The sequence below is a fragment of the Lithobates pipiens genome, unplaced genomic scaffold (assembly GCF_037356315.1).
Source record: "Lithobates pipiens isolate NorthernLeopardFrog02 unplaced genomic scaffold, aLitPip1_a1.2 Scaffold_8, whole genome shotgun sequence".
NCBI classification, from domain to species: Eukaryota; Metazoa; Chordata; class Amphibia; order Anura; family Ranidae; genus Lithobates; species Lithobates pipiens.
Genome location: NW_027507903.1, coordinates 521,700,843 through 521,772,931, shown reverse-complemented (window position 1 = coordinate 521,772,931; position 72,089 = coordinate 521,700,843). Strand labels below are relative to the sequence as shown.

The window sequence follows — 72,089 nt, the reverse complement described above, 5'->3', positions numbered from 1 at the left end:
AGCGGGGGCATGTCAGGACAATCTGATCATTGGAGGAGAGCCGGCTGAGTTCCCAGAATAGTAAGAGAACAGAACATTGTGTGCTCTCATGCCTAGTGTGGTCCGTTTTTAAATAGGATAGCCAAGGGAAGGAACACCAGACATTTCACATAAAGCAATACAAAGAGAATAGGATACTTCCTCATACAAGTACATGGTACAGCAGGCACATATCAGGAATATGAAGTGTTGGGGTAACTAACGCTTTCATTTTTTACAGTATTTTGGTGCCCAGGCTTTGAGTTATTGGACAGATGCTCTGCCCTTAATTTTTCCAGTCCATGTTCCTCTTAATTCTTGACTGGGATGGAAGGTGAGAAGAATTACCCTAACTGTGAAATAGACAAGAATAATAACTTGACACAAGCGCTATCTATTTCCAATGGTATGAAAGCTAAAATAAAGTATTTGCTCCAGTTAGGCTTTAAAGCCCAACGCCAGGCAAAAATGTAAAAAATGTAAATAGACTCCGATTACACACTTGACCACCGCCGCAGATGTAGTGCAGCAAGGTGGCTCGGCTGTGTAAATTGCCATACCGGTATGGCGATTTGTGCACTAGCTTTCGCGGGCGCATGGGCACAATTGGCCAGCAGGGGAACCAATCAGCGGGTTCGGTGGACTTGATGTCCGCTTGCCACCCGTGATTTTTCCCTGCAGAGGCAGAACAAAGGATCTGCCAAAGTAAACAAGGCAGATCTCCGTTCTGTCACGGGATGACACTGAGATCTGTCTTCCTTCTAAGCAGGAAAATGGATCTGTGTGTTTTCCCAGTCACACAGTCCCCCACACAGTTAGAAAACACAAACAGGGAACATATTTAACCCCTTGATCTCCCCTGATGTTAACCTCTTCCCTGCCAGTGTCGTTAGTACAATATCAGTACATATTTTTAGCGCTGATCACTGTAATAATGTCCCTTTGTCAGTTAAGTGTCGGATCTGTTAGATTGCTGCCATTACTAGTAAAAAATAAATTAATTACAGTGGTGTGAAAAAGTGTTTGCCCCCTTCCTCATTTCCTGTTCCTTTGCATGTTTGTCACACTTAAGTGTTTCGGAACATCAAACCAATTTAAACAATAGTCAAGGACAACACAAGTAAACACAAAATGCAATTTGTAAATGAAGGTGTTTATTATTAAAGGTGAAAAAAAATCCAAACCATCATGGCCCTGTGTGAAAAAGTGATTGCCCCCCTTGTTAAAACATACTATAACTGTGGTTGTCCACACCTGAGTTCAATTTCTCTAGCCACACCCAGGCCTGATTATTGCCACACCTGTTCACAATCAAGGCATCACTTAAATAGGAGCTGCTTGACACAGTAAGGTCCACCAGAAGATCCTTAAAAGCTACACATCATGCCGAGACCCAAAGAAATTCAGGAACAATTGAGAAAGAAAGTAATTGAGATCTATCAGTCTGGAAAGGGTTATAAAGCCATTTCCAAAGCTTTGGGAATCCAGCGAACCACAGTGAGAGCCATTATCCACAAATGGCGAAGACATGGAACAGTGGTGAACCTTCCCAGGAGTGGCCGGCCGCCCAAAATTACCCCAAGAGTGCAGGGACGACTCATCCAAGAGGTCACAAAAGACCCCACAACAACGTCCAAGGAACTGCAGGCCTCACTTGCCTCAGTTAAGGTCAGCGTTCATGCCTCCACCATCAGGAAAAGACTGGGCAAAAATGGCCTGCATGGCAGAGTTCCAAGGAGAAAACCACTGCTGAGCAAAAAGAACATCAAAGCTCGTCTCAATTTCTCCACAACACATCTTGATGATCCCCAAGACTTTTGGGACAACATTCTGTGGACCGATGAGACAAAAGTGGAACTCTTTGGAAGGTGTGTGTCCAAGTATATCTGGCGTAGAAGGAACACTGCATTTCATAAAAAGAACATTATACCAACAGTAAAATATGGTGGTGGTAGTGTGATGGTCTGGGGCTGTTTTGCTGCTTCAGGACCTGGAAGACTTGCCGTGATAAAAGGAACTATGAATTCTGCTGTCTACCAAGAGATCCTGAAGGAGAATGTCCGACCATCTGTTCGTGTACTCAAGCTGAAACGAACTTGGGTTCTGCAGCAGGACAATGATCCTAAACACACCAGCAAGTCCACCACCGAATGGCTGAAGAAAAACAAAATGAAGACTTTGGAGTGGCCTAGCCAAAGTCCTGACCTGAATCCTATTGAGATGTTGTGGTATGACCTTAAAAAGGCCGTTCATGCTCGAAAATGTAACTGAATTAGGACAATTCTGCAAAGATGAGTGGGTCAAAATTCCTCCAGGACGCTGTAAAAGCCTCATTGCACGTTATCGCAAACGCTTGGTTGCAGTTGTTGCTGCTAAGGGTGGCCCAACCAGTTATTAGGTTTAGGGGGCAATCACTTTTTCACACAGGGCCATGATGGTTTGGAATTTTTTTCACCTTTAATAATAAACACCTTCATTTACAAATTGCATTTTGTGTTTACTTGTATTGTCCTTGACTATTGTTTAAATTGGTTTGATGTTCCGAAACACTTAAGTGTGACAAACATGCAAAGGAACAGGAAATGAACACTTTTTCACACCACTGTAATTATAATGCCATAAATCTATCCCCTATTTTGTAAACGCTATACCTTTTGCATAAACCAATTAATATACAATTATTGGGATTTTTTTCACCAAAAATATGTAGAGGAATACAAATTGTCCTAAACTGATAAATAAATTTGTTTTTTTAGATTTTTTTGGGGATATGTATTATAGCAGAAAGTAAAAAATATTGTTTTGTTTTTTTCAAAATTGGTGGTCTTTATTTGTTTATAACGCAAAAAATAAAGACCACAGAGTTGATCAAATTCCACCAAAATAAAGCTCTATTTGTGGGGGGTAAAAAAAGGACAATTTTGTTTGGGTATAGTGTCGCACGACCGCTCAATTGTCAGTTAAAATAGCGCAGTGCTGTATCGCAAAAAAATGGCCTGGTCATTAAGGGGGTAAATCCTTCCAAGGCTGAAGTGGTTAAAAATAAAGCATTAAGAATGAAAAGAAAAGACTAGCTTAGACTTAGGTACTGTACTCAACAATACAGATCTAGCCCTCTGCAGTACTTCTTTTTGGACACAAGATGTCATCTGTCTACTGAGGTGAATGACACCCTGATTCATTCAACCTAAAAAAGACTGAGGAGATGTAGGGCATCATAGGCACCCTTCATTCACATTAGGATAAAGACAGTGTCTTTGCAACATCGAGAAACTGTCCACTACTGAGAGGAAATTAAAAGAAGACCTGCCTATCACATGACTAGTGTGCAGACTTCAGAAAGAGATAACGTCATGTCTGAAGTTGAGCTTTAAAGCGGGGTTCCACCCTAAAGTGGAACTTTCACTCATCGGAAACCCTCCCCCCCTCCGGTGTCACAGTTGACACCTTTCAGGGGGGAGGGGGGTGCAGATACCTGTCTGAGATAGGTATTTGCACCCACTTCCCGGCATAGACTTCCATGGGAGTCTATGCCTCTTCCTGTCCCGGCGTGCTGTCTGCTGGGACACACATGGGTCCAAGAGACAGCGTGGACCATTCCCATTGCGCTGTGCGACTCGCGCATGCGCAGTAGGGAACCGGGAATTGAAGCCGCAACGCTTCACTTCCTGATTCCCTCACCCAGAATGGTGGCGGCAGCAGCCGAGAGGCTGAGAGGCGAGTGATCGATCAGCCTCGGCTGCCGACGTCGCTGGATCCTGGGACAGGTGAGTGTCCATTTATTAAAAGTCAGCAGCTGCAGTTTTTGTAGCTGCTGGCTTTTAAAAAAAAAATTAAAGCGGGATTCCGCTGCCGTTTTTTTTTTTTTACCTGTGTCACTGGTGGGCGATTCCTACGGTGTCTTTGCAGTCACTATCGGCATCTTTTAAACCCCGTGACGATTTATTGCTAAGGAAAACTTTTAAAAAAGCAGTCCGGCAGTTTCCATTTTCACTGTGGGCGTTTGAAGCCCACAGGCATTTACTTCCTGGATGCGATGACGCTGAACTCCCAGCATCCACCGCTCCATCTCGCACATGCTCATTGTGTTTCCTCTTTGTTTTCCTTCCTCTTGCCTCCTGTGCTATAGTGGTAATGGCAGATAGAGCTGCCTGCCCACTTTCAAAATGGCAATTTCGGACATACCCTCGTCACGTGACCGGCGTCCTCCTTCCGAATTCTCACGAGATTTCGGCATGACTGTGTCCCCCACGGATTCCTGGGAAATAGCTAAAACAGTTCCCAGGGACCATTGCGAAGCCGATAAACACGCCTTCTCCCACGGGAGGAGAGCCCGGAAGTCGGCATAAACATTAAAAATAAAAGGTAAATACTGCATATTATTTTATTTCAATGGTCATAACTGCATCTATGTTCCAAAGCCATTTGAATAAGGTGAACTTGCAATTTTCTGTACAAAACCTCTTTAACCGTGAAATCCCTCTTTAAGTTACTGGTTAGTTAAATTGATGATTTAAAGTGTTGCTAAACCCAGGACCCTGCATTCACTATATCTGGTCTCCCACAGTACATAGGACATGGAAATGCAATTATTTTAGTAAATATAAACTGCTAAATACCTTTTCTCATCAGCAGTATACAACAACCTTGTGACTTCTGTCAGTGTCTGGCCGAGCACTGGTTAAAGCTTGTAGCAGGTGTTTTCATTCTACAGTGATGGTCCTAAGAGGCTGCATGACATCTGACTTTCTGCCTGGACAGTGCTGATTGGCCCTGTGCTGATCATATGCACCCTCCAAAAAAAATAAACTCTCTAGCAATGCACACCACACTGAGCATGTGCAGTGTTCCTCCTAGGGCTCTGTTCTATCCACAGATGGATTGGGGACTGTGGAAAAAGGGGAGGATCAGAGAAGACAGGATCAAACAGCCTTTTTATACAATGTACAGGATTAACTCCTTAAATTCCACAGTGAGTATAACAAGCATGCTTTACTGCATATACAGACTGATTTTACTGTTGTGGGTTTAGTAACACTTTAAGTAGTAAGAGAAATCAGTTCATATAAGTATATGAGCCTTTAATTGGTTTATTAACTTAATTTACATTCTTTTGGGTCTCATTATTATTTATTATTCTCTTTTGGGAAAGCGTTTCTTGGTTGCTTCCGCGTTTTGTAAGTCATTTCTGGTTTGCGGTTTCTGCCAACCACATGTCAGTTTTAGAAACAGACATGAGTGCCTGCAAATGATTCTGCCTTGCATCCAGCTCACTGTTGTGGCCTGTTGTGGGATAATCCATTTCTGATGGTGATGACAGATGGCTATAATCCATGGGATTAAGAAATAAAATGATGGTGACATGCTTACCAATTATGTTTAATAGGCTATCCCACCATCTACAGCAATGAAAGAGTGGAGTGGTTGGTTGTTTTAGTCCTGATTAAAATGGGTTGCCTTGCCCTTTTCACTTTGTAACCCCCTCTGGACCCTCACATTGGAGTGTGTGCAAGAAACTGTCTTCTGCATTAATGACGATAGATGGATTTCCTATGTAAACAAAGACATTTTAACGTTGTATTGTGATCTGGCCTTTTCTTTCTTCACTTGGCTCAGCTTGATCCTAAAAAGAAAAACACAGCCTTTCTCTCCCTTCTTTCCATAGCAGTGTTAAGACCCCCTCAAAATATGGTTTAACCATTTATACCGAGATTTCCCCATCATAATTCAGAGGATCCATCAACATAAAACAAGTCACATTTGTTCCTATTCCAGCTGCTTTCTGTTTACATTCATTGTACATGTTAACATGTTAACTGTGTATTTTACTGGACTATCGTGTTACTGGTCAAAATCTAGAGCAAGTATTTATACTCTGAAACATCTGCTATCAGATTAGGGCCCCATACACACAGATTTCAAAAAAATAATAGTCATTCGGTGTTCTTAACTTGTTCCCAGTATTTTTTTTATGCCTGCTAAAGAATGAATGCCATTTTCTGCCAGACAAGGTAATGATGGAACTGATTTGGGGAGTTTTCCACATACATGCCTCCCAACTCACTGACACAACCCTGCCAGGCTAAAAAGAAAAATAAGCAAAGACCCATTGGTTAAAATGTTAGATCACCTTTTCAGAAAAAAATTTAATAGGGGAACTAATACTGTACACCCCCAGCCTTGGTCCCCACTTTACTTACTTCCAGGGATGCTGAGATCTCAGTGGGCATGCAGCTGGTCCAGCAGTAAGGGCATTTGAAATCCCTGCTCTTCTCCCTCTTCTGATTGCAGCGACTGAAAAGATTCACTGGGCAGGCACTGACCAATTAGAATCGCTCTGGCCAGTCTCAGAAGTGTTGCAGAGAGAAGAGTGAGAACTTCAAATCACCAGACCACTGGACCGGCTGACTGGGCACTGACAGCTCGGCATCCCCAAACTTAAGTACAGAAGAGGAGGTTTCTCAGATAGCAAGCAATTGTGCTGCAATTTGAAAATGACTTGCTAAACGATTGCTAGACTTGCCAGGCTTCACAAGTTTGTTGCCCAATTACAGCAAGTCCGCATTGCATGACTCCAGATCAACTTTCTTTGCAAACATTCTGCAAGTCTGCTTCAAGTTCTGCTTCAGTTATGTTGTGCAATAGTCATCCCACCACAAGGGGGAATTGAGTGAATTTTCATGCTGTAGACTTGCAGAGCTCTTGCTGTAGACTCATCACTGCAACTTTGCTTTTGCTAGAGACTTGCGGCTCACCAAATCCATATCAAGAGTACCAATTGCAATGTTACTTAAAATGTTCATCTTTTGAAAGTTTAAATTTGAACTCTAGGCAAACAATTAAATGCATAGTTGAACACATATTGAATATGTTTATAGTTTTACCTTTCAAAACTCTTGTAATTTTGTCCCATCGTTCTTGTTATACGCAAGCCTCTTCTGGTTATTAGAGTCTCCCTGCTCATGCTCACTGGACAAGGTGATGATGCTTATTTCGCCTTGGTTCACATTGATGTGATGCAGGAAATGCAGTGAATCCTGTGCGTTTGCAAAAGAAGCTTGCAAAACGCAGTGAACAAACATGCAAGGCAATTCAGGTGCTGCAAAAAAAAAGGATCCTGTACCACTTTGGTGCGGAAGTGATGTGATTTGAGCCATACAAAATGAATCACACAGACATCGCATGTAATTTGCACAGGAATGCGGTGCAATCACATGCAGTGTCCCGCACCATCCAATAAGGAGGATGAAGTTAGAGAGATGACACAAAAAAGTTGATCAATGAAGAGGATGGTTAGGAACTATCAGTATAGACGGTGTGCATGGAAATTGAGTAATAATCACAGGATTGTCTGTAGAAAATTACAAAATAAATCATTAAAAATATATGTATTTGGACTAGATATTTAGCTGATTGGTTGGAGTTTCACTGTAATTCTAATCCCTACTTATGAAATGTTTTGAGAGACTCCACTAAATTTTATAAAGATATTGTATGAGCAAAACCAATGACAAAATATATAACAACAGAAAACAAATTATTATTATTATTTTTTTCTTGTCAACGTATTATTCTCTAAACTTAAGGTGATTGTAGCCATAAAGTGTAACTAAACGCAAAACTTTTTTTTGATAGAGCGGAGAGCATCTATTGGTTTTTATTGCTGTCTGTGCCCCCATTAGGGAGATTCATCATCTATTTGTACTGTTTACCGTTATCAAAAGTGAAAGAAAAAGAAAATATTTTGGATTGACACCAGAACACTAATAGAGGGGAAATCTTCCAAAGGCGGCACTAGTTCTGGTGACACACCGGGATTTCCTCACTTTGGAGAGATTTCCTCTCACTCCCTGTTTTGGAATGAGACAGAAAATGAAAAGAAATCTCCCCTATGGGAAAAAAACCATATAGGGTTAGAAACCTCCCTTACTCTACCCATTATGAAAAAAAAAAGTTTTGTCTTTAGTTAAACTTTAATAGTGCATTTACAACATCATAATTGAGTACTGTTCATGATATTTATTCATTCACACTAACACATTTCACAAAGATTAAGTGCTGGTGCAAATAAGGATTACTTTTTAGAACAGCTAACCAAAAAACAAGAATCTTATTATTGTACCCTCACTCTTGAATAGGCCAAATCTCTTTGCTGCCAAGACATTGATGTTCTGAGGAAGCGATCAGATGTGAAATGCGTTGACCTCTTGGAACATATAGCAAATACATATTATTTTGTTTTATTATATGGCGAATGTCATCCAATGAGAGCACATGTTCATGATTTTATGAATGTTTTTAAATACTTTTGTCTGTAATAAATATTGTTTTTTTTATACAACAAAAGGTATAATAATACATAATAAGGTCCTTGTTTTTTGGTAATGATTGTAAATAGATGGGGTACTTCTTTCTTAGCCCAATTTCTTCTATTACAATACTCAACTGTGTTAATCCCCAAGCTGAATTCTTCATTCATTGCTGCTATGCTTTGCCATTTGTTGCACAATATGATACATATGTAAAGAAATGAGCAGACAGACACCATTGAGGGTTTGTTAAAAAAATATATGGTGGCTAGAAGACAGTCATACTTTAATACTGTATTTACAATCAATTATAAATTCATACATTACAAAGTCAGTTGATGCTATGAAAACACGTGACAAATTACGTTGTGGTGGAGGGTATAACTAAAGCACATACATATTCAAAACAGAACTTTTAATAGAAAATGAGAAAATAATCAAACCTAGCTCTACTAATTCATGTATCACAGCCCAAATGACTAACCCTTATCATTTTTACACATATATTTCTGGCTTTTTATTAATTCCACGGCTTAATTAGTTAAAGCTGTTCATTTTAATGAGTCATTCATTTTTCTGAAAGTGGTTCTGATTTAAAAATATCATTAGATCAGCCCAACCTTTTTTCCATTTTAGATAAAACAATGCCCTGCTATGTGCATCACCTAAATAGATGGACAAAAAAAGTATGCACATTTCTACTTGGTTTAGAGGCAGTTGTTTGTGAGTTAGATGAATATTCTTCCTATGAGTTCTGTGGGAAATAGAAGCATGAAGGCCCTTTTCCTAAAAGATTTGGTAATTTCAGCAAATATAGTTTAAGCAAATAAAATGCTCATTGGCAACACAGTAGAAGGATCAGCATTGCATGGTACTAGAAAACCACAATGAAGAATTATCTATTAGCAGAGACAAATTCTTTGTGTTGTTTCTAATAACCAATCAGGATCAAGCTGTCATTTATTACAGTACAGGCTAGAATTACAGTCAAAATTGGTTGCTATAGGTAAATAGACACTATGGGTGTGATTAACTAAAACTGGAGCATGCAGAATCTGGTACAGCTGTTCATGGTAGACAATCAGCTTCTAATGCTGGCCATACACTGTTCGAATTTGGAAAGAATTTTCTTTCAAAAATTGTATCTAAGAATATTCAAACTAATTTTTCACCATTAGCGGGCTTGCAGCAACAGCCGATTTTCGTGTGAAAATCAAATTTGAGGAATAGGACACGTAATTTTTTTGAAAAACTAACGATTTTCTAATCAATGATGGGAGAATCGTGCGAGAAATGTAATTAAAAAAAAAATACTGCACATGTGCAAGAAAAGAAAATTTACAGAGAGAAAAAAAGATTCCTGGCCACGAAAATTATTTTCTGTAGCAACATGAGGTCCAATTGAAGGCTTGGTTGACCGAATTTTGAAAATCAATGGTGGCATCATCGGATCACAAAAAAAAAAAAAAACTTTCTGGTTTTGAAAAGAAAATTTGTTCAAAATTGGACCATGTATGGCCTGCATAACTTCAGCTTGTTCAAGTAAGCTTTGATTAAAAAAAAAAAAATGGAAGCTGATTGGTTACTATGTAAAACTGCACCAGATTTTGCACTCACCAGTTTTCGTAAACCAACCCCTATTATTCATGGTCAGGAATGTATGAAATGTGGCTCATAGCAACTCATCATATACTCTTTCTTATTTTTTTGAGCAAAATTACTTATTTGTGTGCTGTACAGTATATATAGCCGCTATAATAAACCTCACTTTTCACATGTACAATGGCAAATAGAAAGCTGAGTAAAAGTATAATGTCATTGTCTCTGTCAGGCTGCTGGTGAAGGCTGGGAAGGATAAGAGCGAGCAGTGGGAGAAGGGAGGGGACATACAGTAGGTCATTATGTAAGGCCTGAAAGGACATTGATAAGGGATGGAATGCAACTACAAAATCTGGAGCTACAGGAAATGGTGTCAGGACAGCTTTTCCATCCAGAGTGACAGAGCATATTTTGTATCACAGTACCAGGCTTCTTGGGTAACAAAATCAAAGTAATGGAAAAGTCAATTCTATAAGGCCACCCCACTTCTCACTGAAGAACAAATGAGCAACACACTGTTTAAACATAGGGCATCAATACAGTATACCGATATAGTGGACAATCTTGCCATATTATTTCCTCACAGGTCTTTTTTCACCCCCATTTATTTAAATATATATGCTCACAATTCAAAACACAAGCATTCCTGTGGACATTGGGGGGGGGGGGGGGGGGGGCTACATAAGCAGATTCAGGGGTACCTGTACATTAAGCATTTCTTATCAGTTTTCGCACTCTGCCTTTTAAACTCAAGATAGACAAAAAAGGTAGAAGAAAAAAGATACAGAAAATAATTTGGTATAAGAACTGTCACGTAAAAGATCAGTAACCAAGGAGTTTGATGCAAACCTTCCACAATTTGATAAACTTTATGCATTGAAGCACTAACTGTTTCTTCTAAAGCAAGTGTGCCAACATACTACTTCACATTTTCCAGTATTCTCCCTGTGAACATGTGCAGTAGATTAGACCCTAAGATCAGTCAAACAATCATTAAACCTTTCTGCCAGTGAGTCTTTGAGTACAGCTGATCCAGCTGTTACAATGTCATCCTTTCTGTTGGACTTAAATCCAATTTTGATGCAATTTGAATGTGTTGCAAAAAGTGGCAACTTTTCATTGACCACATGAGAATGGATAGTCATGTTCTATAAAGCCTTTTCATGCACATGAACTTTAATGGCATCCCAGTCTGAGTCCGTAGGGTTCACCATTGAGTTGGCCCACACGTTGCAGCTATAAAAGCTTCAACTCTTCTGGGAAGGCTGTCCACAAGTTTTAGAAGTGTGTCTATGGGAATATTTGACCATTCTTCTAAAAGTGCACTGATGTTGAATGAGAAGACCTGGCTCGCAATCTCCGCTCTAATTCATACCAAAGGTGCTCTATCGGGTTCAGGTCAGGACTCTGTTCAAGCCAGTCAAGTTCCATCACTTGAACTTGCTCATCCATGTCTTTATGGACCTTGCTTTGTGCACTGGTGTGCAGTCATGTTAAAAACAGGAAAAGGCCATCCCCAAACTGCTCCCACAAAGTTGGGAGCATGGAATTGTCCAAAATGTATTGGTATGCTGACGCCTTAAGAGTTCCCTTCACTGGAACTAAGGGGCCAAGCCCAACCCCTGTAAAACAACCCCACACCATAATACCCCCTCCAACAAATGATTTGGACCAGTGCACAAAGCCAACTCAATATTGAACCCTACAGGCTAAGACTGCAAGGCTATTAAAGTTCATGTGCGTGTAAAGACAGGCCTCCCAATACTTTTGACAATATAGTGTATGTCTGACAAATATTTAGAAACATTGTAACATTAAAAGTCTTCATATTTTGCACTAGAAGAAATAAGGGACCATTGGCAATTATCTGCCCTGGGACTTTGATTTAATGTGCACTTTACTGCAATGCATATTAAACACATTTGCATATTTCCATCCTTTTCACTTTGAATAGCGCCCAATGCAATATTTGCCCTCACCTCCTGTTCCTGTGACAACTCAAACATTTTGGGTTTCCCATCACTTTCTTTAATGAAGACAATGGTTACACTGTCCAAAACTAAAAAAAGTTTGACTTTATATAAAATTTCTTGGAAATGGGGACAGGTTTAACATGTATTTCTCTGCTCTATGTATTTACATCAGCTTAGAGACGCCTTTATCCCTTCTATATCATGCAATGTGTAGAGGAGAGCTTTGCAAACAGCAAGTCATATGGTAAACTTTACAGTTGAGCTGCAAAGGCTGGTTGGATTTGGATTTACAAGTGTGCTGATACCTATTAACGTATCAGTCAGTCCTTCTCAATGGCAGGTCTGTTATCTCCTATGGGACAGATAACGTGGCCTTAAAAGTGTAAAAAGGGAGCAGGATGATCTGCAAGCGTTCTGGCTGGGGAGGAGGCAGCAACGTCAGTCACACTCTCCCAAGAATCTGACAAATTTGCAGCTCAGTATAAATAACGTGAGCTGGGTGTGTGTTACTTTGCCCTGACACCTTGTTATCGAGAGGGTTATTGCTGGAGAGTGGCGGAAACATGGCAAACAATTTGGAGCTAAAAAACTGAATGCTGATATCCTCCTGGGGCTTGAGAATGAGGAAAGAGAAAGAATTATTGTGAAATTTGTTTAGAAAATAATCATATTTTTTCAGCTAGATTATGGCACATTTGGAGAAAAACTAGAACAAATATTACTTTACAGAAAAGTTCCCAAGAGTTCTACACTTAATCTGATTGCATAGTCACGATGCCAGAACAACTAGAACCTACAATGCAGTGCCTGACTTCAAACATACACAACATGCTTCACATATCATAAAACACGTCCACTTGTATATCATCTGTTTGTACAATACCGCCTCCTATCACTACATCAAGCTGCTCCAAGTTTTCAGGTCAGCGGCGAGAAGGTACATTAACCACAAAAGCAAAATACATTTAATGTAAAGTTCAAACCTCCCTCCCACAACCCCGATTATAGGGGCAGAAACCAGAGAGCAAAAGCACATGGGAAGGGGCCGGTGTTTTATCCAGAGCCCTATATTAATTGGTTACAGATTGTCATCATCTGTCTGCAGGAAAAGCAATGTGTTTTGCCTCATCGACTTCCCTCATGAAGTCCTTAACTATTTCGCTTACAATGCAGTGATCCTTAGCAGAATGCAATAGTAATAATAGGGCAGAGTCACTAAAATTTACTAAAATTGGAAAATGAGAAATAAATGTTCTTAAACATTCTAGGATTGATAGTTATTTAAAATGTTAAGCCCCAGATTGGTACCCTGCTCTGGCTAATGTCAGGTATAATATTTCAGCTTTAGTTGACCAGTGGCAATCCCAAGACAATATAAACTACTGTATAGTGAAAACAGATGAAAGTTCACTGAAAAAAAATCTTATAATGAATATGTGTTTTCTGCTGTTCTTCAATCTGTTATGGGTCTAGATCATTGTGAATCGTCAAGTTTAATTTAGTTTAGAAATTGGCTGTTATAAACTAGATACATATATAGCCAGGACCAGATTTACGAACTGAGCCTATAGGCAGCAGGGACCTCTTCTCTCTGCTAAGTTATTGACCTCAATTTGTAACCAATCACTATAAAAATGACTAATACATTTATATGTACATTTTTCACTTAGCTAGGTAAGGGTCAGTGTAGAAAAACATATTCTGTCTTAAAAAATAAAAAAACTGATACAAATCCATCCTACAATAAAGCTTTTATTAGTAACTTAGTGTTTTAAACATATGTACTTATAAGGCTTAATGTACACGGGATGTTTTTACAACCTTTCCTGATCGATTAACTTGGTAGATGATAACCCACGTTTAAAAAGTTAGTCTTGCCACGTTTACATGCAGTGTTTAGCGGCGTTTTGCCGCATTTGCGTTTAGAAGTGTTTGAAAAAAAATTATTTCTTTTTTTCAAAATAGCCAAAAATGAAAAACGCCTGTAAACGAAATGCAGCTAAATATTAGTTACCCCATTTAGCCGCATTTGGCGTCTGAAACGTCAGGAAACTTTAACGTCTGAACTCATTTTTTGCCTTCAAAGAAAAGTCTATAAACGCAACTGTCTAAAAACGACATTAAACAAACCTGTGTACATGTACACATAAGATAACATTGGATGAGTTCAGGGGCAATTAAAAAAAACATCCAGCTGCCTCTGAATGTCCGTTAACCAGCAGCAGTGTACATGAGGCCTTACTTAGAGCAGTATAATAACTATGTACTAAGTTTAGTTACCCATAGTACCCCATCTGATTTCAAAATTGTAGTCTTTTGGCAATTGGTTGCCAGGGGTTATCATAGTTTAAACATAGTAGCGGCTATTTGTGCTGTCATATTAAATAAGCCAAAGAATTTGCCCAAATAATGGTGAAAAATATACCTAATAGCTCAGGTGATAAAAGATTGCATATCTAAATATTGGCTATATAAACTCTATGGCTGACATTAACATGCTACTCTGCAGCTTATATTTTCTTTAAGTTGTTCTGCATAGTCCCATTTGACTGTGAATGCCCTTGTACTGCCTGAAAGGTAAGCCTGGCCATATAAATGGGATCAGGGTGTCCATATTCAAATGATCAGACATTTGAAGATTTGTCCTATACCAGCAAGGTGTGCTAATACTCAGTACAATGCTCCTAATGTAGACTTATACAGGGTTACCGCTAATTCGTCATCAGGTAACATGGGGAACTTTGCAGCTCAAGTGTAAGCATCTTACCAGATTTCCATGTTTAAATGTCACAGTCATTTGCATCTGACACACAGTATGATGGCTACTTAGTTGATCTAAAATCACTGCAATCCTTTTTTGGAAAGCAAGGCTGAGGACTGTGTCAATTGGCTGAAAAGTTGCAGCCAATTGAATTGCTATTTTATAGATATGTATGCTTTTTTACTTAGATCATGAGCTGTTTATTCTAGGGAGAATTTTGAAATGGCTACAAACTCATAATGCCACGTACATACGACTGAACTTTCCGGCAGACTAGGTCCGACGATCTTCCCGACTGACTTTTTGCGGAGTTCTGACGGATTTTCCGAATGAACGGACTTGGCCACACATGAGCAGACTAAGTCCCTTCGAAAGTCCGTTCGTTTTGAACGTGATGACATAAACGGGACTAAACAAGGAAGTTCACTAGCCATTAGCCAAGAGCTTCCCTTGCGTCGTATTTGGTCCGTCGGGTCAACACAACGGTTTTCCTGATTTTAGTCCGTCGGAATTGAGTCCGTTGGGATAGATTTCAAACATGTTCTATTTCTAGGTCCGTCGGATTTATTTTTTGAAAAACGATCGGACTAGCCCACACACAATCGGAGTGTCCGATGGACTAATTCCTTCTAACCTAGTCTGCTGGAAAGTCAGGTCGTGTGTACGCGGCATAACAGTTTGTAGTGGTGTAGCTGTGTAGAGGTGCAGTGTAGCCCCTTTGCCAGCTACAAAAGCAAATCTGTGGTCAGCTACAAAAAAGAAAGAGATTTGTAGCTGTTACAAATCTTGAATGCATGATATTTCTCTAAGACCATGACAAGTTTATTATACTAGGTCATGGCATACCCATCCTATTCCTTCAGAGCTGTGTGCATGTGTGTGGGAGTGATGTCAGCATGGCTCAGCCAGTCAGGTAGCCAGAGTACGCACACCCAGAAGGAAGACCGGGTGAAGATGGAAACCCTTTCAGCGATGACCATGTACCACTGGAGGGCTTTGTTCTAAGGTAAGTATTTTTATAATGTGCTAGTATGCAATGCATATTAGCACATTATGCCTTTAACTTACAGGGTTTTATTTTTATTTTTTAAACAATGCAATTCAAGTTTTCTACCATTTTAAAGTACTTCTTTCCTGACAGAAAATAATTTTGTTGACCTTGCTTTAAAATATGCTAGTTACCTGGTGGACCTACTGGATTCAATACCTTCTGTTTCACTGACTTGCAACAACAATGCATATTAGGAAAGTTAGAAGTGCTTACGTGCATACTTAATCCAGGCTAGTCACTCAAGATATTGAAGCAAGAGGGTCAGCAGGACAGCTGGCAACCAGTGTTAGCAGAAAGTGAAGTCAGCAACACCATTCTCCTTTCAGTGCTATCCACAGGTCTGTAAACCCAGATCCTTGTTCATGTGATCTCTACTGAACTCTAATCCCTTACATTACTAGAGTGCACATAACTTTGTACCTAGGCTTTCAGATATGTGGCCAGCACTGAAGGGAGCCTTGTACAAAATTTTCTGCAGGAAACATAAGTATTTTATGTCCTCTAATATTTTCTATGTATCCATCCCAGCAAGACTGTTGGCATAGCTTTATGTTACATCGGAGTATAGGTCCACTATTCCTGCTATTTAAAATGGGAAATCAGTTGGAAACACTTGATTAGTTGATTATTGAGGTTTGAGGTGAAGCTCTGCTGACTTCCATCATCCAGTCATGTGCAAGCAAAAATGTTTTTTCCTTGCATGTGACTGGGTATTGTTTGCAAAGTGAAATTCAATTGCATTCATTAAGCTCTGGAGCAAGTTCCCTTGAAAAGTACAACTTTCCTTGCAATGTGAATAGTCTTTAGTAAATCAATCCCTGGTTTTTGTGTCTGAAGATCCTCTATTTATGAAGACAGCATAAGATGTAGTGTCCATTGACTTTCTGATATTTGGAAGAATCTGGCAGTGTAACAAATACCAGCATAGGCTTAAAATGTAATTCTGAGAATTTTTTTTTTTGTAGTGAAAATGCGTCAAAGGTCCAACCAAAATCTAGGCCCTGAGAGAATGATCTTTGCCACATCCTGTAATACTGCCATTTTCCAGTTTATAAGTATCATTGTAATTTACTGTACAAAAGTGTACAATTAAACCTATTTCACTTCACTCTTGGTACAATATTGAAGACAGCTGGAACGGCAAATTACATCCAGTTACTTCATATTCCCTATCTTGTTTTTCGATATTTTCTGTCTCACTGAACCTGTATAACAGTCCAAGTCTTTTAACTTCTCACTACAAATCATTTCTTTTTCTTTTGACAGAATTGCTTTTTGAATAGCATAAAGGGAAAACATTTTTAAAGTTTTTTTTTTTTTTATTCCACCCCAAAGAATCCAGCTGAAGTGCTGACTCTTTGATGATAACCATATTTTGGTTGAATGCAGAAAAGGTTAATGAACGGCTGATCCCTCCTCAACTCTCCCCACCAACAGTTTGCTCAGTTGCAAAGCTCTGAGAATTGTGTGCTGATCAGTGTGACGGCATCTGGGTCTCATTAAGCATTGCAGTATAAATGTAATTACCCCACTGGCACACACAGCCCACGTGTGCTGTGTCTTCGCTGTAGAGCATAATCTAGGGGGAAAGAGTTGCAAAATAACAACATGTCACATCCTCTAAACAAGTTATAGGAAACCCTGTCCTTGCTGGAAATATTTACTGTTAAAGGGCTGTCAAAGGACATAGCAGTACTTAAACCTATTTTGTTGTAGAATAATCAACGATTTAAGGTTTATATGCTTCCTGTTGGCTTTCGCCCATAGAAATGATTATAGTGATACAGTTGCCATAGATGACTAATTTTAAGAAATTTAGGAACAGAGTTTGATGAGTGGGTTAAGTTGTGATCATACATCAACAGAATCAATTTCTGTAAATATAAGACTCCAAGGTTAAAGAGCCTAAGAGCTCATGTACACAGTCATTTGTGTTTTAACTGATTCGCTTCCACATATAAGGCAATGGAAATGCAAAAGCAACTTGAAGCAACTCAGAAGCAGCTCAAAACAACTCCTTGAGCGAGGGGAAGGCATTCTAAAGTAACGTAAAGTAACGTAAGTAAAGTAAAGTCCCTAAAACATACTGCATTTGTCTCACTTCTGCAATTGATACCCATATAAAAACATCCTTATATGCTTGATAAACAAACAACTAAACTTTTGTGCATAGTGTATAAAAAGAATATAGGGTATATTAGGTCTTCCTCCTGGCAATGTACGGTACTTGTACTTCGGTGTTCACTAAATTTGCAAGTCTAAGTTGCCATAGTCATTTTTGAGTCTCAAAGTAATCTAGTGAATACACCAAGTATAGCCAGAGGTATTAGCTAAGTGATAATGAACAGATTAACCTGTCATTAGCCACATCCTTAAGGCTAGCTGGTCTTTTTATTGCAAATGAGAATACAAAGAGGGTCCCTGCATTCAAAAAACAAAAAAACTCCAGTAATCTATGGCAACCTTAAAGTTGCCTTTATCATCTTATGAAAGTGCCACAAAGGCACAAAGAGAACTGTAGTTCCACAGCTGCATTAATCATCAATGGAAAGTGACAAGGTGCCACCATTGTCCCACGGTCTTCATTGTCTGCAATATGTAGACCACATGACCCCAATTTGAAAGTTTTGTGTAGGGTGTGTTTATGGATTTTCTGTAAAATCAGATCTGAAGACTAATGGAACAGGTGGGGGAAGGGGGGGGGGGAATCTACACATGTACTTGCCACCTTGCTCCAAGTTCAGTTTTGTCTACAGTTGAGTTGCAGATTTTATGTGACTGATTTGCATTTCAGTGTTATCTCATATGCTTGCACGGCACAATTTTTTGGACATCACATACAATTCCTAGTAAGGTGTAGCAGAAAAGTCAATGTGGCCACAGGAAAAAATTGCTTTTTGTAGGACTTACTGTATAGTAACCTACCTCTGCACCTCAATTATCAAGTGAACAGGGCACTTCCTGCTGCTTTCTGATCTATTTAGAACTGAAACATATGCAGAGCCTGTAAATTGTAAGTGATGAACAGACTGGCAGTGGAAAGCATTACGGTTCAAACTGTGATTTGGGTCCAGCCTGCCCAAAATCCTTGGCAAGGGTATTATTAGAGAACTACTTAAGGGTGACTGAACGAAAATGTCAAAATGATTCTTATCCTACAAAGTATATGCGCATGACCACTTTTACTTGAAGAAGAGAAGTCGTCAGTAAATGCACTAACTGATCGTTGATTTTTTACTATCGTGAATGTTATGCTGAAGTTCAGGAACGTATAAATAATAAACCACAGTAGCCAAATCTAGCTTTATAGTAGGTTCTTGTAATTCTCTGCACAGCATAGCTCAGACTGGATAAAGACAGGAGAACAGAGTAAGCAGAGAAATGCTCATTTTTTCATGGGAAGTGTGAATTATACAAATGGCTGGCATGAAGTTTAGTAGAGTAGTATACCTGTGCATTATATCCAGCCACGATGAAAACATTGAAGAGGGTAGGCAATGCATTATAGGATGTAGAGGCTACGCTAAAAAAAAGTGCAATATAACTCTACAGGGCAATGCACACCTAATTATAACCAATACGAAGTACAGTCACGGTGGGTCACAGATATACATTCCATTAGGAGAATGGACTTCAAGTTAATGCCTTTAGCATTTGCCAGCAAGTTGCTTTTCCTTTTCGATGGTTTAATTTGCATATTTACTCCACACTTCTTTATACTTAGTATTAAGTGAGGATTAAATTGAAGAAAACATGTTTACAACACTGTGTCAAAACAGATATCCTCTATTCAGAATAAAAAACTCAAAGTTGTATCAACTTATGAACATCATTCAATCATAAAATATGAGCCACACTATGACAACCACACTCTTTTAATTAGGCAACCTGTGCTGAGCTTCATTATTGGTGAATATGTTTCTGGAGAAGATATCGTTCCTGAATGTTTGCTGTTCACAATACAGTTAAGTAGTGATTACACATGTTCAAAGAGCCACAAGTTAGAAACTATTGAATTAGACTTAAATTTAAAAAGAACTCTTTAATCTGTATTGAAGAATATTACACCATCTACAGTTGCACTGTGCATTATATTTTACAGTATATTACAATGATTTTGCCCTTTGTAGCCAGTAAAAAGAGCTATGAGTACAAATATGAATTGTGCCCCAACTCTTGGTGATAGACTGCTCTGTGCTTCTTCTGAAATGCTTGGAAGTATGAAGGAAGTCTTGTTATCACTTGCTATGTGGCTCATTGCCTCTTTGGCAATAGAATTACAGTTAAACCCCTTTAGAGATGAAGCGACCATTGGTGATAAATTTACAAGGACATGACTACCATGCAGTGCAATGCAAAGGGACACTAGCCAGCTCATGGTGAACAGTTTATTCAGTACTATGTCTCTTTGCTTTGCATTCCATGATAGGCATGTCATAAAACATATATTATCTGTACACACAGTCTTAAATAAACTCTTTAAATAAGGAAATACAAAATTTACAAATTTACAAGACACCAGCTCCACATAAAAGTCTACTATCTACACCCACATTCTGACACAACCATACCCTCATATTTGAACTTGTAAGTGACTACTCCTGCATCAAGATACAGTATGGATATGGGATCCAGTTTTGTTGCTACACAACAAGCTTTGGATGCTTTCTGAGAGTTCTTCATGTGGATCAAAGTTTGCACAATTGCATGTTTTGTAGGTGTGACATTTTCTGTTAAGGGGTATGAGCATACCCCCTTGCATTCATAGGCTTCATATCCTGCTGGGGCAATGATCCAGGAGTCCCATCCAATTTCCTTAAAGTCAATGTAGAGTGAGGTCTTCCTGCAGGTATTACCTTTTGCATTTCTTCGAATGCGGGAACTGGCATCATAAATAATGTTAGACCTCATCTGTAACAAGGACTCCTCACTAGGCATGTTACCGATACCACCAAATTCTCCATTTCCTTGGTCTAAATCTTGCTCATGGTTGATCATGTCATTCAGTTCCTCTTTTTCTTCCTTCTTTTCACTACTCTGATCATCGGAAAAAACCACAAGCAATGGCTCATGCTTACTTTCTGGCTTCACATCAATGTCCAGTTTTCCTTCCCCAGCATCTTCTAGGTCAATGTCTGGATTTTGTAAGTGTACTTCCAGCATTCGAGTTGTAAATTCTGACCTGCTCCAATGTCGGACGACCTCAGTAATATCAAACATCTCCCATCCACTGCTTGCCTTGTAAACCAGTCTAGAGGCCAGTTCCACAGCATTTCTTGTGCCATCTTCACCCCCACGTATCTCATAAATAGTTACTTTTGTGCCCACTCCATCATATGGAACCCTGTCTCTTGGGACCAGTATGTAAAGTTTAAGCTCAGTCATTACTATTGCTTCATGGTGAGGGATAGATACGTTGAAAAGTAAAGGGTATTTTTTCACTTTTGGGACATCACTGTATGGCATAGACAGATCTAATAAAGAAACAAAACACATTAGAATGAAGAAATATAGAAAAAAAAGTCAGTATTCTAAGTTCAGCATTTAATAATGTTATACCTGGTCAGTAATAACTTTTATTGTTGCTCTGTTGTTTAGTTCAGAGTTCAATGAGCCCTAATAAATAAGGTATGCAAATGCTTCAAATTTTTTATCTAGAAATTTCTGAAACCAGTCACTTGAGGCAGAACCAGGTCATCCACAAGGTAACCTAGGCAAAAGCTTAGGGCCCAATGGATGCCGCAAGAGCCCACCTACAGTTGTGCATGTCACTTCACAAGGAAGGATTCATTTCTAGGCAGTTGGTGTCTGATGGAGTAGGCCGCGGTGTACAGACAATGCAAATGGGGAGCTTTTCTGTGCCTATTATATTCCTTATCAATGTACCGTATATACTCGAGTATAAGCCGAGATTTTCAGCCTCTTTTTTGAGGCTGAAAGTGCCCCCTCGGCTTATACTCGAGTCACCCCTGTCTGACTGCTCGATCAGCGTATCGAGCAGACAGACGGCGGACATTAAAATTCAAAAGCCGCGCCTCCTTCTCCGCCTCCGCCTGTGATAGGCGGAACACTGAATTTCCCAGCAGTCAGTGTTCCGCCTATCACGGACATCCGTTCATTCTCATACTACGGACGAGTATGAGAGGATGTCCGTGATAGGCGGAACACAGGCTGCTGGGAAATTGAGTGTTCCGCCTATCACAGGCGGAGGCAGAGGCGCGGCTTTTGAATTGTAGAATGGCCGCCGAGAAGAGCGGCGATCCTGGAGCGGCGATCCATCGGCACGACACGGGACGGAGGAGGCACGGGACGGAGGAGGCTCGGGACGACGGCGGCTCGGGACGGAGGCTTGGGACACAGGTAGGCTGGACACACACACAAGGCTGCACGGACACACACACACACACACACACACACACACACACACACACACACACACACACACACACACACACAGGGATGGATGGATGGATGGATGGATACACACACACACACACACACACACACACAGGGATGGATGGATGGATGGATGGATGGATACACACACACACACACACACACACACACAGGGATGGATGGATGGATGAATACACACACACACACACACACACACACACACAGGGATGGATGGATGGATGGATACACACACAGGGATGGATGGACGGACACACACACAGGGATGGATGGATGGATGGATGGATGGACACACACACAGGGATGGATGGACGGACACACACACAGGGATGGACGGACACACAGGGATGGACAGCCATGTCTCACCCTCGGCTTATACACGAGTCAATAAGTTTTCCAGTTTTTTGGGGGTAAATTGGGGGCCTCGGTTTATATTCGGGTCGGCCTATACTCGAGTATATACGGTAAATGAAAGGAACAGGGGTCCTAAGCTTTTACATCACCTAAGACCGCAGTCAGCCTTAATTCACCTCTACTGAGGGTAACATTTATCAGAAATGTAATGAAAGTTGAGGATGGTTTTTGCATGGGGAACCGCTCAGTGCTAAAAGTTATGCTCAGGGAGAAAATCCTCACTTTTAGGGTATATACAGGCTTATTTCCTTACTTTTGATGGAAAAACCAAGTGAAATTAGTGCAGAGGAATAGTTAGTATATAATGCTATGGCGTGGGAAGTTCAGTGCCCCGTCCTTTTCTCTGCATGAGCAAACTGAAGAGACACTTAAAGGTAAACAGTGTAATAATAACTGGAAATACTCAATATTTTTGGGTAATATTTCATAATGGAAGGATCTAGAATGTACTGAAGTCTATATTTCAATAAACATAACATTACTGAGTGTATTTGGGGTTATTTACTAAAGGCAACTTCACTTTGCACTGCAAAGTGCTAAAAGTGCACTTGGAAGTAAAGTAGCTGTAGATCCGAGGGGGACATGCAAGGGAAATAAAAAACAGCATTTTAGCTTGCACATGATTGAATGATAAAATCAGCAGTTCTCCCACTCATTTCAGATCTACCCCTTAGATTTAAAGTGACTGCACTTCCAAGTGCACTTGTAGTGCAAAGTGTATTTGCCATTGTGTCACTGTTGAAATGGGCATTATAAAGTTAGATAGGTCAATGGACACCTGAAACCATACAAAGCAAACTGTGGGCCTACAGTATATCCTAACCCGGAAGACATATTTGCAACATATAGCTGCCCACTGTAAAGAATGGGAGTATGTTGGTATATGCCATGCTTGTGTAAACGCATGCCTGGGCATAAATGCCTGGATGTATGTGTGTAGTGTGTGTGTGTTCAGGGATTTATGTTGATGCACTTGTTTATGCAAGTACGCCATTTACCCCTGTGCAGAAATGTGTTACTGTGGGTAGCTTTACATGGCAGCTGTGTTTGTCAAGTGCAAAATTACACCTGAAATTGACATTGTACATCCTCAAATGCCTATGTGCATGAGGCCTGTGAACCCGGAAATTGTTTTAAATATTGGAAAATTGGAAACAGAACTGAATAGGATATATGATTGGCCTGAATACAAGATGAATATTCAAGCAACAAATTAGACAGGCTATGATAAGGTATATTACCTGACAACATTGTTTTACAATACAGCTGCAGTGCATGATTCTGCTGCAGTTATATTAATCATAACTATGAACTTGTATTCCATGCAAAACACTAAAGTGCTATACATTACTATTGTTTTACATTACAAAATCCTGTATCCCCCAACATTGCCCTTCACCCAACACTTCCTAGCTATTGCTAAGAGCAGGTACCCTGAAATAGCCGAGCTGAAGAGCAAGGTCTGCTTAGCGTCTGTTCACACTGCCCCAGCTCAGCCCCGTGCTGATAGCACCTTTCCTGCCTGGGAACTTGTGTGCTCTACATTCGCACACTTGTTTGAAGTGGGAGAATATATGTATTGGCAACATATGGTGCTTTGGTTTCAGCTGAACCATCTGCATCATTGACAGAGTGCCACATATTGTGCACTAAGGAAACTCCTAGCTAACAACCTAACTTTTGGATTTTTAAATCTTAATCTTATTGTTCCGATAATCCAGAACAGTTATACACATGTTATATATTATTTAGAGCATAGGTTCTCAAACCTGTCCTAACCAACAGTACATGGATTGTAGTTCTCCTAACAATGCACAGGAAAACTAGCTTTTTAGTTCATTCAGCAAATAATCCCCCTTTGTTATTTAGAGGAAATACACAAAATATACTAAAATCAGGTCTTAAGGACTGGCTTGAACAACCATGATATAAATTGCACCCTATTGCTGATAATTTTTGGGGGTAACCATGTTGGGCAAGTAGTTTAATGTTTGTAACAGAGTGACAATTTACTCTCCATGATCAGATGCAGGTGCAAGCTCTTTCATCTTCTTTTACCACTGATCCCTGGGTTCTTGGACCTACCCAGGGTAGATATGTTTCTCTGCTTTCCTCCATGAGCAGCTGAAAGAGGCCACACCTGATGAGGCAGCGGTAGCTGGGTAAGTGAACTGCAGCCAGGTGATAGGCCTTCCACTGTCAGAACCAGGTTGCTGGTAGCCAGACTGCAACCTAATAGTATAAAAGACCCAGCTAATGCAGTGAGTCTCTTTCTGATTTCTACAAGAGTACTCCAGTTCCGGGAAGGCACTGCTTCATCATGTTTGCTCAGCTATAATATTGTTTGTTCAGTTTGATTTTGGAATAGGATGCCCAACAGTGTGTACAGGGTGTACAACATAGGTGTGATGGTCAGGTGTCCACAACCTTTGACCATACAGTGTAGAAAATAAATGTTGAAATCAAACTCCAGTCAACATGATTTATTTATATTTGCATAGTGTGGGTAGGAGTTAGAGACTTTGTCAGGGTACTACTACTAGGGTTGCACCGATACCACTTTTTTAAGTCCGAGTACTCGCCGATACTGATTGTTATTTTTTTAATGTCCTGTGACAGTGGCACTGATATGCAGCACTGATGGGCACTGATAGGTGGCACTGATGAGGTGTGGTCTGTGTCAGTAGTTTTATTTTATTTTTTACAATTTTGTTATAATATTTTTTACAATTTTCTTTTTATTATTTTTTTACAGTTTATTTATTTATGTTTACAATGCCTTCCTTTTAGTGTCAGTGCTTTTTATTTTATTTTTTATTTTTACAATTTAACCTTTTTAAATATATGCTTTTTTCATTTTTTTTATAATCAGCCCTGTTGGGGGGCTTTGGTGAGATATCAGGGGTTTAAAAAGACCCCTGACATCTCCCCTTTGAGACAGGAAAAGGGACTGAGGACAGAAATTCCCCAGTCTCTTTTCTCTGCAGCCTCAGCTGCACTGAAGATGAATGGACAGGAGACAGAGGTTCCTCTCCATTTATAAACTGAGTCAGAAAAGGAAGGAGCTAGTAAATGGCATATTTATCGGCTCCTAACTCTGCTCTCCATTCTGACAGATCCAATACAAGGGGGACTGGAAGAGCACAGAGGGGACAGAGAGGGTGGAGGAGGACATAGAGGGGGTGCTCAGAGGGGGACTAGAGGAGCAGGGAGGAGGACCAGAGCAGACTGGGGGAGTCAGCAGAGGACTCAAGGAGCCGCAGGAGGACACAACTGACAGTCGGAATGATCGGGGCAGGCAATTACAGGCACCAATCTCCCTGTATACCTTTTAATAAAGCAGCTGGAAGCCACGGGAGGGAGAGAAGGAGAAGTGTCTGTGAGGCTGCCTAGCCTCTGCTGCTACGCTGAGAATGCAGGTATCGGGTCAAGTTTTGGAGCATTTGCAGGAGTAAAAGTTCTCCTGCAAATGCATTGTATCAGTATCAGCGCAACCCTAATTATTACTCTTTGTGTCCTCATTGGAGAGTTTTTCCCTCCACTTCCTACCAGAAAAGGAAAGGATGGGAAATCTTTTCCACAAACAGAAAACCCCCCTGAAATTTAAACTTTTTCTCACTCTATCCAAAACTAAAAAAAATACATTTTTGGCTGGAGTTAGGCTTTAAAGGATAACTATACTTTTGGATAATTATCTTTTAAGCTAACCCCTAAACTCTCTGTATTGTCGTGTGTACAATCATGTGGGGTCCATACTATACAGCCAATGCTCAAACTGCCTTCCTGTGGATCAACTGTGGGTATAGGTTTGTATATATGGAGGTTTTTCCAATTTCTTTTTTCTGTGGGTTGAACTGGATGGACTTTTTCAACCAGATTAACCATGTAACTATGTAACTGGCTGATCCTTTGCTTCTTTTGTGCATGCATTTAAGAAAAATCAGAGTTAGTCCTAGGTAGAGACCATCTATCACTGGGAAAATTATGCCTCATGACAGGAATCAATAGGACTTCTCTGCACATGTGTAGAAGAAGCATGGGCCCAACCAGAGAGTTTTCAGCATTGGCTGTGTGGCTTCCCATGGGCCCTACAGCATGTATCTCACAGGAGCATGGGAAGGTGTATAAAAGACTTTGTAGGGGAGAGGGGGGTAAACTGAGATGGGGGTAACATAAAGGGTAGCTATACAAAAGTTTAGTTATCTTTTAAAGTGGTTCTAAAGGCAGAAGGTTTTTTTTTTTTTTTTACCTTATTCCATCTTTTGCTTTAAGGTAAAAAGCCTTCTGCATGCAGGTTCTCCCCCAGCACCCCCCGCCAAGTACTTACCTGAGACAGAACTTGTGATCTTGATCCAGTGATATGCACAAGAGCAGTGGGTCTCTTGGCTCTCTCCCTCCTCACAGGTACAGACACAGCAGCAGAGCTATTGGCTGCTGTCAATCACACCCAATGAGGAGGGGGCTGTGCTCTATGTGTGTTTTTACTAAAACTGGATAGTGCAAAGTCTGCTGCATCTCTTCATAGAAGCCAATCAGCTTCCAGGTTTTATTGTCAAAGCCGTATTGAACAAAGTGAAGTTAGAAGTTGATTGGCTACCATAACTGCACCAGATTATGAGTGCACCAGCTTTAGTAAATCTCCCCCTATATGTCAATGGACATACAGAGCTGGCTCAGAAAGGAGCATGCATGAGTGCCGTCATAGCAAGAGAATTACTATGGGGGTACTAGGCGGGGGGGGCAGGAGCACCAGCAGGGGACCAGAGAAGAGGAGGCTCAGGGCTTCTCTGTGCAAAACAGTTGTATAGTATAATTGTTATTTTTAAAAAATAATACAATTTTTGCCTTTAGAATCACTATAAGTGCTGCTTATGAAAGGTACACACTTTAATACACTTACAGTGGTGTGAAAAAGTGTTTGCCCCTTTCCTCATTTCCTGTTCCTTTGCATGTTTGTCACACTTAAGTGTTTCGGAACATCAAACCAATTTAAACAATAGTCAAGGACAACACAAGTAAACACAAAATGCAATTTGTAAATGAAGGTGTTTATTATTAAGGCTGGGTTCACACCGCTGCGGGGGGAGAACCGGATGTGATTCGCACAGCAAATCACATCCGATCTCCGTAGCGCTGCGAGTTCAGCCATACAGATAGTATGGCTGAACTCGCAGCGGTCCCGCAGCAAACTCGCACGGGACCCTTTTTTGGGTCCGCAACGGAATCGGATCGCATGGGGGTTCACACCATGCGATCCGATTCCTGTGCGAGTCGGCAGATCGCACTGCGATTTGCCGACGGATCTGGGGGTGTCATTAACATAACATTGACACCCCCAGCCGTCCGCATAGGGCAGTGTGAACTGCCGGCGGGAGGTATGCGATGCGGGAAAACGCCGCGGATTCGCAGCGTTCCCGCATCGCAGCAATGTGAACCTAGCCTAAAGGTGAAAAAAAATCCAAACCATCATGGCCCTGTATGAAAAAGTGATTGCCCCCCTTGTTAAAACATACTATAACTGTGGTTGTCCACACCTGAGTTCAATTTCTCTAGCCACACCCAGGCCTGATTATTGCCACACCTGTTCACAATCAAGGCATCACTTAAATAGGAGCTGCTTGACACAGTAAGGTCCACCAGAAGATCCTTAAAAGCTACACATCATGCCGAGACCCAAAGAAATTCAGGAACAATTGAGAAAGAAAGTAATTGAGATCTATCAGTCTGGAAAGGGTTATAAAGCCATTTCCAAAGCTTTGGGAATCCAGCGAACCACAGTGAGAGCCATTATCCACAAATGGAGAAGACATGGAACAGTAGTGAACCTTCCCAGGAGTGGCCGGCCGCCCAAAATTACCCCAAGAGCGCAGCGACAACTCATCCAAGAGGTCACAAAAGACCCCACAACAACGTCCAAGGAACTGCAGGCCTCACTTGCCTCAGGTAAGGTCAGCGTTCATGCCTCCACCATCAGGAAAAGACTGGGCAAAAATGGCCTGCATGGCAGAGTTCCAAGGAGAAAACCCCTGCTGAGCAAAAAGAACATCAAAGCTCGTCTCAATTTCTCCACAACACATCTTGATGATCCCCAAGACTTTTGGGACAACATTCTGTGGATCGATGAGACAAAAGTGGAACTCTTTGGAAGGTGTGTGTCCAAGTATATCTGGCGTAGAAGGAACACTGCATTTCATAAAAAGAACATTATACCAACAGTAAAATATGGTGGTGGTAGTGTGATGGTCTGGGGCTGTTTTGCTGCTTCAGGACCTGGAAGACTTGCTGTGATAAAAGGAACTATGAATTCTGCTGTCTACCAAGAGATCCTGAAGGAGAATGTCCGACCATCTGTTCGTGTACTCAAGCTGAAACGAACTTGGGTTCTGCAGCAGGACAATGATCCTAAACACACCAGCAAGTCCACCACCGAATGGCTGAAGAAAAACAAAATGAAGACTTTGGAGTGGCCTAGCCAAAGTCCTGACCTGAATCCTATTGAGATGTTGTGGTATGACCTTAAAAAGGCCGTTCATGCTCGAAAACCCTCTAATGTAACTGAATTAGGACAATTCTGCAAAGATGAGTGGGCCAAAATTCCTCCAGGACGCTGTAAAAGCCTCATTGCACGTTATTGCAAACGCTTGGTTGCAGTTGTTGCTGCTAAGGGTGGCCCAACCAGTTATTAGGTTTAGGGGGCAATCACTTTTTCACACAGGGCCATGATGGTTTGGATTTTTTTTCACCTTTAATAATAAACACCTTCATTTACAAATTGCATTTTGTGTTTACTTGTGTTGTCCTTGACTATTGTTTAAATTGGTTTGATGTTCCGAAACACTTAAGTGTGACAAACATGCAAAGGAACAGGAAATGAGGAAGGGGGCAAACACTTTTTCACACCACTGTATGTAGAAGGTGATGTTAGCTTTTTGCATGGGCACCCCAGACTAGAAGTGATGTTGGAGATTGATATATGCTGAGCTTTGTGCACTGGTCCAAATCATTTGGTGAAGGGGGGATTATGATGTGGGGTTGATTTTCAGGGGTTGGGCTTGACCCCTTAGGTCCAGTGAAGGGAACTCTTAAGGCTTTAGCATATCAAGACATTTTGGACAATTTCATACTCCCAACTATGTGGGAATAGTCCCGACCTCAACCCGATCAAACACCGTTGGGATGAATTAAAGTGGAGACTGCGAGCCAGGACTTCTTGTCCATGTCATTGGCTGACCTCCCATATGCACTTCTGGAGGAATGGTCAGACATTCCCATAGACAAACTCCTAAAGCTTGTGGACAGCCTTCCCAGAAGAGCTGAAGCTGTTATAGCTGCAAAGGGTGGGCCAACTCAATATTGAACCCTACGAACTAAGACTAGGATGCCATTAAAGTTCAGGTGCGTGTAAAGGCATGTGTCCCAATACTTTTGGTAATATAATGTATATTTTTCGGTTGTGGACTATATTATTTTTATGCACTTTATATAGATTTTTACTTTTATCTTTAATTATTTTTTGATTTTTTTTTTACAGAGTTGTTTGTATATGCTTGATCATGTTTGATTAGTACCATTGCAAAGAAACTTTAACCCTTGGGAGACTGCGCAACACCATTTGTAATATTTGGTAGTTTTCTGCATGAGTATTTAAAGAGTGTGTAAACTGTGTGGCATGCTGGTACTAATGGAAAACAAGTGATTTACAGGCAATGTTTACTGGTGACGTGAAAGGAAGGTTCTCAGGTGGTAGAACTGACTTTATTCCCAGAATGAATGTGCTTAAGAAGCACACAAACATTAACTAAAGTACACTGAATGACTAACAAGGTATTAATTAAGTCAAGCTAAAGGCTGAATGTAGAGGGGCCCTGGTGTGGTAATTGTTTGCTTATTCACAGGCTCCGTCACAGTCCAATGCTATCCATCTAAACAGAAGAGCGGGATTTCATAGCAGGATCATGTCTACATGTGATTTTGGGTTTCAGCTGCTATAGAGGCACTGTGCATCAGTGCTAATTACTAAAAGTGAATGGCTGGTTGGAAAGTAAAATGTTAAAATGTATATTTTATTTAGTGGGACTATTATCTATTATGATTATGAGATGATAAACATATATGGCTTCAGATCAGAGTTAGCAATTAAGGAGAGTGAAAAGTTTCTTTCTTTGATCTGAAAGGTCTTAATGGGAAAATGTTATCTTTTCCTTAAGATCAGCCATAGATGGAAAGAAGAGGCCACCTATCATGAACTGACCTAAATATGTCTTAACAGATTTAATTCCTGTCCATTCAGACATGAAGCCCCCATTCGGCCCCAGCCCCTCTCTCTTTTGATTGGTTAACTGACTTTGATTGCCAGCAACGGGAGTCTGCCAATCTCAGCCAATCAGGCGGAGAGTCCGGGATGGCTAAGGCACTCGTGGACATCGCTGGAGAGAGATAGGGCTCAGGTAAATATTAGGGGGTGCTGGGGCTGCTCTACACGGAAGGTTTTTTAAGATAAGAAACCTTTTGACTTTACAACCACATTAAGGCAAAATCAAAAATTACATATATTGCCCCGTACACACGAGCGGACTTTTCAACATCCAAAGTCCGACGGACTGATTCCGTCAGACTATTCGATCGTGTGTGGGCTGCAACGGACTTTTGATTCACCAAAGTCTGACGGACTTTAGAATATGTAACATGCTTCAAATTTTTCCGACGGAACTCCGCCGGACCCGGTCCCTTCGAAAAATTCGCTCGTGTGTATGCTATTCCGACGGACTAAAACCGACGCTAGGGCAGCTATTGGCTACTGGCTATGAACTTCCTTATTCGAATCCAGTCGTATGTCATCACGTTCGAATCCGTCGGAGTTTAGTGTGATTGTGTGTGGCCAAGTCCACTCAGCCGAAAAGTCCGTCAGAACTCTGTCGGAACTCCGGCAGAACTCCGGCAGAACTCCTTCGGAAGTCTGTCGGACATAAGTCCTCTCGTGTGTACGGGGCTTAAGGTGGAGTATGTCACTAGCATTAACACAGCTCTATTTGTTTTTCTGAGTTCCCTGTACCCTTGTACCCTTGTTTTTTATCGGTTGATTCTGCTTTTATTTTTTAAAGTGGTTCTAAACTTCCCCCAGTCCCCCTTAAACACTTTCTCAAGCCAGCACTGTGCTTATGTGCAGTAGCTCCACTGTTCCTGAATTCACAGGATGCTCTGATGGCAGCTGGAGCCCCTGGCTCCTGCTAGTCAAATCCCATATGGAGGGAGCCGGGGCGGGGGTTGGGGCAGTTGTTTTTGCAGAAGCACACAGCCCCGTTCAAGAGCACACCCACAAGAATGTCCCCATAGCAGCCAGTTTGCGGAAAGCACTGGTGGAGGACCCCATAAGAGGAGGTAGGAGACTGCTCTGTGCAATATTCTTGCACAAAGCAAGTAAGTAAGAATATAAACATTTAAAGCGGTTGTGAACCTCAATCGTTAAATCTGAACAAAGCACATATATTTGTAGTGTTTACTTATCTCTCTCCAAAGCTCTAAGTGTAATTTCTCTCTGGTGCTTCGTTCCCCTGTTATCAGCATGTCTCACTTCTGAAAAGTTTTTGTGTGTTGTGTGAAGGGGGGTGTGTGTCTTTCTTCCAATCAGTTCTCACACACTGTAACTGCAGCTATCCACAACCTCCTCTGTGCTCCTTTTGAAGGGGTGTAGGGACTGTTTACATCACTGGGTATATGAGAGGGTTTACACCACTTTAAGGTTTACAATTGCTCTTTAACAGACCAAGCAGTGCAGAAAAAGTGGAAGTTAAAGGGTTGAGCAACACTATTAAACACTATTGACAAGTGTGCTTAAAATGGTCAGCTTTTATTTATTTATTTTTTATGTAAAACCTTTATCCCAAAAAGAAAGAAACAGAGTTTATTATTAGTTTGAGTTGGACATAACTTTGTTAGTTAATTATGTAAAGTTCATCTAAATCTACACGTCCATCTTACACTACCTTTCCAGACAATGCTGCTGTACGTGGGTGTCTCCTCTGCTCTATAGATTAAAGGAGAAGTCCAGCCTAAGCTCATTTGACTAGACTTCTCCTATGGGTCACAGGAATGCAATTCGTTTTGCACGCCTGTGACACATTTTCAGCAGAGAGCAGACTGAAGTCCGCTCTCTGCTGACATCACAGAAATCAGTCCAAGCACCGCGCCATCACGACTATAAAGTCTGGATTCGCAGGTGCCTGGACTGACACCCGTCTCAGCCTCCCAGCGAGCCACTGAGAGCCTGAGATGGGCGATCCCCACCCCTCCACAGCTAAGCGCTCCAGTGAGCATGGAGGAGCAGAGAGGAGAGCGCTGATTTACTTTCAGCAGCCCTCTGCTTGGGGACCTGTGAGAACCGAGCCATCGGTGATGTTCGATCACTCGGCTCACAGTGCAGAGGTAAGTATGATGGAGGAGAACCCCCCAAACCCATACTTCTCTTTTAAGGATCCATTATGACACCAGCCATTTGGTGGATTAACAGTTTGGTTGCAAGCAAAAGCAACTGCAACAGTTATCTTTCATGCATTAAATGTAACTGTTTAGGGAAACAGTTAAACCAATCTGTTTAAAACTGCTTTAAAGTGATTGTAAAGTCCTGTCTTTTAAACCTCTCTGGGGTCCCCCTGCTTGCGCTCTTCACTTTCCCTCTTCTGTGTCTGCCCCCCGTGGCAAGCTGCATGCTTTGGGGACAGATGTGTGGGCTCGCTACCAAACCAGGCTGTGTGTGTCCATAGACATATGCCGCATATACTTGATCGGAAATTTGGCCAGCAAAATGCGACCGTGTGTACGCTCCATTGGAATTTTGCTGACCGAATTTCGGCCAGCAAAAGATTGAGAACATGTTCTAAATTTTTCAGACCTAAAAAGTTTCTATCGGAAATTCTGATCGTCTGTGGTAATTCCGACGTGACAATTTCCGACACATGCTCGGAAACAGTTTGACGCATTCTCGGAAGCATTGAACTTTATTTTCTCAGCTTTTCGTAGCATTGTATGTCACCGCGTTCTTGACTGTCGGAATTTGGTGTGACCGTGTGTAGGCAACACAAAAGGAATAGGAATAGGAATTCCGTCTGAAAAACCATCCAAGGCTTTTCTGATGAGAATTCCAATCATGTGTACGCGGCATTAGTGTTTACAACCACTTTAAGAGGTGAAGGTTGGTTTTATAGTGTTAATGGTTGGATAAAATGTCAGGCTGACATCAGAAGGGCACTCTTCACCCCCACTTTTTTTTTTTAAAGCAAATTATTGCTAAGAAATGCATAGGTATTTTCCATGGGCTCACTAATCGTAAATATTTAAACGATTTATAGCACATTAACACAGGGATTTAGGCAGCCCAGATTCATTTTTTTTTCATTCAACCATTCGATTCCCCCATCCAAACATTCAAGGTAGATGAGGGAATCCTCCCCACTAAGCCTTTGTGTTCTGCCAGCATGGAGACTTCCCTGCCATCAGAATACACTGGTTGGCTATAGGCAGCAGGGCTGATCGAGTGGCAGAAATCTGACAGGGTGGTTGAACAGAAGTTGATCAGTAGTTTGCCTTCTGTACAACCACCCTGCCCACACATGGATCGAAATGTGTCTGGTCCCTGCTGAACCAGCTGAATTTCGATGCATATATGGTCACCTTTAGTTTTACCAGCATTTCATATCAGTGACAGGATCGTCAGTGGCAATTGCTCATCATACACCTCTATGGGTTAGTTACAAAACATTTGGTTTAGGTACTGAAAGAGAGTGATTTGTAGCAAAGCACACCAACTCAATGTTTTAGCATCAGGTTTGCTTGCAACAGTGACAAATCGCTACATAGTGACAAATAGGCATTGACTCTAAAATTAAATTGCTAGTTAGAAATCACTGGCATTAGAGGTTATGTAGCAATAATTAACCTCCTCCCTGACTTTTCCATAAATATCAATAATGCAACTATCAGTCTCTTTATTCATGCCAAGGTACTAGGTGTAATCCTAGACTCCTACCGGTCCTTTCAGCCCCAAAGCCAACCACTGTCAAAAGCTTGTAGACTTCACATCTGTAACATCTCAAAATGTCACCCCTTTTTAACGTATTAAACCACCAAGCTACTCTTTCACTACCTTGTTATCTCTTGCCTTGACTATTGAAACTCCCTTTTCTTAGGTCTACCTTTCCACAGACTATCAGTCATAAATGCTGCTGCCAGACTCTTCTACCTAAAAAAGCGTTCAGAGTCTGTTACCCCTTTCTTTGCTAATCCCTCCACTGGCTACCAGTTGCTCAAATAAATTCAAAATATTAACAACAATATACAAAGCCCTTTGCAACTCTGCCCTGAGCTATCTGTCTCATTCTCCCATGCTCATCTCCAGGACTTCTCCAGAGCCTCTCGCATCCTCTGGAACTCTGTGCCTCAGTCTGTCCAGCTAAAGTGCCTTGAAAAAGTATTCACACCCCTTGACATTTTTCACATTTTGTCATGTTATAACCAAAAATGTAAATGTGTTTTATTGGGATTTTATATGATAGACCAATACAAAGTGGCACATAATTGTGAAGTGGAAGAAAGATAATAAAGTTGTGGAAAGGTTTAAAGCAGGGTTAGGTTATAAAAAATATCCCAAGCTTTGAACATCTCGTGGAGCACTGTTCAATATATCATCCAAAAATGGAAAGAGTATGGCACAACGCCAGACCTACCAAGACATGGCCATCCACCTAAACTGACAGGCCGGGCAAGGAGAGCATTAATCAGAGAAGCAGCCAAGGGGCCCATGTTAACTCTGCAGGAGCTACAAAGATCCACAGCTCAGGTGGAAAAATCTGTCCACAGGACAACTATTAGTCATGCACTACACAAATCTGGCCTTTATAAAAGTGTGGCAAGAAGCAAGCCCTTGTTTAAAGAAAGCAATAATAATTCCCATTTGCAGTTTGCGAGAAGCCATGTGGGGACACAGCAAACATGTGGAAGAATGTGATCTGGTCAGATGAGACCAAAATGTAACTTTTCTGGCCTAAAAGCAAAATGCTATGTGTGCCGGAAAACTAACACTGTACATCACCCTGAACACACCATCTCCACCATAAAACATGGTGGTGGCAGCATCGTGTTGTGGGAATGCTTTTATTCAGCAGGGACAGGTCAGCTGGTCAGAGTTGATGGGCAGAGGGATGATGCCAAATACAGGGCAATCTTACAAGAAAACCTTTTATGTCGTGTACACATGACCAGACTTTTCGATGGACTAGGTCCGACGGTCTTCCCGATGGACTTTCGGTGGAGGTCTGATGGACTTTCCGAATGAGCTGACATGCGTACACACGAATGGACTATCCGGCAGACTAGGTCCGACGGACTTTCAAAATGAACGGACTTACCCGTCCGTTCATTTTGAACGTGACTCCAGGTACGACGGGACTAGAAAGGGAAGTCAATCTCACAGCTTTCATTGGCGAGATTGACACTTTGTGAGCCTCATTGCCTGATATCGATCTTAAGCGGAACCCCCTACGCCAAAAAAACAGTGTGGGGTCACCACCCAAAATCCATACCAGACCCTTATCCGAGCACGCAGCCCAGCCGGTCAGGAAAGGGTTTGGGGACGAGCGAGCGTCCCCCCCTCCTGAACCGTACCAGGCCGCATGCCCTCAACATGGGGGGTGGGACAAGGGCCTCTTCCTGACAACCCTGGCCGTTGGTTGTCAGAGTGTCACGTACCTGGTGGTAGAGCCCGACCTGCAGGAAGAGACCTCTCTTGCGGCTCCGACTCAAGGGCCCTGGTAGAGTATACAGGTAGCACAAGAGTCTGGAGTGGCACGAGTGCCTGGCAGGATCAACAGCAGCATCGGGGTCTGGAGCCCAGGAAGAACTCGTAGCAGGACCCCCAGCTGGATCAGGGGATGGCTGGGACCAGGAAGGAACAGGATCAGCAGGCAGGTGCAGGAAGCTGAAGCAGAGCAGCAGGTGGGGTAGCTGGACCTGGAACACCAATGCAGGAACTCAGGCAGAAGCAGGACTTCAGGTAGGAGCTGGAACCACAACTATAGGTAGAGCAGCAGACGGGCACCGAAACAGGAGGCTGGCAGCAGAGCAGTCAGACAAGCCGGGTCGGAGGTCAGGCAGTCAGCAAAGGTACCAAGGATCAAGCAGGTGGATAGTTGGACAAGCCGGGTCGGTAAACAGGTAGGCAGCAGAAGTACCGAAGGATCAAGCAGAGGGGAAGTCAGACAGGCCGGGATCAGATACAGGCGGATAGCAGGAGTGGTAGGTAGACAAGCCGGGTCAACAGGTCACAGAAGGCAGGTTCTCAGAATCAGGATACTCGCGCGCTGTAGATCAGACAGCAAGAACTGGATGTGACAGACTGAGTTAAATAGCCCGCCTGGCGCCAACAGGCGCACGCACGCGCGCACGAACGCATGTGCACACTCGCATGCGCGCACAGGCACGCACACGCAAACGCGTGGCGGAAGGTCCGGACTGATTTCTGCTGGCAGGATCTTCCTGACACAGAGTCTGTGGGTGGGGGGCTTATTGGAATCCAGGAGCCCCCTTTAATAAGCGGGCCCCCAGATCCTGGCCCACCACCCTATGTGAATAAGTATGGTGTATATCGTACCCCTACCCATTCACCTGGGGGAAAAGTGTCAATAAAAAAACACACTACATGAGTTTTTAAAGTAGTTTATTAGACAGCTTCAGGGGTCTTCTTCCAACTTTGGGGTCTTCTTCTGACTTCTCCACACTTTCCTGTTCTTCTCCCGGGTTCCTCCTCTATCTTTTGCTCTTTTGCCTCTCTTTTGCTAGTGGTAGCTTTCTCCTTCTCCATCGATGTCGCCGTCTTCTTCTTCTTCTTCACTGTGATGTCATAAGGGGCGGGGTCACCCGGTGACCCCGCCCCTTATGCCTATATAAGTCGTCTCGCACCGTGTCCCTGCCATTACAGCAGGAGAGAGTGTTGTGTCAACATCAGAAGAACAGTAGAAGGAAGAAGAAGAAGAAGACGGCGACGGCAATGATGGCGATGAAGGAGAAAGCCGGGCCACCACTAGCAAAAGAGTGGCAAAAAAGCAGAAGATAGCGGAGGAGCCCGGGAGAAGAACTGGAAAGCGCAGAGAAGTCAGAAGAAGACACCCAAAGTCAGAAGAAGACCCCTGGAGCTGTCTAATAAACTACTTTAAAAACCTGTGTAGTGTGTTTTTTTATTGAAACTTTTTACCCAGGGTGGTGGGCTGGGATCTGGGGGCTCCCTTATTAAGGGGGGCTCCCAGATTCCAATAAGCCCCCCGCCCACAGACCCCGACCACATAGGGTGGTAGGCTGGATCTGGGGGCTCCCTTATTAAGGGGGGCTCCCAGATTCCAATAAGCTCCCCGTCCGCAGACCAGGACAACCAACGGTCAGGGTTGTCGGGAAGAGACCCTTATCCTCATCAACATGGGGACAAGGTGCTTTGGGGTGGGGGGGCACAGGACGCCCCCTTCCCCAAAGCACTCACCCCCCCATGTTGAGGGCATGCAGCCTGGTACGGTACGGAGGGTGCTCGCTCGTTCCCACCCCCAGCTGGGGACCCCAAGCTGTTTTGTCGGTGTAGGGGGTTCCCCTTAAAATCCATACCAGACCTAAGGTCCTGGTGTACAGTACCCTGTAGCCGAGAACCAGCGTGATAGGATCGCACTGGAAACATTCTCGGGGCAGGTACTGTAGCTGCCCTTCCATCATATTTGGTCCATCGGACCAGCATACAGACGAACGGGCTTCCCGACAGGAGCTTGGTCCGGCGGACCAAGATTTAAAACATGTTTTATTTCTAGGACCGTTGGACTTTTGGGAAGAAAAATTCAGATGGAGCCCACACATGATTGAATTATCCGACGGATTCTGGTCCGCCGGACCAAGTCTGCCGGGAAGTCAGATCGTGTGTATGCGGCATTTAAGTCTGTAAAAGACTTGAGACTGGGGTGGAGGTTGACTTTCCAGCAGGACAATGACCCTAAATAGCCAGAGCTACAATAGAATGGTTTAGATCAAAGCATATTCATGTGTTAGAATTGCCCAGTCAAAGTCCAGATCTAAATCCAATTGAGAATCTGTGGCAAGACTTGAATATTGCTGTTCACAGATGCTCTCCATTCATTCTGACAGAGCTTTAGCTATTTTGCAAAGAAGAATGGGCAAAAAGTTTACTATCTAGATGTGAAAAGCTGGTAGAGATATCCCCAAAAAGACTTGCAGCTGTAATTGCAGCGAAAGGTGGTTCTACAAAGTATTGACTCAGGGGGCTGAATACAAATGCATGCCACACTTTTTATATATTTATTTGTAAAACAAATTTGAAAACCATTTATCATTTTCTTTCCACTTCACAATTATGTGCCACTTAGTATTGGTCTATCACATAAAATCCCAATAAAATACATTTACTTTTTTGGTTGTAACATGACAAAATATGGAAAATTTCAAGGGGTATGAAAACTTTTTCAAGGCGCTGTATCTCCTACTTTGGCCACCTTTAGGTAATCCCTGAAAACTCATCTCTTCAGGGAAGCCTATCCTAGCCCATACTCAGCCTGCTCTTCTCCAATGATCAGACTCGTTCTGACACATCCCCACTGCACAGCCAGTGTACTAGTGCTTCTCTTCCCCAGCTCTTATGCAGATGAAAACAGAGGGAATGTGGTCACTTATAAAAAAGGGAAAAAAGGTATTTATAATGCTTTTTATATCTATACACAAATGTTTTGCCATTTATTTATATTTTAAATGGAATGGGTTATTTTACAATGTGAGGGTTTACATATACTTTAACCCATGAAGTTCAGATGCAGTCCCACTTCATGGGAACATTTTTAAGTTTCCTTGAGTTCAAATTTAAGCCCTCAAATGAATGGAGCCATAGCCGATCACATGTCCAGCACCATGGCATCTGAAGATCTAAACAGAGGCTAAGATGGCACTTTCCTTCACTGTAAAGATAGTCAATTCTGCTTAAAAAAAAGGAATATATTAAAGTCATTAGTCTAATTTCACAAAGCATTGGGCTTGCCTAAAAATCTTTTTCTTTTTCTTCTTTAAATAAGGACACTTATCCTGATGTGTTAACTGTGAATTTAATCTATTCTCTTTTAATTTTCCAGTGCATTGTGGTCAGGGAAATAATATTTTTCCTGCAAACAGTGAATGGGACTACTGGCAGTGCGTAATGTAACCTTATAACCTCCTGCAACTGTAATCTACTGCTGAGAACCATTGTGTATCTGGAAAATCTTTTAGGATAATTTAGAAGATAACTGTAATGCCACGTACACACAATCGTAATTTTGGTCGGAAAAAGCTCTGATGGTTTTCCCAACGGAATTCCAATGGGATTTCGCTCAAGTTGTTGCATACACATGGTCACACCAAATTCCGACCATCAAGAATGTGGTGATGTACAACATATACGACGGGACTAGAAAAGGGAAGTTCAATAGCCAGTAACCAATAGCTTCCATCTCGTAGTTGAATCTGAGCATGCATGAGTTTTTGCGCGTCGGAATTGCATACACACAATTGGATTTTCCGATAGAAAGTTTTTCCATCAAAACAAATTGAGAACATGCTCTCAAATTTTTGCTGGCGTGAATTCGGCCAGCTAAATTCCGATGGAGCATACACACGGTTGCATTTTCTGATGAAAAGCTCGAATTGGTCTTTTGTTGGCTGAAATTCCGATCGTGTGTACGCGGCAGAAGGCTTTTGTTGCGTAACTAGAGAAGGAAAATGGTAAAGTAATGAATAATGTTGTAAAAAAACATTAAAGACATTTAGGTATATTCATCACAGCTCAAAGGTTATTCTCAAACAGAATTACTTCTAGTGGTGCATAGAAATTCTCTAGTTTATCAGAAATTGGTCATTACAAGGCAATGGGAAGCATTAAAAATAGATGAAAATAGCCTAATATTTGTAATGTAGCAGTAAAACATTTTTCTCCAGTTTCCCAGCGGAAAATGACAAAACCCACAGACTGTCCTGGATCCCTTCCATAGGAGGTGATGGGGTTTGCCAGATATGACCCAGTGAAAGCATTCTATTATAATCCCTTATGTATGGATAAATAGGCAATAAAAAGGCAAATAAAATTATTCAGAGATTAGCTAAACATTGCATATTTTTCATTATAATACATCTACCCTTTCTTTGTAGAGCTTTGCCTACTTCATATTATAACATAATTCATATAGTCTCAGGTCACTATATATGAGGCAACCTCAATTAACCATGGATTTTGAAAAGAGTTTCAGTTGTATGTTCTAGAATGCAATTTACATAATGAATGTATAGGCTAAATTGCAGCTAACCTGTAGTGGGATCTAAACATGATTAGGATAGACAGCCTCTATAATGGGAACAGACAAAATTGTATCCTCAAGCAGTAGGTTTCCAGACTGAGTATCATCCAATAGTGAGTATCACATGCCAGCAGTTTATAAATGAAGCCAGTGCTAATACAATGGTCATGACAATCCAGCAGAATATTCTATAATTGTTACACGAGACTTGGTGGAAATACCGGCTGAATGCCGCAGTCTGGTTTCCTGTTATCCAAAGTCCAATAAAGAGTTTATTAATGAACTGCAATCAAAGTGGATTGTCAGTTGTACAGAACCTGAATTTGACAATGTATCTAATGCTAATCTATTTTGTATTGGATAGGGCAAGGAATGGTTAGAACTCCCTGTCCTGTCCTACCCCTGGAGAGAATTTCCCTCCCTGTCTGTCTTGGTATCCAGTGTCACTGGGACTGAAAGTAAGGGAACATTTAGAGTAAGGGAACATTTAGAGAGTTGCAGGAATTTGAAAAGGAATTTAGGGGGCATTTTTCCAATGGGAATACTTGTTTCAATAAGAGGACTTCCCGTCCTTTAAAGAGATCTCCTCTCACATCCTGTTGTGTCTTAAGATATTGAGTGATGCAAAAGGTGAACCTCCCTTGCGGGACACAGACATCAGAAAAAGGAAAAGTAAAAGATAAAGGTTTTAACTATTACATGCTCAATCAAAAAAAGGTTTGGCTTTAGTTTTACTTTAACTTCCACAGGGATGGCACAAATGCACATATATGGCAAATGCAAAATCAGAATTCCATCTATATCCATAACAACCTTCCAGTAAAGATATAGTTGATGTAAATGTTTTTATTTCCTATTTAATATTTTTATACTGACTTTCAAAGGGGACTTTAGGGGAGCAGAAGCCATGGAACCCCACCAGTCTTACACCACTGATTGGAGATTTAAAGGTCGGGGACATTTTAAGCCAAAAAAATAATCGCTCTAATGAGATTTTGTGGGCAAAGAAATGGACGTATGATAATAATGAACAATATTTATCGAGTGTACTTTTTCAGAATGTATAGCCCGCTGGGAACAAGGGAAGTTTTAAACATAATTAAACACAGACGTCTTGCCTGTATATTGTACATTTACAGATTTATTCTGGGGGAAAGCCAGACTGGCTGTGTAAAACACCCTTTGTGTTCTAGAGGGGGCTGTGGAACTCTCGACAATATGTTACCACCCTCAAGCTTTGTACAGTCAGACCAATAAGCTGACAGAACTCGACAGCATGTATCATAGACATCCTGCGTATTGGCCTCATTCTTCCTGTTGTGCAACAGGAAGGACAGAAGGATTATCAAGCTTGTTTAATGTGTTTATATATTTTATACAACTTTCAATGATTTAATACCCCAATCCATCAAAGAATTAACATTATTTCTTGGTAATATTGCATAGGAAATTAAAAAGATTACAATTTGTTGGGGCTGTAGACTTCACAATGACAATTGGATGACGATCTCACTACACCTGCATTACATTTTGTTTACCTGGCAATTGCCTCCTCACTTTAAGGGTAATTTCCTGCCTGGCAGTTTGCCTGGTCACTTTAAGGATCATTTTGATTACAATTTAACATTTAATACACACTGCTGTGTGTCAAGTCACACTTAATGCACCTAAACTCTTAATATTACATTTAGATATGTTTGATAAAAAGTAAATTATTATTTACTTCATATTTTAAAATACAGATTTACTTATGTTGCAGGTTTACTAAAAGAACTTCACACAATAGATTATCTTTATAGTGATCCATGACAAGTGTGCCCCTTAATCATGTTTTGCTCTGGATTTTACAAATGAACGTTCTTTAATCCATGTAATTCTATATGCTTATCAAGTAACTTAATTATTTGGCTACCACATCACAAAATCAGGAAAATAAATAATATAATTGTCACAAACAGTATTAGTGTAATAATTCTTGCCTGGATAGAAATATTTTACATTTTAAGACACATGGATAATTTATAAGTCAGACATGATTGTTCACAAATGTGTGGGGACTTGAAATTGTTTGACTTTGTATATATAATAATGTTTTTTTAGAGCTTGTGAATGAATTCTTGCTGGCTTGTTCAACCTGTAAATGGATATTCATAGATTCTTTGATGTGTTTACTGACAGAAAGTCGACATGTATATATATATATATATATATATATATATATATATATATATATATATATATGAAACACTTCCTATATTATCGCAAATTCAGCATCTTTAATGTTTTCATAAACCCTTTTGACGTAATTTCAGACCAACAGTGGCAATCACTTAGCAAATGACCTTTCCGGAAAACTTTGAATATGAATGATACTTTGTGTTACCAATACCCCATTATCCTGTAACCTCCTGCAAGAACTTTAGGTGAGGCCTTTCCCACAACAGAATGGATTTTATGTGAGTCTGGAGAGAGATGACTTGATATTGAAGATGAGAAGCAGCTGGAACTATTGTATAAAGTCTCTGATAGTTTAAAGGTTTCGTTTTGTGAGCAAATAAATTGTGAAATGGTTGGAAGGTTGCAGATATTCTTCTTTCGTGTCTCTATTCAAGCTGAGCGGGAGACACAGACAGGATCTTACATACACAAGCCAACTAAGTTTAACTCTTGTGGTGCAGTTTTCAGAGAATGTTTTAACATGAATTGCTGCTTAGAGATGTGATGTGACCACTCAAAAAAGAAATCCTAATCATTCCAGTTGGAGTATGAACTGTTCTGCAGATAAATATATTGTCCGGTTTATCCAGCTAGATGTAAAATATACCAAATGTTTACTTAGGCTTCAATGGAGCACTTTAATAATGCAATCAGACCTATAGATGTTGTATGACAGTTCTGTGATTGACTACCAGTTCAAAACCAATTCTCTCTACTTAGCGTTATATATGTATATATGTCTAGCCCTTTCTGTCAATATATAAATAAAAAATATCTATTCCTCATTACCTGTGCCATAACTATTATTTTTGTTCTAATAATTCCTGCTTTCAGTAATGACATGCACTGTTAGAAATGCCATATATGTCTGAGTATACTCTGATCTTCATGTTGGTACTATATAAAGATAATAAAGATAATGGAATGACAAATGTATTAATACTGCAATTTAGAAAAAAAAGAAAGTATACAATAGGACTAGAGTATTCAAATTTGTTAATATGTCAGGTTATGTCAGGCTATGTTTAAATGTAAACAGAAAAACATCTGATATCATGCTGTTGGGGGTAAGTAACCTGATCTGCCTGACTCTAAGAGCTAGCCCACACATCTCCAAATGCAACAGTCAAGAAACTCCTGGTGGGCGTGCATGGCAGTCCTGCCTTCTAGAATTAGAAATAAGAGTTAGGCGGAAACCTTCTATACCTTAATGTATAAAGTGAACTGTCTGCCCTCTTGAAACAGAAGAGTGAAGATTTGAAATATTGTTCAAAATCTTGACCATAAAATATTATCTGTGGTGCAGATCGCGCACCAAATCAGCTGTCCTGCACCGGGTAGAGGTTTACCATGCATATGGGCTGGCAAGTTTGTAAGGCAAGAAAAAATAAATCCACAACAAACTTATCCCCAACATCTTACCTTCATTTTTGAAGCTCCGCACAATGTTGGCTGAAGGAATGGTGGTTTTGTCCATTGCAAATTTGTTGTAGAGCTCCAGCATGTACTCTGGTGGCTCCACCTTGACAGGTGCCTGCACTGGAATCCCAGAGAGGTTGAGGGTCTTCAAGAAGTCATCTTTCATAGTTTCCAGCAGGGAGTTGAAATCGACCCCATCCTGTTCAGAAAAAACTTCATCATATAAAGGCAAGTCATCTTCCAAGCCCATGATAGGACTAGTTGTCACGCATTGCACCAGTAAGCTTAGGGCCACAAATGCCCGCACAAAGATGGGATCCATGCTCAGAGATTGCTGCTGCTCAAGAATAATCTCAGCTGCCAGTGGTGTCCGGTGTGTCTGTTTTACTCTCTCGAGAGGACACTGCTTTTGTCATCTGGAGTTGACAAGTATGGAAACACTCGTCTGTAACTTGTGACCATTCTCTCTCACACATACACTCTCCTTGCTCTTTCTCTCTCTCTCTCCCTCCCTCTCTTTTCTCTTTTCAAAAAGCCAGGTTTCACTAATTTGATAACATGTCCCTACAGCATCCCTGCTTCTCTTATCTCCCACACTAGAAGCGTCTCACCAGATTTTGCTGCTATCTCAGAATCCCACTTTTCCTAATGAGCATTTTGTAAACATTTCCATATTCTGACACTGCCTGTGAGATAGGCCAATTTTTCTCTCTCCGCTAAAGAGAAAAAAAAAAAAAAGTTTGCCCTTGTTCTGCAGCTAAACTTCCCTGTTGAAGTCTGCCAAAGTTTCCCTCTGAGAAGTTTTATGTGATTTTTAGCTAGCATGCAAGAAGCATGTATAGGGCTCTGAGTGAATGAATGCATTTCTTCCAGGACAACATTTACATTGCTGCTAGAAACCAGTTGTGAAAGAGAATACATTAAAGCTTTTTTTTTTTTTCTTAAATGTATCTTCCTAGCAAGAAGGATGGGAAACATTTTTTGTCTTAACTGTAATATTATGGAGGTCACAACCTTATTGAGGAATACACGGGCCTGCAAGTAATTTTCAGCAAATGAGACCTTTTATATGATGGATTTTCAGCAACTGAGATTCTTGTTATATGACTGAATATATTTGTTGGTGAGAAAGACAACTCCCTTAGTGGTGAGCCCTCTTTAGAAGGGAGTCCACGGTCTTTCCATCTGTCAGGCTCTACTGTGTTTGTAATATTTGTGGCTTAAATGCTTCAGTAATACTTAAGAAATATACATAGGAATGTGAGCCAAGCCTGATCATTTTCATAAGTCAAAATATTTTTTCAAGGGTTGTCTAAGATAAATTAAAATTGCACACCTGCTTTCGGTTTCGACGGTTCGACAGGTGTTAACTGAAAGGTTCACTTCAGTCCAGTATGGTTCTTCACTTTATGGGATAGCATATGTCCCTATATATTTCACCAGCCCAGTCAAGATCAAAATTGGCATGCCAGTCTGTAACATACTGTGGTGAACACCAGTCAGTATCATGACAGGTAATGGTAATCTGTCAGATTGTTGAATGTACAGTTTGGATGCAGCATACCTGTCTCCTGTGTCCTGACTGCCTCCGGTTTTACACATCCAACGTGCTTAGAAAGGACAGCTGAAGGATGTAGACTGGTATATTTTACAGCGTTATTAACTCTAGAGAATTTCAAGGCGTGATGTTATTGGACTCATAATTCTATAAATAGAAAATTTTAAAAAAAATAGTACATCTACTTGCGTAACTGGCATCCCAAAATGTAACCTTGGCAAAAATTGGACAGTTTAAGGCTAGTTTTGATGTAATTAGAAATGAACAAACACAGAACAGATGTAGAATTTTCAAATCTATATATGGAAAATGCTTTTATTTTACTTGTTTCCAAGAATTTTGTGCTGAGAGTAATATGCAGGCTGACACTGCTGTCCTCTCTTCTAAAAATGCCAGTTGCCTGGCAGCCTTGCCAATCCATTGCTTATTTTTGTTTTTTCCCAGCAGTATAGTTTCATAGTTTGTAAGGTTGAATAAAGTCACCAGTCCATCCAGTTCAACCTGAGTGAGTGTCTACAATTGTCCCTATCCCTGTACATTACACACTCACATTGTGCCCTACCCTAGTATGTTTTTATATTAAACACGAAGACTGATCAAGTAATTAGAAGAGGCCCTCCCAATTTGCATTCAGGAAGTAGGAAGAATATATAATCTATGGAGTTAATTTTCTAAAGACAAATAAGCTGTTTACTTTGCATGTGCGATAATACTTTGCAAGAAAATTTTCTAGAGAGTTAAATTAATGTGATGTGGCTCTGCTGACTACTATGATCCAATTATGTGCAAACAAAAATGCAATTTTTCAATTCTTTGCATTTGTTTGTTTATTTTTGCACAGTGAATTGTCACTAAATTCACTAAGCTCTGGGGAAAATTCCCCTGCAAAGTGCAATGCCTCTGGAACGTGAACAGCAAAAATCAGACAAGGCGTTTGCATAGGAGTCAATCAGTAGATCAAATTTTGTACCACCACCCTAGCCATACGTGGATCAAACACCTTAACTCCAAGTTTTAATTCATCTTAAATAGTTGAACCAAGCTGGTCAAATGGAACAAAATAGTTGCTTCACTACCACCTGCGCTCCATGTCAGCACTGTATAAACCGTATCTAACATCAATTATATACAGTGCTGTGTTCCTGGTAGCGGGACAGAGAATTCCCATTCCCTTACCATAACAAAATGGAGTCGAGCTGATCGCTGCACATTCTTTCAGAGGAAGATTTACATTTTATGAATCGATACAAGGCTTCATATTATTGGCTGAGGTGGAGAGGCGGGCAGATGACATCACAATATCCACCTCAGCCAATCAGAGAAAGCAGTGTATTCATTCATAAAATACAATGCTCCTCTGAATGGCTTAGCAGCACTCAGCCCGACTTTCTTTTGTTCCAGAAACAGGACAGGAAGTCTTCATCCCGCTGCTATAACACAGTGCTGTATACTGTATATGATTGATGCTACACACAGTTCATACAGCTCTGACAGGGAACACAGGTGTAAGAGAAGCAAATAGTTAATTTGGACCAGCTTGGTCTAAACAAACTATTTAACCTTAAATACAACTTAGAGCTAGGCTTTACAGTTACTCTGACTGAGCCTGATGCTTTACATTGAGTGAAGAGCCACAGGTCACCTAAAATGTTACAGCTGTTGCTTGACCACACGTTTCCTGAGTGGGAACATTGTGAGGTCAGGCAGTTGACAGGGTGGCAACTGTCAGCCCTTGTACACACGGTCGGAGATTCCGATGGAATGTGTCCTATCGGACCGTTTTGTCAGATATTCCGACTGTGTGTGGTCTCCATCGGACTGTTTCCGTCGGAATATCCGACAGACCAACTTTTCCAACTTCTCGGTAAAATTTTCCCACAAAATGCTCAGATCGGACATACTCCGATCATGTGTAGCCTACTCCGAGGGACAAAGTGCCACGCATGCTCAGATCAAATTCCTAGACCAAAGCTATTGGCTACTAGCCTGAACATTGTCCTGTCGTAACGAAATAACGACATCACGTTATGTACAATCGGATTTTCCGACAACTTTGTCCGATCGTGTGTATGCAACAGTTTCGGACAAAATCCGTCGGACAAAATCCAACGGATTTGGTTTTCAGAATGTCCGACCGTGTGTACAAGGGCTCATGTTTCTGGTGACACCTATACAAGCTAAAGGATCAGATTCAGGCATATGAAATATTGAAATATTCAGGCAACTAATGGCCATCTGAATATTAAACTGCAACTTTATTACTGAGAAAAGCTCAATTAACCAGATAGAGAGCCTGCTGTTTTCAATCATCCAAACAGACTGGCAGACTTGTATCATTGAGAGGAAGGAACAGTGAAACACAATCACTGTGCACCACTGCTGAGCTTAGAGCAGAGCCTAGATATCAAAAGAGTAAACCTTACAGCTTGTGTACAGTGCCTTGAAAAGGTATTCAGACCCCTTTATTTTTTTTTATTTTTTATTGTGATTTTATGTTATATGTGCCCCTTTGTGTTGGTCTAATTGGGAAGTGGAAGTAAAATTATAAATTGTTTTCACATTTTTTTACAAATAAATATCTGACAAGTGTGGCATGCATTTGTATTCAGCCCCCTTTACCTTGATACCCCTAACTAAAATCGAGTGGAACTAATTGCCTTCAGAAGTCACCTAATTAGTAACTAAAGTCTACTGTATAATTGAATTTCAGTATAAATACAACTGTTCTGTGAAGCCCTCAGAAGTTTGTTAGAGAACCTTAATAAACAACAAGCATCATGAAGGCCAAGGAACACACCAGACAGGTCAAGGATAAAGAAATTAATGTGGCCTCTTATAGTAAATTACCAAGATAGAAGTACAATAGGGACCGTACCATCACCCAGAGATTGAATATTAGAAGAGTTGGGAGCCTGATTCCCAGTTAGGCTACCTCAAAAGTATAGAGAGGGCGGTTGGACTATCATGGTACAGTAAAAGACAATACAATCGAAAATTATAACAAAAATATACAAAAATTTACAGATGATTTTATTGATGCCAAAAGAACAATCATCATTTACAAATAAAAACATAGTAGCGGTACACAAATTATCACCAGTGAGTAATCACAATAGAGAAGTTGATCACAGGTGTCACTTTCCTCAACTAGTTTTGCGGACAATCAGGAGGTTATCTGTTATTGGATCAAAAAGCATCATAATAGTCAAGAAGTAAGAAGATGATGCTGTATGACAAGGTTTCATCTTCTTACCTCTTGACTATTATGATGCTTTTTGATCCAATAACAGATAACCTCCTGATGAAGTGGTTATTGTCCGCGAAACTAGTTGAGGAAAGTGACATCTCTGATCAACTGCTCTATTGTGATTACTCACTGGTGATAATTCGTGTACCGCTACTATGTTTTTATTTGTAAATGATGATTGTTCTTTTGGAATCAATAAAATCATCTGTAAATTTTTGCATATGTTTGTTATCATTTTCAATTGTGTTGTCTTTTACTGTACCGTGATAGTCCAATCACCCTCTCTATACTTTTGAGGTAGCCTAACTGGGAATCAGGCTCCCAACTCTTCTAAAGGTCAGGGATAAAGTTGTGGAGAAATTTAAAGAAGGGTTAGGTTATAAAAAAAATATCCCAAGCTTTGAACATCTCACACAGCACTGTTCATTCCATCATCCAAAAATGGAAAGAGAATGGCACAACTGCAAACCTACCAAGATATGAATCTTCCACCTAAACTGGCAGGCCAGGCAAGGAGAACATTAACAAAGAAGCAGCCAAGAGGCCCATGGTAACTCTGGAGAAGCTGCAGAGCTTCACAGCTCAGGTGGGAGAATCTGTCCACAGGACAACTATTGGTCGTGCACTCCACAAATCGGGCCTTTATAAAGAGGGGCAAGAAGAAAGCCCTTGTTGAAAGAAAGTCATAAGAAGTCCCGTTTGTGAGAAGATGTGGGGGACACAGTAAACATGTGAAAGAAGGTTCTCTGGTCAAATGAGACCAAAATTAATTTTTTTGGCCCAAAAGCAAAATGCTATGTGTGATGGAAGACTAACACTGCATAGCACCCTGAACACACCATTCTCACCGTGAAACATGGTGGTGGCAGTATCATTTTGTAGGCATGGTTTTCTTCAGTAGGGGCAGGAAAGCTGGTCAGAGTTGATGGGAAGATGGATGGAGCCAAATACAGGGCAATCTTAGAAAAAAAAACTGTTAGAGTCTGCAAAAGACTTGAGACTGGGGTGGAGGTTCACCTTTCAGTAGGACAATGACCCTAAACATACAGCCAGAGCTACAATAGAATGGTTTAGTTCAAAGCATATTTATGTGTTAGAATGGCCAAGTCAAAATCCAGACCTAAATCCAATTGAGAATCTGTGGCAAGACTGGAAAATTGCTGTTCACAGATGCTCTATCCAATCTGACAGAGCCCAAGCTATTTTGCAAAGAAGAATTGGTAAAATTTCACTCTCTAGATGTGCAAAGCTGGTAAAGACATACTTAAAAAGACTTGCAGCTATAATTGCAGAGAAAAGTGGTTCTACAAAGTATTGACTCAGGGGGGCTGAATACAAATGCACGCCACACTTTTCACATATTTATGACAACTTTATCAGAGTATATGTGTCTCCCAAAGCTCCAGTGCTGAAGACACCCGGTGAAGCATTGGTACATAGTAGGAGAACATCCTTGTTTCCTAAAGGGCTTAGGTACTTTCAGGTAGTCCCATACATCACTGGCACACCAATGCTCTCGGTTCTTCTCAATCTCTTGCATAATTTTCTTGGGAACATAAGGGAACTCCAAACCGTATTCTGTAGCCATCCGCTTGTTCAGCAGCCGCTGGGATCATGCGAGCCTAGGTAGAGCTCGGGCACTTCCATCCCCGGGAGGCACACAAGAATTTGGTGATTTACGTACCATGGCAAAAGACATTCTCTTAGATTCGGGCAAACTATCATTTTTAGGCAAAGGCAAATCAAAAGTTGTAGGGGTTCCCACCCGAGGCGATGCACTCCCTGAATTTAGAGCTAACCAGCCAGAAAACATTGCAGGTTGCGGCCACATCATCAGCATTGGCCCATAACATTTCCTGAGATAAAGTCTCGAACAGATCGTCATCCCCTGACAAATCAGACAGAGAATCTATTTCTGAGTCTCGCAACTCCTCTGCTGGCAAATAGTTACGTACAGTCCCAAGCAATACAATTTCCCCAGATTTCTCACCTGTATCTGCAGCGGATTACTTGGGAATGATCTCCTGCCCCCGATCCGATACAGGCAAGTTCTGGGATGGACCTCTACTGTGGCTGCAGGAGGCCTTGACGTAGCCTACTTTCTTCGGAGCAGGCACAGTGATTGTAGTAATGATGCACAAAGTAGTGTCCATGACGTCCGGAGCGGCTCCTCCGGTAATGATGGTGAAAGCATCTCCCTTCGGGATACTGGTTGTAGTAGTCGGCATACAAATTGTAGGCCTTGCCACAGGAGCATATACAGCAGGCTCCTCGTGGCAACGCCCGTGGCCCAGTCCATGCGGTATGCCCGAGGCAGCACGGTGGGTTGCTCCACTTTAAACAGGTATTCTCCACATTGCAGGCATCAGGCAAATGGCGGGAGACTTGTGACCAGTCCCTCGCACTTGTTGCAGAGCATTTCCAGCGCCTCGACATCTCCTGTTTTATACAGTACAAAATGCCCCTGCAGTCTCAGGCAAATTTCTGTATCTGTGAGTAAAGTCTCACACTTGTGGGATTTCCCACTGAAGGCATCCTGGGTCCCATGATGGACGGAGACCCTGGAATCTGGAACATTTTCTTTTGCAAAGAAAAACAACCTCTTTCCTCTTTTTCCTACGACACACTCACGTGGTGCCTCGTGCAGGAAAAAAAAAACAGGCAAGACTCCTCCCACTGGTTCCTCCGGTCACGCAACTCGTGGGCTTTTTCCAAATCCGCCCACAGTTCACGTGCCAAACAGTGGCCGTCAATCACTCCTGGTAAAATGGCGCAGTCCAAAAAACAAACCCTCTACCATATGAATTCCACACAGGCAATTCTCTTTAGTTGCGAGAGGTCCCGGGTTCAAATCCCGGACGAGCGCCCACATGTAGCACTTATCCCCGAAGGAGCTGCTGGTTTTATTGGGCTTACCGTTACCTTCTTGTCTGCTTCTCCGTCTAGGGATTTCCATGGTAGATGGCCCAAAGAAATGTGGAAACTGACACTGAATCTTCTTTTGGGTTATTTATTTGAAACAGAAACAGAGTCTCTCAATGAAGGGTAGAGGGTTAGGAGTAAGTTCAGGTACTTTAGACTGCAAAAAATGGAAAGTATCTTATAGGAAAATCCAGAGGATATCAACCGTTTCACAGCTGGATTTTACAACCCCCGGATAGACCTCCTCTCACTAGGCCTAGCAGCCAGTAGGGTGCTCGGTAAAGTCTCTGTCACAGACTTGTGATATACACTTGAGCGTAGGATGTTTGACAAAGTCTCTGCCACAGACTTGTGATGTACACTTGTGCGTTACTGAGGGACGTAGACAAATTTAAAGAGCTATCATACGGTACCAGTATCTCTCAGCCAGTCCGGCGATACCGTATGAGTGTTGATCCAGGATGCATCCTTCAACTAAGCCTCCAGGCTCCTTCAGAGAAGTCAGCCTTGTGCACGGCCTTCTCCTGAAGCATCCTCCCCTGGAGTTTTTCCAGTTGCTGGGCCTCTTCCTTTAGATGAGACAGCACTGGACCACCTTTGGATCAATAGGCCCGAAATCCATTCAGGCCTGTCCCTGCAGACTCGAAAATGCATGGTTCCGTACCCAAGGCCAGAAGGGCCATGGGGCTGGGTCAGGAGGACCACCCAAACCGAACAGGCAGAAAATAATCTCCGGAACCCCGAAGCACGTGATGTCGGTACCTTAAATGCCACCCCCCAGAATGCACAGCAGGAGAACACTCCCACTGGGCTGGTTCCGAGGGAATAATGGCTTTCAATACACCCAGCTAGACTGCATTTCCAACCTTGCAGATGGTGACAGCGACACCTGCGGTCAAGGAGAACCCAGTGCAACCAAGCTGGACTGGTACTGCAACCAGAAATTTAGAAAATTAGCCCTAAAACCCAACTGTCATTTCAGGAAAATTAACTTTGAAAAAAACAAAGCGCCTGCTCGTCAGGAGCCAGCGCTACACTTCCATTTCACAATTATGTGCCACTTTGTGTTGATCTACCACGATAAAATCCCAATAAAATACATTTAAATTTTCTATTTTTTTGACTCTGACCTCCTCCTATTTGGACAGCACCTTATCCCAGTTCAAGATATAAATAAAAAATATATGAGAAGGAAAAAAAAAGGGATTTTTACAGTGCTGGTATATTGAAGGTACAACAATAAGAAAACTCAATACATAAAACAATTAATTTTATTATTAATTATTACAATTTTGCACATTTGCAATCATTACATAGTTACAAAGTGACAAGAGAAACTGGTCCACATAGTACAGAAGGTGGAAAAAAGCTTGCACTCATCTATCCCGACATGTTTCGCAACAGCTTCCTCAGGGGATATGCAAGCTAATGACAAACAATAACCAGACAAGTTTACAATTAATGCATTCAGTCTAAAACAACATAATTTAATAATTTTTTTGCCACATCTAGGTCCTCGTAGAGGCTTACCCTCCATTCAAGTCCACCGTCCAATGAAAGAAACACCTCACAAGTTGGAAAAAAGTGTGTATAGAACTACCCCTCCAATCAGTGAAGTGGAACGGCTTAGGAGGGCATAGACGGGAACCAATCTCGGTGGTGGTAAAAGATACAATAAAAGTTGTTAGAAATAAACCCAAGGTACAAGGTGTTGTTAAACACCTAAATTAATAGAAAGAGAAAAGAAAAAAAGGGGGGGGGGAGAGGGAGCTAAAGGATAGGGAAGAGAAGGGGAGGGAGGGGAGAGGAAGGGGAGAGGAGGGAAGGAGGGGGGGGAAAGGGGGAGGGAAAAAAGGGGAACGGTTCTTCCAAAAAGCCTATAGCGATAAGGTCAATTAAATAAGTCCCAATAATCAAAAAGGGAAATATAGATTGCAACAATTACGGTAAAAATGTATCTTTGTTGCCAAATAATGATAAATTAGGGGTTAAAGACATCCCCCAATTAGCAAATAGCAATTAGATAACGTGTAGAACATTTATACCATGTCTAAACTTACTATTATGGTTTCAGAACTGGAAGTAAACAATGACCCAGTCAGATAATAAGGATAAATAGATTCCCAAGTTGGAAAACGCAGCAATGCACAATGGCACTTTTAAAAGTGAGCCCTCATACGTTGAGTGTCTATAAATATGTAAAGAGGAGGTATTAATTTGCTTTATAAATATATCAATAGATAGAGATCTGTAGCGCAAAGCGTCTGTGTCCATTACTTACATGTAGCGTTCAATGGTATGTGGGATAAGCCTAGCGTGTCCGCCAGTACTTTCCCCCTAATGGCGCCCAACTTTTAAGCTTCCGCCCATCGAGCCGGTGTCTGACATCGTCGGCTCGATGCGGACATCATAGGCGGCACTGCGCATGTCAGGGAGAGTGGGAAGGGCAGATCAAGCTACGTTTCCCTTATTGCTATAGGCTTTTTGGAAGGACCGTTCCCCTTCCCCCCCTTCCGCCCTCCTTCCCTCCTCTCCCCTTCCTCCCCCCCCCTCCCTCCCCTTCTCTTCCCCTTCCTTTAGCTTTCCCCCCCTTTTTTCTTTTCTCTTTCTATTAATTTAGATGTTTAACAACACCTTGTACCTTGGGTTTATTTCTAACAACTTTTATTGTATCTTTTACCACTACCCAGATTGGTTCCCGTCTATGCCCTCCTAAGCCGTTCCACTTCACTGATTGGGGGTAGTTCTATACACACTTTTTTCCAACTTGTGAGGTGTTTCTTTCATTGGACGTTGGACTTGAAGGGAGGGTAAGCCCCTACGAGGACCTAGATGTGGCAAAAAAATTATTAAATTATGTTGTTTTATACTGAATGCATTAATTGTAAACTTGCCTGGTTATTGTTTGTCATTAGCTTGCATATCCCCTGAGGAAGCTGTTGCGAAACATGTCGGGATAGATGACTGCAAGCTTTTTTCCACCTTCTGTACTATGTGGACCAGTTTCTCTTGTCACTTTGTAACTATGTAATGATTGCAAATGTGCAAAATTGTAATAATTAATAATAAAATTAATTGTTTTATGTATTGAATTTTCTTATTGTTGTACCTTCAATATACCAGCACTGCAAAAATCCCCTTTTTTCCCCCTTCTCATATATTTTTTATTTACATTTTAGGTTGTAACATGACAAAATGTGGAAAATTTCTAGGGGTATGAATATTTTTTCAAGGCACTGTACATACACATTTAGGACTTCCTCATAAAAACAAGGATTAGTCACAAAAAGCATATTTAATGCTCAAAAATTCTAAAAAGAGTAGAGACAGTACTATCAAGGTTACTGTTCAAGGGAAAAGTCAGGGTTAATTTAGCAACAAACCTTGACCCATGACAAGCTTGTGGAAACTCTCTGATTTTCAGCAGAAGACTTTGGATAATCTCAAATATTACTGGGTCTCCAGATATTCTCTCAAGGCCAGCTGCTGATTGGCTTACTGAAGTGAGTTGGTAGGTCAGAGCTGTAAAACAGAAATCGAGGAGAAGGTTCAAATGTCCTTTCTCCTACAGATCCTCCCTCTGTCCGTGGAATGTGTATGGCCAGAAGGGGATGGAAACTACAGCCTGCTATTGAACCAAATGCCGGGGGGAGGGGAGGTAGACTGGGCTCCAGTTGTATGCCCCCCTCTTCTGCCTCATCCAGGGAGGAGTTCAGCAATGTACTAAATACTTGCTGTGCATGCCTTTTGATGGTGAACATTTCTTAGGTGCTTCTTTAGACAGCTTCATAAAGAACATTACTGGTAGTATGAGTACTCATTTATGCCAGCTGAATAATGCTAAAACCTCAAACTAGGAAATCTCTTGCCTCCAAAGCCATTAAAAGTTTATTTTATTTCTCCCAGGCCTCACATCCCTATTCTGGACCTAAACCTGGGGCACAGTTCAGTCTTTGGGCAAATAAAGTAGCCTGACACTGAAGATTAAGGTGTCACTGGTCTGTTGGCTCAGGCATTCAGCTCTGGAGTCAGAAAAATCTTTCTCTTAGAAGAGAAGATAGTAAAAACAGATGTCAGCCCTAAAGGTTGGGGAGAAGTCCTAGACATCTTTTTGATGCAGAATAATTTGGTATCTCGCTGCCTGATCAACATTCTGGTGCTCAAAGCAAATCGATGGTTCTTGCAGAGCTGCACATCCTGCCTAAAAGGTCATCCAGTCTAGGGGGTCATCCAGTCAGGATTCATTCAGGCAATGATACAACAATTGCCTACATCAACTATTAGAAAGGCACCAGAAGTCTGGCTGTGGCAAAAAGACGTAGAAAGAACTATAGCCTGGGCAGGACTACACATTTCAACCTTGTCTGCCTGTTCATGTGAACCAGGTATTAAAAACTGTCAGGCAGACTACTTCATCAAGTAGTGACTGGATTCAGGTGAGTTGTCTTTATAGCCGGAGGTGTTCCAGGACCTATGTGTCAGGTAGGAGATTCCAGATGTGACCCTTCTGGCCTCCATATTCCACAACAAACTGGACTGATTTACTTTCATGTGCACAGATCCTTTGAAAGAAGCAGTAAATATGCTAGTGCCTCCATGGGATAAAAAAATAAAATAAAAATCTATTCCTTTACTCATGTGAAACACCTTCCTCATCTACTCTGAAGGATTGAGATGGAAGCATTCATGTGATGCTCAGAACACCCAACTGGCCCAGGCAGAAGTGGTACTTCTACTAAATCATACTTCTGGAAACAACCCATGGACTCTTCCAGATCACTCAGGTCTCCTATCTTAAGGATCAGATTACCTTCCTGCTTTACAGTTGCCCTGTTCCCTCAGTCTTAGGGAACAGGGTTCTCTTGAAGTCTGTGATCCCCATACTCTTAAAATCTAGGAAGTCTACCTCTCGCAAGGTTTACTTTTGCATGTATAAGTTGTATTCTACTTGGAGCAAGGGAAGTTTTCACTCCAGGAAACATTCCGTGGGAAGAATTCTGACATGTCTGCATTTAAGCCTGGAAACAGCATTTAAGTAACTCTTGGCTCTTGTAATTTTGTCCCAAAGACCGTTAGCTTTTCACTCCTTTGTTAAAATGTTTGTGCAGGGTTTCTTGTGTGTAGCTTCTTCTGTGCAATCTCCCATTACCTCTTTGGACTTGAATCTGGTTCTGTTGACCTATTGAAACTCTTAGGACACCCACCTTTCCACTTTCACTCACAAGGTTGCGTTCCTTGTTGCCGTCACCTCTGCAAGGCATGTGTCTCAGCTGGCAGCTTTATCTTGAAAAGAACACAATCTGCTCTTACACAGGGGTAACGTGGTGTTGAGACTTGGTGTCTCCTTTTTTTCTAAGGTGGCTTCAGCCTTCCACCTCTACCAGGGTAATGTCCTTCTATCTCTGTATCCAGCTCCAGTTCATCCTGTTCTTAATGCTGTACATGCTGTCATTACTAGTGGCAACTGTGAAGGAAAACCAGTTTCTCGCGCCACCATTATTCAGTGATTCAGACAAATTATTGCTCATGCTTATAGCCTTAAGGATAAAGATTCCACATTTTCCAGATGAGATGTATTCTACTAGATTTGTGAGTGCTTCTTGGACTTTTAAGCATTAGGCAATTGTTTCCCAGATTTGGAAGGCTGCCACCTGGTCCTTTGTTCATACATTCTGTGAGTTTTACCAGGTGGATATGTAGGCCTCATTTATTGGCAACTTTGAAAGTAAGGCCCTTAAGGCAGCTCTTTGAGCTGCAGTTAGCCCCCAGTTTACTCCTTTGTGGACCTTTTAGTATTTTGTTTTGGACAACCCAGTCATCTATGAATACTGAATCCTGTGTCTCTTATAAAGGGAGAAAGAAAACAGGATTTGTGTACTGTGAAAAATCAGTTTCTTGGAATTCATTAAGGGACATAGGTCCAACCCCCTCTTTGATTGTAAACATGCAGAAAGTGGGAGGGGTCATATCTGTCTGAGTTTTTTTTTCATTTGTCAGTGTTTAAATCCTCCTGTTGGTGGCAGTGTAACCCAGTCATTTCTGCATACCGAATCCCGTGTTCCTTAACCACTACAATACAGGGCACTTTCGCCCCCTTCCTTCCCAGCCCAATTTTCAGCTTTCATCACTCTCGCACTTTCAATGACAATTGCGCGGTCATGCTACACTGTACCCAAATGAAATTTTTATCATTTTGTTTGCAAAAACAGCTCATACTCACTGATCACCAGCCGGCTGCAGCGATCTGCTCTCCTCTCCTCAGCGATGACTTCTGTGTGAAGAGAGGAGGAGCCGATTGCCTAGCAACCGGCTGTTTGTTTACATCACATGACGGCCGTGATTGGACACGGCCGTCATGTGATCAGGAGGGCCAATCACAGAGCCCTCCTGCTGATCCGAGATGCGCCGTGTCCGGGTGACACGAGCACACCGGGATCGCGCCACTGCATCTCCCTCCTTCTGAAGGACGTTCCTGAACGTCCTCTCAGAAGTAGAGAGCTCCCACCTGGCCGTATATGTACATTGGCCAGGTGGGAAGTGGTTAATGAACTTCAAGAAATGGATATTAGGGTAAGTACAAAAATCTTCCCCCAAACTGCCATGAAAGGTTAAACCCCTCCCCTTATTCTTAGGTTCATAACTATCTATAAGTTACCAAGTAAGGCTAGCCAGAAAATGTAACTGGCGGGCTACTGCTGTTGGTATTTCTGCTCACGGTCACAATACCCTGCTGACTTTTGTGACATTGTTTTTTTTTTTTAAATCAGGGGCTAATCAACTAATTAAACCAATTAAATTGTTTGTTGTTTGGGAATGAGGAAATATTAAATTGGCTGTGCTTAATATTCAGTCTGAGTTGAGAGCTTTTACAGTAAGACATCAAGTTAGTGACACCACTTCACAATACCATTCAGAATACCGAATAATTAATCAGTCCTTAAAAGGCAAGGTATATATCTGATTAACTTTATTCAGCATTCTGCCTCAACTCTTCCCCTCTTGTGCCCCTGTAACCTTCTCTACCCTTGTGTGGTTATCTCTTGAACTGCATTGTTTTCCATCTTCAAACTGTGACCTGACACTTTAGTGTCCCTGTCAACAACATATATTGTGTTTTACATTTAGGACACCTAGATACATGAGATAACAAGACTTGTCTAACCTAAAGCTAAAATTTTATTTAGGAACAAGCAATTAAATCAAAAGGATGCTTTTATTGTTATATATACCTAATCTAAACAACAGACAGATTTTAAAACACCAAAAGAAATATAAAGAAACATTAAAGACATAATTTAGAACTTAAAGTGATGCTAAACACACACTGTTTAATTTACATTGTCCCTTCTATTTCTGTAGGTGTATGAATGTCCCTTTCTATTTCTGTTATTATTTTCATTAAAAAAAAAAAATCTAAGAACCTTTTTCCTAATCAGTAGAGTACCTTGCTTCACTGCGTCAACTTTTTTCAATAGCCGTTTTAGAAATCTCAGCTGATGAGAGTTGGGAGCGTAAAGGCTGACTATGGTATAGAGTTTGTTGTTAATGTCGCCAATGACAATGACATAACGACCCTCTGGATCGGTGACAAGAGACTTGAGGGTGAAGGTTACCGAAGCACTAATAACAATAGCAACTCCCTTATGTTTACGTGACACCGAAGCCTGAAAAACATGGGGGAATTTTCTGTGTTTAAGTCTATGCTGGTCCTGCAGTGTGAGATGCGATTCCTGTATACATAAGATGTCGGCCCTCAGTTTACCGGCCTCTTTCCAGAGGGCAGCTCTTTTAGCCGGGTGGTTAAGCCCATGTGCATTAAAGGTGACTACCTTCACCATTTGCAACAATCACAAGGGGAAGATAGGAGTAAGCATACCAGTGTACTATAGGGCAGACAGATGTCATCGAATGTCCAGCTGTGGAAGTGGTCTTCATAGATAAGACGGGAAATCCGAGAGGTATGGCGGGTCCATCCTGGGAAGAGATGGGGGAGGAAGTAGGGCAGAAAAAAAGGAAAAACAGCAAGCAGGGGGAAACAAAGCCAAAGTAGCTGCATACAGAGAGAAAATAAAAAAATAAAAAAAAAGAACTTAGAGCTATATCATGCTCAATATTAAGAAAAGGGCCCTTCTCATGAGCCCGTGGCAGAAATACTGCACTAAATGTCATGGGGTGTAGAAACACTTAGTGGCATACGTGCTGGGAGAGCCGGGTGCTCATATTTGTAGTGGAAATGTGTAATGGAGAGATCAAGTGTGTCTCCTAGAGGAGGCAGCTTTGTGTTTCCTGGATACAACCTGCCAGGTTTTACTGACATCCATTGAAGATGGTGAAGAAGCGCGTGCTTCTGATTGAGCTGGAAGGATGTCCCAGGCGCGGAGAAGCGTTAGTCCTTCTTCCAACGAATTCACCACAGTCACCTGCTCATCTTTGGTAATGTGCAATTTAGCCGGGTATCCCCAGCGGTATAAGATGGCGTGGTTACGCAGGGCTTTAGTAATGGATAGCAAGGCTTTGCGTTTCTGCATGGTATACTGGGACAAATCCGCAAAAAGTTGGATGTTTGCATAGCATTCAGGTGGTTGCTTATTTTTGCGGTGAGCAGACATAAAACTTTCCTTAATGTGGTAAAAATGTATCCGCATGAGAACATCTCTAGGAATGTTGTCTGGTAGATGGGACGGCTTGGGGATACGATGAATCCTATCAATCACTAAGTCATATTCAGTGGTGTCCGGCAGGAAGGATCTCATCATAGCTTGAGCATATTGCAGTAATTGACCTGGGGTGACCACTTCAGGGACCCCCCTAATTTTAAGGTTGTCGCGGCGGGATCTGTCCTCGAGGTCAGTGACCTTTGATCTAAGCCAAGACACTTCGTCAGCCTGTTCATTATGGGCATCGACCAGTGAGTTATACGAGGTAGCGTAGTCTCCCATTTTCTCCTCTACATGTGACACTCTGTCGCCTAGCTCCCCCATGTCTGCCTTAAAGCTTCTCATGCAGTCCATCAGGTCAGCGTGGAGGGAGCTGCGAAGGGACACTAACATGTCTTTCAGCGTGGTGTCAGACACCGGCTGGTTAGTAGTGGGAAAGGATTGGAGCGTTTCGGCTAGTTCCCTGGTGTCATCTAGGCCGTCATGGTCCCCGCTCACCTTATCGGCGGTCGTGTCCTCCGCCAGTCTAGGTTTAGATTTTGCCGGGCTCCGGGACAGCGGAGTGGAGACGTCCGGAGGATCTCGGCAAGTGGATGCGCATGGTCCCGGGCTAGGCGTGGATGCTGAGGATCCGCTGGAAGCAGGCGACAAAGCGTCCCCGGCGCCATCTTGGATTAGGCCTCGGTCTTTTTGCGGGAAGAAATGTTGGAGTTTATGCAGCTGCAAAACTCCTTTTCTCTTCTTGGCCATGGCGAAGGAGTGAGGGATGGTTCCCAAGCAGGTAGTACAAAATTGGAGCTGAAGTACTCTCCGTAAGGCGTCGTTTTCCCGGACTCTAGCACGGAGCTAACTGCTTACACGTCCATGCAGTAGCTCGGTAGCCACGCCCCTCCCCCCTTTTTCCTAATAAATATGCAGCTGTTGCATGGCCCAGCTCTTCCCCAGTCTGTCTGCAGGAAAACATAAGTTGGAGGAGCTTCTTGTCCCCTGCTGCTGGTCACTGATTCAAAATAAAAAAAACAGCCTTTGTAATATGGAGTAAAATTAAATAAATAATATCAATAAACCATTTTAAATTGTCAGACAAATATATGTTTGAAATACAATTGTCACATACCTGGTTGAGGCCGAGCTGATGGGAGGGCTTGTCCTTACACCTCCTGTCCTATTATTCCTGAAGATGGCAACAGGATATAACAGGACACAGAGTGGGAGATCCTGGATGGAAGGTACTTGCAGAAGGTGCCAAACAGCAGGCAGACTGATGGACTGGCAGGTGTGGGTACATGGCAGCAGTTGCAGAACAGCAAGCAGCAACCAAGCTGGTGAGCAGGTGAATGCAGGAGCTCAGGTGGTCAGGCAGGCAGAAGTCAGTAGCAGCCAAGCAGCAGAGGTACTGAGTTGCATGCATAGCAGAGCCAGGGCAAGGCCAGGGTCAATATCAGGCAAGCAGAGAAGGCACCGGAACGGTAGGCAAAAGGCAGAGTCAGACCACAAGCCAGGTCAGCAACAAGGTATCAGGAACAAGCAGAATCAAAGAGGCTGGTTACACACAGGAACAAACACACATTCAAGTCACAGGCAGTAGAAGTTGACAACCACTCAGCAATACTCTGGTCTCTGAAGCTACTTTAACCACTTACAGACCGACAGTTTTGGGTTGACTGTTTGAAGGAGGATATCGTTGTTATGGCAGCAGCTAGCTGCCATAACCCCAGTATCCTGTTCTTCAGCGGGTGGTCCGCTACAAGATAAAAGTGGTCTCTGCGGTGGATTCACCGCAAGATCACTTTTATCGGCAGCGGAAGAGCGGCAGAGGCGATCATGTCTTGTCTCCTGCTTGGTATGGAGACAAGTGGGCGGAAGCGATGTCAAAACGTTACCTCCGGCTACAACTCTTAAAGGGCAATTTTTTTTTAATGATTTTTTTAAATGACACATTTTTTTTTTTTAGAAAAAAACATGACAGGGCCTCTTAAATATGAGATCTGTTTAGTGCCACATGAGTTTAATTATATTTATTCTTTATAGATACTCTTAAACGTTCACCCCTGATAAGTGTTTATTCACGAAACATGTTGAGCAATTTAGGATGGAGATACACACCTGCACTAGCAATTACTTCAGCTTACCATGTACATCAACTATGCATGTACAGTACTATTCTATTATACTTACTTGTAATGAAATGTGCTGTCATTATGATGTCTGTACAAGTTATTGTCGTACATTATTGTGATGTCGTACAAGTTATTACTTAAACCAATGAGTGATTCAGCCAGCCAACATCTATCCAAAGTTACTAGTTTTAGGTGCACTGACCTTTTATAAGCATAGATAATAACTTTTTGCTCTCCCTGTTTTACAGCTCACTAATCTGATATAGAAAAGACTATGTTGTAAGGAAAACGCAGAGACTTTCCTTACTCACTAGTGGACTGGACACAGCAGTGATGTAGAGGTTGGAGGATGAAGCTAAAGCAGTGCAACAGGAGGGGTGACATGGGCATCCAGCACTTCAGAAATTACTGAATGCTGAAAAGACTGAGAGAGGCTACAGCCCTGAAACAGAGTGAGGATAGGAGACATGGGCCACAGGAGAGGTAGGGATAACAGCTCTACTGTGACATGGAACTGTATCTGCCCATCATTTGATTTAAGCAACTGACAGGGGCAATTTAGTTAAATAGTTCTTTATTAGAAGTTTTAGAGAAAAAAAATGTACATAAGGGCAACAAGATGCATATCACAGTGCTAGAATCATCAGTTAACAAGAAAAGGCAATTATAGGGTTTTATGGCTGCAAGAACAGTATTATCAATTTCTATATAGATAAGGATGTATTGTCACGTCAAAACAAAGAAAAAAATTGTTATAGCCTGTCCAAGGGGCTAAGAGTAATGTGTGTGTGTGTTTGTGTGTGTGTGTGTGGGGGGGGGGTTAAGGATAGAAATGGAAAGGGAGGGATATGGAATTGGTGTTGGAAGGGGAGGCAGAGATGGGTAGGGGAGGAAATTGACCGAATCAAATGAGGCATGCATAAAGTAACAATAAGTAACAATAGCAAATCAAAAAGGAAATAACCTTAAAAATTGGGTCCAGTCATAGAGAAGAGAAAGAAATAGGATGTTCAATCATTGTCAACCTTTAATTCTTCGATTTGGATGGGATATCCAAACAGACCAGAGAGACATAAACTTCTGGTAGACTAGGTTAGTCAAGAAGACAGGTTCAATTTAATGCTAGTAACAGGCTGTACCATGTATATATTTTTTTATTTTGACAAAATTTCCGCTTTAAGTGGAATCTTAAAGGAAGTAATATGAAAGCTACAATTTCTGAATCAATGAACAGAAATAAATGTAGCGCTAACCCCGCAGGAGCCCAGAGGAGCTTGATAATTTTGATTCTCTGTTCTGTGCCTTGACTTTAAGAACAACTTTAGCCCCTCTGACACACTTGGTTGAGTGAAAGTTACTGCATGCACTTATAGGAACACAAATGTGGATACCTGTGAATTAGTATCACGAAATAGACACAAGACTGTTTAGTGGTAAATTAACTCAATGTATTGGTATGGGTTAGAGTAAAAGTGGTTTGAGCATAAATGAAGATATAGAAGGTAGGTTCAGTCACACTCTGCTAGACAGTATAATCAATATTCAAGAACCAATGTCAATTTGACAAAGTAACTTAGAATATAAGTCTGTACCACTAGACTGGAATCAACACATAAACCAACAAAGTCAGCAATAAACGGGACATATAAGCATTAACTGCAATGTGAAAAATAATATAATAACTAATATAGAGTGCACTCTAGGAGAATGTCTAGGAAATGGTGCTGTAAAGGCACAGTATTTAGTCATAACTCTTCAGCCATCCAGTGTTGGGGCCCAGATGTACAATTGGTGCACATGAGAATCAGCCTAGTCAAGCCTCCATGCAGCAGTAAGGATACTATATAGCTGTATGGTCAGTTCCTAAAGGGCTCAGTCTCTTTTTCTAGCAACAGATAGTAAATCGCTACTTCAGCTCACCGCTTAGTCACACACAGCAATTAGTCCTCTCTCCTCTAGACTACAGTTCCCACAGTGCAGTGCTGTCTGACTCATTGAACTCTTTCTGCTCAGCAGATCTATTAGCTTGTTGGTACAGCTGTTACAGCTGTTAACCAGTTCAACACTACAAGGCAGCAGCTACAGAGAGCATCTGCAGCCAGTGTTTCTTTGATTCTTCATTCTTAGGCAAGCACCTGGTCATACAAGCATGCAGAAAACAATGTTATCGTAAAGTCAAAAACTGATCTGTAAACATGTTCTAGGAAAAGCATTCAAGTCTTTGGATCAAAATGAAAGTCAGGCAACCAACATTTTAACAGAAGGATCAGTAGTAGCAGCCCTATTTTATTTTCAGGTTTGTATGTGGATGAATAGGTAAAAAGAATTTTAGACTCATCTGTAAAAACCCAATTTATTGGAGTACATCACAGTAATCTGTCACCTGACCCCGCCCCCCTCTGACGCAAGGGGGAAGCCTGGCTTCCACAATGATGTATGGGTGACCCCGACCCCTCTAATGTAACGCAGGTTTCCATTACATCAGAGGGGGGCGAGGTCACCCACATGTCATTGGGGAAGCCAGGCTTTCCCCGCTGCGTCAGAGGGGGCGGGGTCAGGTGACGGGTGGCCCCGCCCTCCTCATATAAGAAACGTCAGGCCGCCAGGATCCTGCAGTGTCTCCAGCAGTGGAGACAGAGGAAGGATGGATGGACTGTGCTACGCTGGACTGGAGGAAGAGATCACCCGTCGCTGGATCAGATCAGCCATCGCTGGACCCCGGAGAGATAATCATCCGTCGCTGGATAGCAAGAGTGGATTACCACTGCTGGAATCTTTTTTATTTTTAATAAAGGACTTTTTCAAAAGTGTGTTTGTCTTATTTAACTATTTATTTACACTTTCTTTGTGAAATAGTAGGGGTACTTTTGTACCCCCTTACCATTTCAAACGGGGGGGCCAGGATCTGGGGGTCCCCTTGTTAAAGGGGGCTTCCAGATTCTGATAAGCCCCCCACCCGCAGACCCCCACAACCACCAGCCAGGGTTGTGGGGATGAGGCCCTTGTCCCCATCAACATGGGGACATGGTGCTTTGGGGGGGAACCCAAAGCATACTCCCAATGTTGAGGGAATGTGGCCTAGTACGGTTCAGGGGGGGCACTCTCTCATCCCCCCCTATTTTTCTGCAGCCTGCCAGGTTGCGTGCTCGGATAAAGGGTCTGGTATGGATTTTTAGGGGGAACCACACATCATTTTTTTTTTATTTGACGTGGAGTTTCCCTTAATATCCATACCAGACCTGAAGGGCCTGGTAATTGAATTTGGGGGAACCCCACGCTTTTTTTTTATGAATGACTTCTCAGAACATGCGAACAGGCAATATATTCGTTCAAACATCCGAACACCGTTAAGGTTTATGGGACTCGAACATGATAAATCTAAAGTGCTAATTTTAAAGGGAAACCCCACGTCATTTTTTTTTTTATTTGATGCAGGGTTCCCTTTAATATCCATACCAGACCTGAAGGGCATGGTAATTGAATTTGGGGGGACCCCTACGCATTTTTTTTTTTATCAATGACTTTCAATGACTGTTCTCTGTATTACGGGAGCTGACAATTCATTATAGCCATGAGGGATTTTAAATTACTTTTTTTCCTGCAGAAATTACACTTTGTGCAGGGACAGTTCTAAGCACAGGAAACATGCGCCCCTTCACAGGCATACTATAGACACCCCCAGGTATGAAATTTAAAGGAATATTACACTTTTATTGTTTCACTTTAATCATTATTAAAATCACTGCTCCCGGAAAAACAGCTGTTTTTAAAACCTTTTTTTGCATTGATACATGTCCCCTGGGGCAGGACCCAGGTCCCCAAACACTTTTTAGGACAGTAACTTGCATATTAGCCTTCAAAATTAGCACTTTAGATTTTGAACGTTCGAGTCCCATAGACTTGAATAGGGTTCTAACGTTCACATGAAGTTTAGGTCTGTTCGCAGGTTCTGGTGCAAACTGAATCGAGGGGTGTTCGGCTCATCCTTAGCCAGAATAGTGAGTTGTCTAGAGTGAAACTGGGTGTTCAGGACTGCCTTCAATGAGGGTACCATCAGGCCCTAAATTGTCCTGCAAAAGTGAATAGAAGGGCAGCCCCTCTACCGTATACACACGACTGGTTTTCCCTTCGGAATTGACCCCGACGGAGTTCCGCTGAAACTGACGTATGTACGCACAATCACACCAAATTCCGATCCTTAAGAACGCGGTGACGTACAGAATGTATGACAGGACTAGAAAAAGGAAAGTTGAAGACCCAGTGTGCCACCCTTTGGGCTCCTTCTGCTGATCTCGTGTTAGTAGAAGTTTGGTTAGAGGCGATTCGTGCTTTTCAGACTTATTGCTTATTCCGGCCGTTTTACTGCCGTTCAGTTTGTGCTTGTGGGTTTGTATCTGGTTTTCAGTGCGTGTAGTCAGTTTGTATCTGTTTTTCAGTGCATTCTGGCACTCTCGTTACTGATTTTCAGCTCGGTCTTCACAGGCCTTGCTGTTCTTCAGTTCGTTCTGTTAAGTTCATTCTGACCAGTCGACAGTTTGAAACCATGGTGTGGGTACGTACTCGTTTTAGAGTTCGTGCTGTGTGGGGGCTTGGTGTTGGGGTTCCTACTTTGAACTGAGCCCAGTCCATGAACAGGGCGAGGAAGAGTTCATGGACCAAGAATTGGTTACTCCAGCGTGACAAATTCTTGCACATGCCTTTGCTTCATGAGATCCAGGAGAATAATCCTGATGATTTCAGGAATTATCTCAGGATGACGGACCCCGTTTTTCACCATCTGTTGGCTTTGCTCACCCCTTATATCAGCAGGCAGGATACCTGCATGCGGCAAGCCATCACTCCGGAGCAGAGACTTTCGCCACCTTACGGTACTTGGAGACTGGGAGAAGTCTGCAGGACCTCAAGTTCTCAACAGGCATCTCCCCCCAGGCTATGGGGATCATTATTCCATATACCTGTTCTGCCATCATTCAGGTCTTGCAGAAGAACTATGTTAAGGTAAGTGTTCTCCTTTAACATCACATTATTTGTATTTAATGTTTGCTAATGTGTTTTATATATTTCATCATTCCCTAATTACTATGATTGGAATATGCTGTGAATGTCCCCTTTATTCTCATGCATGCTGGAAGCTTTTAATGCTCATTTTTTGGCTTACATGCATATTTGCATTCACTAGCCTCCCCAGCATGCTATCTTGGGCCCATATACACCTATAGCCTAGTCCCTTAACAATGTATATTGTCAGCTCCATTGTACTGCTTTCCCCAAAACACCCCCCCAAATGTTATGTGTGTCCTTAAATTCAGGCAGAGTGCTGGAGGCTTTTTTTTTTGGGCTCCCAAAGTTACTTCAAACCCCCCCCCCCCCCCCCATACAATTTTATCGATGGGCCATCAGAGGTGGTGAGGAATCTTATAAGTGGGCCTTATGTTTTTGTCTTTTTAACCGGTTCCCGACTGGCACATGTCGATGTACGTCGGCAGAATAGTATGGCTGGGCCTGGGCAAGCCTTCGGTCTGGGCAAGCACCTGATGAGGCCATTCCCCCAAAGGACCCTCACCCCGGAAAGGAGAGTTTTGGCTAGAGCGAGAAGAGTGGTTGAGAATACCGGCCAGCCGGTTCCGCCAGTTTCTGACAACAATCCATATGGTGGACTACAAAATCAACCATATCATCCTATGCTGCTGCATACTGCACAAATGAGGCTAGATAATTCCCTGAATTATCTAGCTTCAGTTGGGCCTGAGGCCAGACTTATTACAAACAATTCCCTAATGGGCCTGGATACTGGCTGTACTGGCTTGGCACTCCAAAGTGCCTGTGAAGTTCGGGAGAAATATGTTAATTAATTTACGGGTAGGGGGGCCATTGCAATGCCAGACAATGCCTAATTTTTAGTAATAAAACAAAATTTTCAGCTAAAATCTAGAATTTTCTTTATTGCTAGCTTTTCTTTTTGGCTGTCTCCTAGGTTCCTTTAGTAAATAAGCCCCATTGTCACTGTAAACACAAAATTACTTACAAAACTGGTATTGAGCATTGAAAGAAGAAGCCACAAATTTTGTATTTCAAAATGTTTACTATTCACATATGTGCGTTTAAAAAATGTGTTCAATTTTTTTTTTCTCAATATTTTTTTTTTACAAAAACACATGTTTTAAAACATAAAATACACAACTCTGGAACTTACAAATTTCAACGTATAAAAACTGAAGGCATTAGCAGACATTATAATGTCAAAAATGTCTTGATATTGCTGTAAATCTGATGGGGTGATGTCACTCCTGTAAAAACCACATTTTGAGTCCAAATGGGTAATGTCAACATGTGTTATCTCCCATCATGGCGGGTCAATGGACGTGTTTTGGAGGTGCAACCCATTCCTCTCACCTACTAGAGTTATGAGGAAAGGGTTGCACCCACAAAACGCATACATTGAGATCCCCTGATGGCAGATAGCACATGTTGATACACCGTGTGCATCTTCAAAATTTGGCTTTTAAAATACACAATAACAAACTTTTTGGGGGAATATAAAAAAAAACAGGATGTGATTAGGGAAAAAGTTAGATTCTCCTCAACACATCTATCATGTTCTTCATTTGCTGTTCCATAATGTTGAGTCTATTTCTCATAGAGTCGATTTCCCCATTCCAGGTCATTATTTGCTGGATGAGGCTTTGAGCACTGGCCCTAGTGAAAGGTTCCGCCGCTTCCTCTTTCACAACCAGCACATCACCTAAAAAATGTTTTAAAAATATGTATTTAGAAATATGCAGGCATACATAGATTACCTGGAGCTGGAGTGTCAGACACTCACCTGTTGGGGTGCCCATCTCTCCCACTTCCTCCACCTTTCCTTCCTCAAGATCCTTGAGGGGGCTTGGGCTAATTTGCCAATCAGGTTGGCGATGTCGGGGGTCCCTGGTGTCCTCTGAGTGCTGTCTGAGTCTTTTCTCCCCTATGAGAATGAAACAAAATGTATACTTAGCACACATATATTTAAGTTCAGAAATAGGAATATGAAACATTGCTTTGAAGCGGTTGAAGGTTGAAGGTTGTCTTTTCTAATATGTTAATTCTTTGCAGCAAGGTTTAAACGTGTTGTTCTATATGCTTTAAACTGTTATAATATATTCAGCTCATCAATACTAGTTGTGTCTGTTTTTGCTATCAATACACAGCCAGGATATTGGTACTTTCTTCACTTGCATTCTTGAAAGTGTTTGCAGAATTTAACCAGGTGTGCCAGAGGGCCTGAGGCCATTCTTGGAGTTTAGGCGTAGAACAGAAAACCCAAAAATCATCAATTGGCTCCTTCGGGGGTGGTGCTACAGGTATAAGGCCCTGATACTGTTTTGTAAAGGGAAAGGGGGGACAGGGCACTGGTACTGTTTTGGAGGGGGAGGGGGAACAAGGCACTGACACCAATTTTTTGAACAAGGGAGTGGGACAAAGCACCAACATTAGTGTTCTGAAGAGGAGGAGGGGGACAGGGTGCTGACACTATTGGTTTGGAGGGGGACAAGGTATTGACAAGGTATTGACACTAATGTTTTGGAGGGGGGGGGCAATACACTGGGCACTTTTGTTTGAAAGTGGAGGAAGGGAGTGCACTGACTGCTATTGCTTTAAGGGGGCAATACACTGAATACTGATGCTGTAGGGAGTGGGGAAACAATACATGGGCCACTAATACTTTGCGGGGCAAGGGAGACAATACACTGACCACTGATATTTGGAAAGGGAAAGATACACTGACCACTAATGCTTTGGGAGGGGGAAATGAAGACTAATGTTTGATGGTGGATCATTTCTTTGAAAATTAAAAAGCAAAAATCATGTTTAAAATCAGATGTAGCATGAGTTTTTTTAATAGTAATAGCAGAAGTAGACTGATATACTGTATATTAACAGGAGAAAAGGAGAGTAACGCAGCCTTAGATGATGCAATGCTCTCGCAACCAGGCTTGATTCCCCCATCAACAAAGTCATTGCTGATGGGGGAATCCCTCCTGCGGTACTATTGTGTTGTGTCAGGGGGGAGCCTTCCCTGCCAGCAGAACAGATGGATTGTTGCTGGAGGGTATAGCCACCTACAGTACTAGCATGCAAAAAATCAGAAGGGCTGGTTGTACTGAAGTCGATCGATAGATTGACTTCAGTACAACCAGCCTGTCCGTAGATGGATCAAATCTTTGCTGGTCCCTGCTGAACTGGCCAAGATTTGATTCATCTAGGCCAGCTTTAGTGTTGACACTCATTGGGATCCCAGCTATTATTACTGTACTGCATGTAGCGATGACACTTTTGACAAGGTGTCTGTCATGTACAAATGTAGTTTTTGCCTCAGAACAGTAAAGGGGTTCTGAGGGTTAATTATGTAGGTTTAATTTTGACATCAGTTTGGCTGGTCTGTGTTAGAGTTCTGCCTGGTCATGTGTACAGTTAGGGGCACATGACAGACTCAGAACCAGGCCTGGTTGGATGTTTTTCCTGGAACGCCAGGCCCACTGAGGAGTCTGGGGAAGGGTACTTAAGATGTTGAAGTCACGTATTCTAGGTTCGTTTGTGAGGCCATAGCGGACTGTTCCTGATTGTGGTCCTGAGTAGCCCCGCGAGGGGTCCCGGTCACGGGAGCGTTCGTCGCTCCACAACATGCTTCGGTTGGCTAACCCCAATAGACCCGCCTGGTCTGAGGTAGGGATCCGTCTGTTCCCGAGTCTCAGAACCCGCTGGTTCGAGGCGCAGTAACTGAAGGAGGATTCAAGGTGTCCAGGTGTGCTCTCGGCTTGGGGGGGCACTGCAGCTCATGTAAGTGACCGGGGGATGACTCTTCGGAGGAGTGCCAACAAGCTGGCATCCTGAGAAGTGCCTGGTTGCTGGGTTGTGAAGGACACTGACGAATCCACGTTTTTTCCAGTACTGCCGAGGAGACAGAGAACGTTCCAGGTACTGAGGAAAAAGGTTCCTGTTCACTTCTGTGACAAGTTACTCAAGGTCAAAGATCTGAATCAAAGTGCTGACTGCCATAATCTCTGGCTAGAGATT

The 72,089-nt window shown here is 41.9% G+C and overlaps 1 protein-coding gene across 1 annotated transcript; it reads right to left on the bottom strand.

Annotated features, from left to right (window-relative positions):
• Window positions 1-19,479: 19,479 nt before the first annotated feature.
• BMP10 (bone morphogenetic protein 10) lies at window positions 19,480-45,313 on the bottom strand. Its single transcript, XM_077469474.1, has 2 exons — window positions 44,535-45,313; window positions 19,480-21,185 (listed from the first exon to the last, which is right to left on the bottom strand). The coding sequence occupies exons 1-2, from the start codon at window positions 44,851-44,853 to the stop codon at window positions 20,251-20,253; spliced, it is 1,254 nt and encodes a 417-aa protein (XP_077325600.1). The 5' UTR covers window positions 44,854-45,313; the 3' UTR covers window positions 19,480-20,250.
• Window positions 45,314-72,089: the final 26,776 nt, after the last annotated feature.

Coding starts and splice junctions, on each gene's coding strand:
- BMP10 (XM_077469474.1), bottom strand. CDS start 44,853: ATGGATCCCATCTTTGTGCGGGCATTTGTGGCCCTAAGCTTACTGGTG. Junction 21,186..44,534: donor GCGGAGCTTCAAAAATGAAG/GTAAGATGTTGG, acceptor TTTCTTTATTAG/ATCTGTCTATGCCATACAGT.